We start from the raw sequence: 62,152 nt of genomic DNA, 5'->3' as shown, positions 1-62,152 counted from the left end.
CGTTATCTTGCAGAAGGGTTTCGAAGGGTCGAGTTGAACTTGGCCCCTATTCTTATAGTCCCCAGGGGCTTCCCGCCTCTTGGGGCAGATCTTGTACCTGGTTCCAAGTGATTGGACTTGGTCCCAATCACTTGGTTCGACGTTCTCCAATACTGGAGCGATTCCTTGATCGAGGGGTGGATGTTTACCTTCCTTTGTGTCAGCTCCTGCTGGCGCCGAAAGGTCTGGGTCGGCTTTGTGTTGCTAATTTGTAGCAATTGTTCCTGGGGATGGCTGATTAATATGCAGATGGCTGGGTTGTTGTGATGTTGATGGTTGCAGGTATCGATTCGGTCTGGCTTCCCCAGAGGCGAATACAATGTTTTACCTGCAGCTGTCTGTTTGAGTCCTGTTGGCTGATTTTCCCATCAGCCTCTTCCGTTCGCCATTTTAAATCGGGGTTTGGCCATTCTAATCGGGAGTTAGCCATTTTAAGTGGCTACATTCTCTCCTTGTGATCCTAACGCGAAGCGTGAAGGATCACATCATTTTTTTCTTTCCATTCCCTGACCGGGGGGTGGGGGGACACCTCCTACATGGCCTCTGCTCTGACCATAGCTATGCACAAAAAATTTTAACTAACAATTCTAAGGGCGCTATGTCAGACAGGGGCATGCATTACAAAATAACAAACTTGGAACCTCTAACTTATCCTTAGTACACTACACTCGCTAAACATTTCATTATCCTACCTTCCTCAGGCATACAACAAAATCACATCATTCCATATAATCTTTCCTGGCTTGGCAGTCAAGCTCAGGATCATACAATTGTTTTGCTTATGAAAAAGTTTGTACATTTCTTTATTTATAACAACAATAAACGCAAGTGAATGCACTTTATTATTGCATTCGCGGGGGTCGGGGGTCTGGTCGTAACCGAACATAGGGGATCTGATCCTATATACCGGGGTTCGAGCGCGGTAGGCTCTCCTTCTCCATTTACGTAGGCGCATAGTCTGCACTACACAGCAGAGTATCGCCAACGCCAACAGTTCTTCGATCACATAGGACAGGGAGTACCAGGTTATGAACCTGGCACACCAGGATGATGCAGTGTCGCTGGTGACTGGGCTCTGGGTACTGCGTGGCAGTGAAACATTAACGGCTGGGAGGTTTGAAGTCATGGGGTTCGCGGTCACGCGCAACCAAATGTCCAAAAGTAGTGTGTTGATCACGATGAAGGAAGTCCTCATGGCTGTTCTCTTTTCCTTTTCTTTCTTCTCTTTTTATTTTCTCCGATCCTGGAGCTTCTGGAGTTCTGTAGGAACAAGCATAGTACCTGTAACTATCTTTGTTTAATATATGGGATGCTAGTGTGTCTGTCCTTTGGTGTCAATTATTCCCTTATAATTGGTCACTATGTGTGACTCCCTTATTTTTTTTTCAAAACAAGTTTTAGGACACGGCACACTTCCCAATCATGAACCAGTGCTGAGTTACCATCCAAATGTTCCAGGATGTAAATAGCATATGGCGGCAACCTAAAGGTTATCTAAAACAAATAAAAAACTTTTTGAAATGAAAGATGTCAAATGAGGTGCGTATGGGCCGCGACGGGTAAGAGATGGATGGAGTCCCCGGGTAGGACGGCTACCAATGCCGTATCTCTCCTACCCGAGCGTAGTTGACCAGCGGGGGGGGTCCCCAGGCAGGGCGGGTCTCACGCCGTTTCTCCACTGCCTGAGCAACCGACAAGAACGGGCAAAAATGTAGTCATCGTGGTGGGGCTGCCATAGTGGTTCTATCGTTCGAACCAGAAGGGCAGTTACAATCGGGCGTCTGATACCCGAACAAATATCAGCTGAAAAGCTAGTTCCTCTGAACGAGCGTGTGGTCTCTTGACCAGTATCTGCAGATAAGCTAGTTCCGCTGAACAAGCGTGTGGAAAAAAAATTCTCCTGTCGGACAAACAACATTGAACAAACTTACTAACAACATAAAACATTCTGCAGGTTCCATCAGAAAGAACAACACTTTTCCCAAGCGGTTCCTTTAAAACGTCATCTGGACACCTCAGTTCTCGGTTGCGAACAGGGTCGCAAAGGGGTTGGCGGTTTGGGAGTCAGACCCGAGGTCGTCACCTTCTCCCGGGTGCCAAACTCTGGAGTGGATTAGGGCTGAAAGGGCTGCCTGGTGTGAGTTGGGGTCGCTCTCGTCATTGCGGACGAGGCGGTATGTGTTGTCACGGTTCCAGTAATTGGTGTCTAGTTGGGTGGGGACAAAATCGGGGTTGTCAGTGTGGTTCGGTGGTCGGTGGTGGGGTTTGTTCAGAAAAGTGATCAGGATGGGATCGCTTGGATCGTAGTCGGAGTCACTGGGCGTGGGTCCGTTTGCATGGGGATAGTAGGGAGGAGTGCTGTGGCTCTCGCCCGAGTCCCAGTCGCTGTCTCTGCTGCTGCAGTCTGTGGGCGTTCCGGGGCGGAGTGTATATTTCGGGGGTCGAGTCTGTGGCTGGGCTGGATGTCGTGGGGGTTGGTCGGGTTATGTTGGCTGTGGGCGGGGTGTGGTCTGCTGCGTCAAGCATGACGTGGTGTGCGTGGTTCGACTGTGCTCCATAAGCCTTTAACTGGTTGATATGAAACCACGCAGTCTTACAATTGGGGTACTTTATTTTGTAAACGGATGGGCTTACTTTGTCCGCAATGGAATATGGACCCGAGTATTTTGGTGCCAGGAATGTGCTGGGGTTATACACAGACAGCATCACTTGCTGTCCGATATCGTACTCCGTTGCATGCACTGTCTTGTCGAAACAAGCCTTGCTCTGTTTCTTCTTGGTGCCCAATTTTACCGCGGCTGCTAGCTGAGCCGTTTTAACATTAGCAACTAATTGCTCCACGGCTTTCTCGTATGTGAGGGCCGTTACTTCGGGGCTGGTCAGGTCTAAACCTAACAAGTATTCTGTCCCTTTCATGGGGCGTCCGGTCATGGGTGTGTGTGGGGACACCATTTTAAAAAGTGTAAATCTGGAGATGATAGTTGACTGTGCCAACATTTTTGTGAATGTAAGAAAAACTTGTTAAAAGAAAAATTGTTAAGATAAAGAATTAATTAAGTTGTAAATGTTATACAAGTTTGTGTTAAGCAAATCGTAAATTTAGTTCTGAGTTGAGATCAGAGCTAAGCTTGCAAGTTGCAGTAATTCAATTTGAATTTTCAAACATTTTTAAGTTTAAAAAAAAAACACTGTTAGAACCTTTTCAATCGCTTTGCCAAAAAAACCCAAAAAAAACGCGCAAGTAGAGACAGGAAAGACGCGGGTCAAACAAGAGATGAGCTACGTAGTTCAATGGCTGGCCTTGAATTGACAGAAAATGATTAATTCAATAATTTAGAAAATGTTCACTAAAAGTTCCGACTGCACCTGTAACATTGTCTGCACTAATTCCAGAACCAACAGAGTATAATAATTGATATCCAGTCACTGCTCCCAGATTCCAATTATGCCAGTAACTCAAGCCCTTTTGGGTGATAGTATGGGTCCTGATTTACCATCTTCACGATCAGTAGAGAAAGAGGAGCTCTGTTTCGCAAGCCCAGTTAGCTCTAGAACCAGATCTCGGACAGCGAGAGAAGGGCTTGATCTTCACCAGAAACAATTAAGTATACCACCTAAGTCCCTCCAAACTAAGGTGAAACCGCAAGGTTTGTAGAACAAAGGAAGCTGCAACAGATGATTTTGAAGAGAAAGAACTCCCTCTAGTGACAGGGAGAGATGTCGAAGAACCAGAGGAAATAGCTAGAGTGCCCCCTGGTGAGATTCGGAGACAGTTGCCGATTAGGAAGATACCAAACCCACCCAAAGGGACCCTCAGCTCCTTTTTATGGCCCACCGTATGCATCAACAGCTTTACAACCGCCGCCCCCTCTGAGGGGCCATTGGTCTACTGGGAGACGAGGACGGGGCAGATATAGAGGGAGCAATGCATGTTATAATTGCGGCCGTGCAGATCACTGGCAACAGGAATGCCCCTTTAAAAGACAGGCAGGAGAAGGAGATTACCCGACCCAAAGGAGGGGGTACCCACCAAGGGGAGGACAGGTGAGATACACTGACTTCTTCCAGGAAAACCCTTTCCCAACACAGGATTGACTAGCTAATTTAGTCATAAGGACTCTCCAATCGGACAGGGAACCTATTATCTCTCTGCAGATAGGAGATCAACATCACTCATTTGTAATCGACACTGGAGCAGCCATGTCTTCTGTGCAATCAGAACTTCGACTACCACTATCCGACCACACGCAGCAATTGTCGGGGTTCCAAGGACAGGTGTGTGAGTATCCTATTTCTGAACCTGTGACAGTCACTTACGAGAATAAGTCTGCAGATCATCAGTTTGTAGTGACTACTGGATTGGACTGTAACTTGTTGGCCCGAGATTTACTGTGTATCTTCCAGCTACAGCTAGAGTGCGGAGACGAGGGGGTAACGGTTAAATCATGGAGGATGAGACAACAGTGCTATATTTCTATCACCCCCAGTGGTGGACGTTAGACATTGAACATTCACTGCATCACGTTACCCTGGCCTATGACAGAACTGGACAAAACAGGGAGTTGGAGGACAAATACCGGCCATTAATTGGGACCGAATGGCCACTCAAGGTTACAGCCACAGTCACGGGAAAAGAAGGTACAGCCGATTTTGTTACAATACCACCACATTTATGGCCACAGTCAGCTTCGGTAAGCCCTCATATTACACGTCAGGTCCACGACCAGTACCATGCCAGGGATCTGGGGCAAATGGTAAGGAGGGCAGTGGATCATTTGGATCCAACAGAAGTACGCACTTCAAGTCATGCCGGACGGCACTACCATAAAATATTTTGAGGTCCCTGAAACAACGAACACTCGACTGCAGCATCACTGGGGACATGATGTGTTGGAATATGTCAATCCACAGGTCTGGGCGGAATACCCATCACAAGTGGGAAAGACAAATGTTACACCTATAAAGGTAATGATTAAGGATCATGTAAAGCTACCTTCCATTCGGCAATACCCCCTGAAATCCCAAGCTGCTCTGTCAATAGACAAATTAATTCAAGAGCTGTTGCAACAGGGTATTGTGGTCCCTTGCCAATCAGAATGTAACACCCCCATACTTGCTATGCCTAAACCAGCCAAACCAGACCAGTACCGATTAGTACAGGATTTACGTTCAATCAATGCCATCGCATAGCCGTTACATGCTCTCACCCTCCAACAGGATATTACGGTGTATAGCTCCCACTCGGTCATCGCACTATTGGGGCAACTGCAGACTCAGCATCTTACCGCAGCTCGTCAGAATAGGTATGAGGTATACCTTTTGAACAATCCACGTCTGACATTTAACCACTGTACCACTATCAATCCAGCCTGTTTTCTTCGTGGTCCCCCCGTCCATGAAGACGCACCTGGCCACGACTGTTTAGCCTTGATTCAGGAAACTACCACAATAAGGGGCGATTTGAGTGACATTTCGTCAGAACAACCTGACATGATTATGTGTGATCAAATATCCCACCGGGGTTTAGTTAATGACTTACTGCAGGCCCTCCTTATGCCCGCGCAGATTTCCGTTATTAAATGCGCTGCCCACACAAATGGTACAACCCCAGTTGACGTTGGTAATGAACGAGCAGATTGTGCAGCGCGGACAGCCACGCAAATTCAGCAAGTGATGGTGCCTAAAATGTTAAGTCAGACTAAACGATCTACTATTAATATGTCTGCTTCTGACAAGTCAATGCCAACCATCCAAGACGTCATAAGGTTACAGGAGGACGCTCCTGAGAGTGATAAACAAATATGGAAACGGTTAGGTTGTACATATGATTCTGTTTCCTCTTTATGGACCACGCCAGCACATCAGACTTGTATGTCTGATGTACTGGCTTTATGGGTCATTGAATGTGTACACTTTGCAACTCATTGTGGGGCTCGAGGGACTAGTGATTTTTTGCTGGACACTTGGTGCAGGGGTTGGCCCAGAGCATCAGTAATCGGTGTTTGATTTGTCAGCAATATAACACCGGAAAAGGTATCCCTTGTGGGATGGGGCAAACCCCGTTGCCCAGTGGTCCCTTTGAGACGCTCCAAATGGATTACATTGAGTTGGAAAGGTGTCAATGTTATAAATATGTTTTGGTCATTGTGGATGTGTTCAGCAGATGGGTCGAGGCGTATCCGACTATCGATAATAAAGCTGCTACTGTGGTTAAAGTCTTGATGCGGGAAATCATTCCCCGGTACAGTAGACCAGCTCAGTTGAGTTCTGATAACGGGCCTCATTTTCTTGGACAGATTAACCTGCCTCCCTTCTCCAGTGCTATTTTACAGGTGTGGAGCATGATGGGGTGGCTACGCACCGTCTGTGTGATATTTGGCCTCACCTCGCTTGGAGTGTTACTGGCGATGGACATGGAAAAGGGGAATATTATCTATGTTTGTAACCCCAACCAATCTACAAGGATACATCACCTATGCAAAGGTGATGTTCTTCGCTGCCCCCCTATACGAGGACATGGTATCGACTCATGGAAGGTCGTCAAAGTTAAGGAGAATGCAGGACTCATGAAGCAATTGCACCGGTCCCGGCGATGGGAAGGGAATATTATATGGACATTGCCTTGTTTTTGGAATACATGTAAATTTGATTTTGGATGTGTTAAGATTGGTGCAATAAAGCGTAGGAAGAGGCTATGAGAAAGAGAGAGGGACTAGAGAGAGGACGGGGCGTGTGAGAAGGGAAGTACAGCTAGAACGTAGGTTACCGGGAGATACACTTAAGTTAGTTAAAGGCCAAACTGAGGAAAACCCGGGTAGTATGAATCTCTTTTACCAGATTTACCACCGCTTGTATGGCCAGGGACGGGTTGTCTGCTACCCGAACCCCGCAGCGGTGTCTAGGTTATTTTCTGTTTCACCGCTTTGGGGCACTCCCCAAACGGTGGTTCATTGTCAGCATTCCGAGCCACTGTCTGAGCAAGTCACTCTTCCTTACGATCCGGGTTCAGCACCACCGGCTATTTGCCTTCCCCTTCCTCGGGATAATTCCCATTCACAGTATGATAGGCTGCAACGGTGGAGGGCGTACATACCTAGCCACTTCACTCCCAATAGGGATTCCCGGTCGTACGAGAATTGTTTCCGCAGTGAAGGATACGGCTGTTTGCTGGTAGAGGTGGAAACGAATATAACATGTCTGTTCCCCACCTGTACGGACAGGAGGTGCCATATCACCCAGGCGTCTGGCCAATGTATTTGTTACAACACCACTTGCGTTCCATTGAACGCCGGCCTCCAGCTCCTTTGTGGCTGGGCGAATGTCTCTCATATCACTGTTGGGACTAGGGCTTTCCGCATTGCTAGGCGGCCCAAATGGGCATTTCAAAGCTGGATAAACTGGGCTACTGGGGGATCCTTACGCAACCAATATACTGATTGTGATGCTAGCCTGCACACGGAGCAAGGATACTACTTTTTATTTAATGGCACAGCGACCAACGTTTTGTCACCCCCATTTCCCCGCCAAATTGCTATAGGGACTCTAGTCCCTACCACAGTCCCCTGCCCTTCGGCGTGGCAGCTGCATAATCAGTTAGCACGCCGGGCAGTCTCTGCTGAATTTTGCGAGAACTGGAAAAAACCTCAGGTTCTCGCACCCAACCGGGGCCACTCAGCCGGGTGGGGGATTCTGAGCGTCTTGACACTGGGAGGTGTGGGGGGTTCCTTGGCTGTCAGCGATAGGAATTATTTTATTTGTGGCCTTACCATCTTGGGAAATGAAACCTTGGGAGCCCTCGGGGCAATAACCAAGGAATTGTCTCAGCTACGGTTGTTTGCAATGCAGCACCGGTATGCTCTTGACTATCTTCTGGCCCATGAGGGTGGGGTATGCGCCATAGTGCAGGGCAAGTGTATCCTGGGAGTTCAGGACTTGACCGCTAACATCACTAAATTTATGGATCATATACGGGATCACCTGGACGGAATGCAGGATCCTGGCTCTTGGGGTAACTGGGGATTTGGAGGTTGGAAGGACTGGTTGATAAATATGGCCATGTATTTAGTGGTGGCTATCGTCTGCATCTTTGTGGGCCTAGCTATCCTTAAATGTGTGTTGGGTAGAATGCGGGGTGCTCTGGAACAGATCAACGCCCCTAAAATCTTAACTGTTAAAATCCATGAGGGTGCAGCAGATGAGGGGGGGCTAAGCCAGGAATTGGAAATGCAGCGACGGATCTTTTTAGATGAGGAACCGTAGCTATGGATTGGGTAGTTCGGTTATCATGGAATGATAAAAGGAGGGAATGACGAATGTGATATAAAATAGTTACTTTAGAGATATTAATTAATGTAATGTAGAGGTAGGCCAGTCTAATTCTGGTGAGTTCACAGACAAAGGATTTCAGACCGCATGGAAAAGCAGGAAGAGGTGTGTCCACCAAAGCAGGAGAAAAGGATGCTGAGTAATAGGGGCCAGAGGAAGGGATTGGAAGTGAGCCAATCAGAATAGATCAAACAGGTCAGGAGGGATATAGGATGACCTATGGGCGTCGAGTATGTGAAACTTGATACCATTTGAATTGATTTGCAGAGATCCCTTTGTCTCTTTGTTCATTCGCTTTCCTGGATGTCAGGGAGACCCAGTATCCGAAGGTTCTTCCTTCGCGCTCTGTTTTCTAGGGCCTCAATCCTTTCAATGCACTTTTTGTGGAGCGCCTCGTGCGTCTGTGTTTTGACCGCCAGGCCCAGGATCTCGTCCTCGTTATCCGTCACCTTCTGCTCCACCACGCGGAGCTCTGTCTCCTGGGTCCTTTGTGCCTCCTTGAGCCCCTCAATTGCCTGTAGCATCGGGGTCAGCACCTCCCTCTTTAGTAGCTCCACACACCGTCTCAAGAATTCATCTTGCTCGGGCCCCCATGCCGCCTGGGCTTTCTCCGCCGCCATCTTGTGTCTCCTCCCTTTCTGTCCCTCTCATTGAGGATTCCTCGCGCTGCAGCCGCCGCCGCCGATATTTTCCTCTTTCGTTGGGGGGGGGGACTCCCTATTCACTCACCCCCACACCGGGTTTCGTCGCGCGAAAATTTCCCGTTGGGGCTCTTAAAAGAGCCTGAAGGTCCGTTGGAGCTGGAGCCGCCGAAACGTGCGGCTTAGCTAGTCATCGCCGCAACCGGCGGGGGACAACATTTGCTATCCTCCAGTCTTCTGGCACTATTCCTATTGACAAAGGTGACTTAAAGATCAAAGCCAAAGACTCAGCAATCTCCTCCCTAGCTTCCCAAAGAATCCTAGGATAAATCCCATCTGGCCCAGGGGACTTATCTATTTTCACCATTTCCAGAATTGTTAACACCTCCTCCTTATGAACCTCAAGCCCTTCTAGTCTAGTAGCCTGAATCTCAGATTTTGGAAATATAAATCCCCTCTCCTTCTCCGCCTCTGTTCTCAATCTTTTCTCACTCTCCTCCCCCCACAGAGGCCTGAAACGTTTCTGGCCCAGACCTGTGGAAGGTTCCCTTCCCTGAACTACATCAGTGAATCAGTTGTTCTTTTGTGAACATCTAGCAGTTTTCAAGGTCACCTTTTCCTAGTGCCGGCCTCACAAATGACCAGATTTCAGCTCAATTTCACAATCCACCATTGTGTTTTTCTGGATTTTCTCTCACTCCTTTTTTCTGTCTAAACTGATTTCACAGGATATTGGAAGGGGAAGGTTTGCATTCGGGAAACATCACATCAGGATCTGACGGAGTCGCTTAAGTTATCCTTACTGAATATCAGCAGGTTTTGAACATAATATAAGAACATAAGAACTGGAAGCAGGAGTAGGCCATCTGGACCTTTGAGCCTGCTCTGCCATTCAATGAGATCATGGCTGATCTATTGTCGACTCAGCTCCACTTTCCCGCCAGAACACCATAACCCTTTATTCTTTTATTCTTCAAAAAACTATCTATCTTTATCTTGAAAACATTTAATGGAGAAGCCTCAACTGCTTCACTGGGCAGGGAATTCCATCGATTCACATGGAAGGAAAAAACACCATTCACAGTGGAGAGAAACCATACATGTGTTGTGTGTGTGGACGAGGTTTCAGCCAATCTTCTGGCCTGTCAAGACACAAGCGCAATCACACTCGCGCGGAACCGTGGAAATGTGGGGAATGTGAGGCGGCATTTGGTTTACCGTCTGAGCTGGAAACTCATCGACGCACTCACACTGGGGAGAGACCATTCATCTGCTCCGTGTGTGGGAAGGGATCTACTTGGTCATCAAACTTGCTGACACAACAGCGGGTTCACACTGGGAGAACCTGTTCACCTGGTTTGTGTGTGGAAAAGGATTCATTGATTCATCCAAGCGACTGAAACAGCAGCGAGTTCACACCGGGGAGAGACCATCTGCCTGCACTGAGTGTGGGAAGGGATTCACTCAGAGATCCACCCTGCTGAGACACCAGCAAGTTCACACTGACAAAATACCTTTCAAATGTCTGCACTGTGTGAAGTGCTTTAAAAGCTCTGGAAAACGGATGTACCATCAACATGTTCACACTGATGGGAGACATTTTAAATGCCCAGATATGTGAAATGTTATGAAGGCTCCTGGGAGCTGATGTCCCATCAACACATTCACACTGATGAGAGACCGTTCAGGTTCTCTCGCTGTGGGACTGGGTTCAGGCGATCATCTCAACTCACTGTCCACCAGCGGATTCACACTGGGGAGAGGCCATTCATCTGATTGTGGGAAGGGATTCCTGCAGTCATCCGCCTTGCTGAAATACTAGTGGGATCATATTGGGGTGGTACAGTAGCACAGTGGTTAGCACTGTTGCTTCATAGCGCCAGGGTCCCAGGTTCGATTCCCGACTTGGGTCACTGTCTGTGCGGAGGCTGCATGTTCTCCCCGTGTCTGCGTGGGATTCCTCCGGGTGCTCCGGTTTCCTCCCATGAGTCCCGAAAGAGGTGAACATAGAACAATACAAGAGCAGCACGGTGGCGCAGTGGTAGCACTGCAGTCTCACGGCACCGAGGTCCCAGGTTCAATCCCAGCTCTGGGTCACTGTCCGTGTGGAGTTTGCACATTCGCCCCGTGTTTGCATGGATGTCACCCCCACAACGCAAAAGATGTGCAGGGTAGTTGGATTGAACATGCTAAATTGCCCCTTAATTGGAAAAGATGAATTGGGTACTCTAAACTTAAAAAGAACATAGAATGCAGCACAGGAACAGACCCTTCGGTCCTCCAAGCCTACGCCGACCATGATAACTGCCTAAACTAAAACCATCTGCACTTCTGAAGTCCATATCCTTCCACTCCCACCCTATTCATATATTTATCTAGATGTCCCTTAAATGCCGCTACCATACCTGCTCCCACCACCTCCCCAGGCAGCATGTTCCATATATTTCCCACCGTGTAAAAAACCTGCTTTGCACATCTGTTCTGAACTTTTCCCCGCACACTTTAAACCCATGTCCCCGAGTACTTGACTCTCCTACCCTAGGAAAGAGCACCTGACTATCCACTCTGTCCATACCACTCATAATCTTGTAAACCTCTATCAGCTCGCCTCTCAACCTCTGTTGTTCCAGTGAGAACTGACCGAGTCTATCTAACGAGCTGTTGGGTAATTTGGACATTCTGAATTCTCCCTCCGTGTACCCGAACAGACGGCAGAATGTGGCGACTCGGGGCTTTTCACTTCATTGCAATGTTAATGTGAGCTTACTTGAGACAACAGAGATGATTATTATTAAAGACAGACCTTTCAAATGTCTAAACTGTGGGAAATTCTATAAAACGTCCAGGGAACTGATATCCCATCAGCTTGTTCACACTGATGAGAGACCATTCAGGTGCTCTCACTGTGGGACGAGATTCATGCGATCGGAGCAACTCACTATACACCGGCGAATTCACACTGGGGACATCCAATATTTCCTCAAAGTTAAAATTCTCCATCCCTGGTAACATCATCATAAATCTCCTCTGCAACTGGCAGCATGAGGTCCCCAGGTTCGATCCCGACTCTGGGTCACTGTCCGTGTGGAGTTTGCACATTCTCCCCGTGTTTACGTGGGTTTCGCCCCCACAACACAAGGTTGTGCAGGGTAGGTTGATTGGCCACAATAAATTACCCCTTAATTGGAAAAAAGTAATTGGGTACTCTAAATTTAAATAAATAAATAAATAAATCTCCTCTGCAGTCTCTCTCGTGTGATCACATTCTTCCTGTAATATGGCTGTGGTCTAACTGGTGGTTGATGCAGTTCCAGCACATTCTCCCTGTTCTTATAATCTCAGCCCTCGGCTACCAAAGGAAACTATCCCACCTGCCTTCCTAAGCACCGAAGAGAGTGAGTGGCAGCTGAGAGAGACAGAGGGAGAGAGAGGAAGCAGAGGGAGTGAGAGACACCAGAGAGAGAGAGGAGCACCAGAGACTGAGAGGCAGGAGAGAGAGAGGGGAGAGAAGAGAGAGACAGTCGAGTCAGTAACATGAATAAGTAATGGAATTCAGTTCAGACACAGATCCGCATTAACTGACATCACTTTATTGACAGATTGGCAAGGTAGTCACTGTACTTGAATCAATGTTATTCACTTTTGGAATTGAATGAATAAAGGGTCAGATTAACTATATCACAATCACCCAGTATCAAATATGTCTGTTTAATACAGAACAGGATTAAACCCAGTGTCCAATATTAGAGGTCTCTGTGGCTGTTGGACGCCTAGTTTCGCTGACAAGTCCACAGCTTCAATGAACTTGTCTACCCAGGGTCTGTTTCTAAACCCTCATCACAACATATTACCTGGTTAGCTATTGTATCATGGTCGGACAGCTAACACAAAGTTCAACCAGAAACTATGGTTCTTCTTTCTACTGATTCCAGCTCCGACAAGCGGTCACAGCATCTCCAGCCTTCAGCTCTGTTACTGGGCTGTCATTGACATGAGCAACAGAGAGACAGCAAGTTGCCTGAGGCTTAAATGGGAAGTTGAAACTTGTGACTCAAGACCAACTGTGTAAGATGGTTGAAAAGATCAGGAATTTTGAAAGATAAATTCTAAACCCAGTGAACAAATAATGAGTCATAAGACAAAAACTTCAGGTTTTATGACTTTTACTGCAACAAACTAGAAGCAACAATGCCTAAACACTATTTTTATAGGGAGCGTATCCCTTAAACTACAAATAGAATGTTGCCCTTTTACTTTTAAGACAATCAAAAATCACACTCCATGGTTTTGTCGCTGAAGTTGTCACTCAATTCTCCTGGAACCAGCCCAATGTGATTCTTCGTTCCTGTGTTTACTTCCATTCTGTTCCTTTGCCTGATTGGCAATCCTTAACCCCAGAAGTGTATTTTGCAGTGATGGTTCTCCTGATGATATTCAGGTCCTGATAAACCAAGTGACTCTTCCAAATCCTGAAGTGGCGTTAGGTTTTTTTCTGCAAATCTTCATCTAATATCCTGTAAAAGGAATTTACAAATGGAAATTGAGATCAGGCAATTCTAGTTTCCATCCAACACACTCTCCCTCCATTCTCAGTCTGCTGTATGTAATATTCATCCTCCTAATTCTCTAAAGGTGCTGATTCAGGCTGACTGACAGATCCCTGCTTCCCGTTTTGGAGAGGCCTGAAAATCTCCATGCAGGCTGCCAGACAGAAATATGTCTATGTTACTGAACTCAAAATGTGTGCAACATACAGACTGGATTCACTTCCTTTCTCTTCAGCTGCTGCAAGTCACCACTGTCCCCTCAGAATGAGGAAAGAAATGGAAAGATAAAGTAGACTTGGAGCGGCTGCTGCCTCTTGTGGGGCATTCCAGAACGAGAGGTCATACATAGTCTTACGGTAAGCGGTAGCAAATTCAAAAGTTTTAATTTAAAAAAAATAAATACATTTAGAGTACCCAATTATTTTTTTTTCAATTAAGGGGTAATTTAGTGTGACCAATCCACCTACTCCGCACATCTTTGGGTTGTGGGGGTGATGTTGCCCAGAGGAGGAACTTTTAGTCTGAAAACCATTGATCAACCTCAACAGTGTGACATCACAAAGGGGCTCATCCTCTAAATCAGCCAATAGGAATCAATCCACTCCGCGGTGACGTCATTGCATGAGCGCGCACACGCCAGCGCGCGCACACGCGATCCCCCGCCCCCATCCTCTGTTCCCTCTTCCCCCAACACATTCTCGAGACGGTTTCCAGGGAACCGGCTGACAGTTCCGGCCGTCGGTGATTTCCCCTCCCCTGACCCGGTACTGCGCATGTCTCAGGGAGAGGGGACGCGGCGCATGCGCAGGGATGCTTACTTCCGCTGACCTGCCCGCTCAGGTGTTGACCAATGGGAAGACCTGGAGGACCGGAAAGATTCTGCCTCTCCACCAATCAGAGCTCTCCCATTGTCTCAATGCGGAAGCCGGACATGGAGGTTTTTGCCGAACAAAGCTGTTGTTCCTCCAACCCTGAATGAGCTGGAGCTTCACACAGACTCCTGTCACCAACATCTGTGAGTAAAACACTTTCTTTTCTCATTCTGACCGTCAATTGGTAACTTGCAGCAACTGAATGGAAAGGAAGTGAATCCAGGGAGGGTACAGACTCTGGAAAGGTTGGCCCAGGTCTCTCTCTCTCACTCTTAAAGACATTGACATCCTTTCCTCCCTCAGCTTGACACATTTATTTGTCTGGCTAAAAGGATGGTCTCTTTCCCAATGTTCACAATTAAAGGGCTGGTTTCTCCAGGAGATGGCTGACATTAAAGGGGCCAGTAAACAGGCCAAATCCAACCCAGCCAATTACTTCCCTGTCGGAATACTCTCCATCATCAGCATAGTGATGGAAGGAGTCATCAAATGTCCTATTAAGTGGCACTTATTCTACAATAACCTGCTCCTGGACGCTCAGTTTGGGTTCTGCCAGGGTCACTCAGCTCCTGACCTCATTACAGCCTTGGTTCAAACTTGGACGTAAGAGCTGAATGCCAGAAGTGAGGTGAGAGTGACTACCCTTGTCATGAAGGCAGCATTTGACTGAGTATAGCATCAAGGAGCCCCAGCTAAACTGGAGTCAATGGGATTCAGGGGATAACTCTCCACTGGTTGGAGTCATACCTGGCACAAAGGAAGATGGTTGCGGTGATTGGAGGTCAATCATCTCAGCTCCAGGACATCACTGCAGGAGTTCCTCAGGGCAGTATCCTAGGCCCAACCATCTTCAGCTGCTTCATTAATTATCTCCCATCATAAGATGAGAAGTGGTGATGTTTGCGGATGACTGCACAATGTTTAGCACCATTCTCAACTCCTCAGATAATGAAGCAGTCCATGTCCAAATTTAGTAAGACCTGGACAATATCCAGACTTGGGCAGATAAGTGGCAAGTTACATTCGTGCTGCACAAGTGCAAGGCAATGACCATTTCCGACAAGAGAGGATCTAACCACCACCCCTTGACATTCAGTGGCATTCCCATCGCTGAAACCCGCCACAACCAACATCAAACCTTCCACATTCAAACCTTCCACCACCGACAAATATTAGCAGCCGTGTATACCATTTCCAAGATACACTGCGGTAACTCCTAAAGGTTCCTCAGACAGCACCTTCCAAATCCACAACCACTACCATCTAGAAGGACAAGAGCAGCAGATACCTGGGAACCTCACCACCTGGAGGTTCACTTCCAAGGAACACACCACCCTTACTTGGAAATATATTGCCATTCCTTCACTGTCCCTGGGGCAACATCTTGGAACTCCCTCCTTAACAACACAGGGGATGTAGGGCAGCATGGTGGAGCAGTGGTTAGCGCTGCTGCCTCACGGCGCCGAGGTCCCAGGTTCGATCCAGGCTCTGGGTCACTGTCCGTCTGTAGTTTGCACACTCTCCCCGTGTTTGCATGGGTTTCACCCCCACAACCCAAAGATGTGCAGGGTAGGTGGATTGGCCTCACTAAATTGCCCCTCAATTGGAAAAAATGAATTGGGTACTTTAAATTTATAAAAAACAAATTTAAAAAAAACAGCACGGGATGTACCAACACCTCAAGGACTGCAGCAGTTCAAGAAGGCAGCTCACCACTACTTCGGAAGGGCAACTGGGGATGGGCAATAAATGCTGGCCTGACCAGCATTGTCCACATCCTGTAAATTAATTTTTAAAAATTTACTATCAGACAGAGATATGTCTAGTGTTGTTATGTGGTATGTATTATATATATTATTGGTTCTGTAATAAAATACATGTATTATTATTTCTATTTTTGTAATATAGTACTGTACCTACATTATATATTTCCAGTCATACAGTCATTGCAGCACTGACAGAATCCATTTGGGAACTCAAGTCAATGCTGACTCTCTGTACAGCAATCCAGTCAGTCCCATTCCCCCTCGATATCCCTGTTCCCCTGCAAGTTTATTTTCTTCAAGTGACCATCCTATTTTATTTTAAATTATTGATCAACTGGACTTCCACAACCCTTGTGGGCAGTGAGTTCCCTGTCATGACCACTCCATGACTAAATAAAATTCTTCCTCAGAATTTCCCTATCTCTAATCAGTAAATGTAATTGTATGGAGATTCTCTACTCTTGTGCAGGTTTTAGTGAGTTTAGATTTGTTGATCAGCACCTTCAGGAAAATTGGGAGGGAAAGTAAGTGAATACAGTCTGTTTATTACACACATTTTTCATCCAGTAATATAGACATATATCTGTCTGACAGCCTGCATGAAGATTTTCAGGTCTCTGTGTCCAGGACAGGAAGCTCGGATCTGTGAATCAGCCTGAATCAGCGCCTTCAGGAGAATTGGGAGGGTGAATATTAGATACAGCAGAGTGAGAATGGAGGGAGAGTGTGTGGGATTGAAATTTAGAGCATTTCAGGGAAAGAGAGAGGAAAGAATGTTCGATATTATCTAGAATTGTCTGTTCTGAATTTCTATCCTGCACTGACAACGATTACTATTTCTGTTTGCAGGAAGTTAGAACGAGAGGAGTTTCAGGCCGATATCTCAAACTAAATATCATGTCAAGAACTGACTGAGTCACTCAATTCTTGGGAACTGAAGATCATCGGCCTTTGAATCTAGAAGGAGAAATGTTTGTCTATTCTGTCTGCTTCAAGATATTTTAAACATCAGTGTGTCTGGAAAAGCACTGAGACACACACACACACCCGTGTGAGACTATTACAGAGCACTGACTGTGGAAAGAGCTTTAACCAATGACACAGCCTGAAAAAATACTACACCGTTCACATCAGGGAGAGACTGTATAGGTGTTCTGTGTGTGGATGAGGCTTCAACTGATCGTCCAACGCGGTGAGATCACCCGGACCATGGAGAGACCATGGAAATGTGAGGATTGTGGGAAGGGATTCAAAGGCCCGTATGGGCTGGAAAGGCATCAATGCAGTCACACTGGAGAGAAGCCGTTCACCTGCTCTGACTGTGGGAAGGGATTCACTCAGTTATCCAGACTGCAGAGCCACCAGAGAGTTCACACTGGAGAAAGGTCTTTCACCTGCTCTCAGTGTGAAAAGAGATTCACTCAGATTGGCAACCTGCGGAGACACGAACGAGTTCACACTGGGGAGAGGCCGTTCACCTGCTCTGACTGTGGGAAGGGATTCACTCAGTTATCCAGACTGCAGAGCCACCAGAGTGTTCACACTGGAGAGAGGCCTTTCACCTGCTCTCAGTGTGAAAAGGGATTCACTGACATTAGCAACCTGCGGAGACATGAACGAGTTCACACTGGAGAGAGGCCTTTCACCTGCTCTCAGTGTGAAAAGGGATTCACTGATAGTGGCAGCCTGTGGAGACACGAACGCATTCACACTGGAGAGAGACCTTTCACCTGCTCTCAGTGTGAAAAGGGATTCACTGACATTGGCAGCCTGCGGAGACACGAACGAGTTCACACTGGGGAGAGGCCGTTCACCTGCTCTGACTGTGGGAAGGGATTCACTCGGTTATCCAGACTGCAGAGCCACCAGAGTGTTCACGCTGGAGAGAGGCCTTTCACCTGCTCTCAGTGTGAAAAGGGATTCACTGACATTAGCAACCTGCGGAGACATGAACGAGTTCACACTGGAGAGAGGCCTTTCACCTGCTCTCAGTGTGAAAAGGGATTCACTGATAGTGGCAGCCTGCGGAGACACGAACGCATTCACACTGGAGAGAGACCTTTCACCTGCTCTCAGTGTGAAAAGGGATTCACTGACATTGGCAGCCTGCGGAGACACGAACGGGTTCACACTGGAGAGAGGCCTTTCACCTGCTCTCAGTGTGAAAAGGGATTCACTGACATTGGCATCCTTCGGAGACACGAACGAGTTCACACTGGAGAGAGACCGTTCACCTGCTCTCAGTGTGAAAAGGGATTCATTGACATTGGCATCCTTCGGAGACACGAACGAGTTCACACTGGCGAGAGGCCTTTCACCTGCTCTCAGTGTGAAAAGGGATTCACTGACATTGGCAACCTGCGGAGACACGAACGAGTTCACACCGGGGAGAGGCCATTCATCTGCACTGTGTGTGATATGGGTTTCACTCAATTATCCAGCCTGCTGAAACACCATGTCACTCACACCAAGAGCAGGCCCTTTAAATGCTCTGACTGCTGGAGGGGTTTCAAAAGCTCACAGCGACTGATGTCCCACCAGCGCGTTCACTCTGAGGAGAGACCGTTCAGCTGCTCTCACTGCACAAAGAGCTTTAGAACCTCATCCAACCTGATGAAACACGAGCGAGGCCACACCGGGGAGAGATAGTTCACCTCTCCGACTGGGAAAAGATTCACTCGGTCATCACTTGCTGAACCACAATGTCACTCACACCAATGAGAGACCCTTTAAATGCTCTGACTATGGGAGTGGGTTTAAAAGCTCTCGGGTACTGATGTCAGACCAGCGCATTCACACTGAGGAGAGACCGTTCAGCTGCTCTCCCTGCACAAAGAGGTTTCAAACATCATCCACATTGCGGAGACACCAGTGAGTTCACACTGGAAAGAAGCCATTCACCTCTCACTGTGGGGAGGGATTCACTCAGTCGTCCAACATGCTGAGACACCAAAGGGTTCACAAGTGATGATGGTTAGATTCTGCTGTTATTCCTGCTGTTAATCACATCCAGGACTGAACCTGGAATGGGTGGAGAGATTTGTCTTCTCATCAACTCCTCCTGCTGCTAGGATGTGGCGATCCTGGCGAACTACTGCTCCCCGGACCTGGAATACCCGACTGTGAAGTGCCATCCAAACTACCTTCCATGGAGTTCACTTCTACCATCATCACGGCGGTTTACATCCCACCCCAGGCGGAAGTGAAGAAGGCACATCAAATAAAACATCAAAACATAATAAAGAGAGTTAAACAAAAACATTAAAAAATATTAGGAAATGAATAGATGGTTCAGAATTTCTTAAAGCATGAAAACAGAACAAACTTTAGTCATGAAACTTTATTCTTAAAGAAATTCTTATCAATGGTCTAACCCCTTATTGGTTTCAAATTCTCAGCTGAGGCTTCCTAATTTATTCAATTCTAGAAACTGAATTTAAGAATTTTACTGCACCAATTCTTAAAGGTACCAATAAAGCAATAAATCTGTAATCTATCAATGAGCCTCTTCCTTTGACCTAATGGAATCTTTAATTTTTCTTGTTACTGAAGCCCACTGGAGGCAAAGTCATGAGACTGCCAAGTCCAGCAGAAAGAAACCCTCCAACCCTCCCTCTTCACCAAGTGTCAGAATGAACAAAATGCAGTCCTGGATGTAATTGAAGCAGAAACAATAACAGCAGAATCCAACCCCTGGAATCAATTGTGAACTTGTTGGTGTCTCAGCAGGTATGAGGAAACACTGAATCCGTTCCCACACTGAGAGCAGGTGAATGACTTCTCCTCAGTGTGAACTCATTGGTGTGACTTCAGGCTGGATGATTGAGTGAATCCCTTCCCACACTGAGAGCAGGTGAACGGTCTCTCCCCAGTGAGAACTCGCCGGTGGGACGTCAAGGTAGATAATTGATTGAATCCCTTCCCACACTCAGAGCAGCTGAATGTCTTCTCCCCAGTGTGAACTCCCTGGTGTCACCGCAGTGTGGATGATTCACAGAATCCCTTCCCACACTGAGAGCAGATGAACGGCCTCTCCCCAGTGTGAACCCACTTGTGCCTCTGCAGGCTGGATAATTGAGTGAATCCCTTCGCACACTGTGAAAAGTTCAATGGCCTCTCCCCAGTGTGAACCCTCTGGTGTGTTTGCAGGGTAAATGACTGACTGAATCCTTTCCCACACAGAGCAGCTGAATGGTGCCTCCCAGTGTGAATGCGCCAATGAGCTTCCAGTGCAGATGGTGCTTTGAATCCATTCCCACAGTCCCAGCATTTCCACTGTTTCTCCATGTTTTGGGTCTCCTTGTGTCTCCCTAGGTCAGACAATTGAAGCCTTACCCACACAGAGAACATTTGTACAGTCTTCCCCCGCCGCTGTGAATAGTGCGGTGTTTTTTCAGGCTGTGTAACTGATTAAAGCTCTTTCCATAGTCAGTGCACTGGAACATTCTCACTCGGGTGGGTGTTCTCCAAGGGATCAAGTGACTGTCAGATCAAGAGGTGATGTTTGAGATTTCTGTCTGTAATTACTCCTCTCCTAATATCCTGTAAAAACAATTTACAAAAGTTATCACTGTCTGTACAGGATAGAAACTCAGAACAGACAATTCTGGTTCCTATGGAACATTCTTTCCACTCATTCCCCACATGCCGTAAATCTGCATCCCACACACTCTCCCTCCATTCTCACTCGGCTGTATCTAATATTCACCCAATTCTCCTGAAGGTACTGATTCAGGCTGATTGACAGATTCATGTTCACGGTTTCCTGTCCTGGACACAGCGACCATAACAAATATGAGCTGCAGTCGGCCATTTGACCCACTGAACTTTGGCTCAACCCTGTATTGAGCCCAATCGCCGATTTAGCTCAGCACCATTTCCCCACATTATCCCCCATATCCCTTGGTGACTTCAACATCTCTCAACCTATCAATCTCAATCTGGAAAATATTTGATGACTGAGGCTCCACAGTCCTCTGGAGTAGAGAATTCCAAAGCTTCACCACATCCTCAAGTGAAGAATTCACTCCTCATCTTAACTTTTCAGTCCATTTTCCTACCTGTTCCCCGTGACCCTCAACTCTCTCATCAATCAGAAATCTATCTAGTTTCACAGCGCCGAGGACCCAGGTTCGATCTGTGTGGAGTTTACACAAAATCCCCGTGTCTGCGTGGGTCTTATTTCCACAACCCAAAGATGTGCAGGGTAAGTGGATTGGCCATACTAAATTGGCCCTTAATTGGAAAAAACATTATTTGGGTACTTTAAATTTAAAAAAAGATGTTTTGGTGAGGGGGGTGGGGGGGAGGTGTCACAATCAAAACCAATTACTAGCCACATGTACCTTGTCATGTTGGGGTCAATGTCCACCCCTTCACTTTTCATCCCAGTCCCAGGAGGTTGGAGACTGGGCTCTGGAGAAGTAATGGTGGCCGCAGCTCCCACAATTCCCCCGTGCTGAAGAAACTGCTCTATCCACCGCACGGGCGAGCGGATGACCGGAACTGCACATGTCCAAGAGAGAGAGGCCCTCAATTGAAAAAAAAAAAGACTGGGCACTTTAAATTCCAAAAAATATTTCTGTCCAATTTCCTTGAATATATTCAATGAACCCAGACTCCACTGGTTCCTGTGGGAAAATAATTCCAGAGATTAACAACACTCTGAGGGAAGAGATGACTGGAATTATATAACGTAGCTACAGATTACAAAACTAGAAATAATAATCAATGTACTTTACACAACCATAAATAATGTATCTAATCTGTACCATATAACAACACTGGACATTTCTTGATCTGATATTAATTTGCTGTTCCCTTAATGGTCAGCCATCTCTGGGAAACCAGCCCTTTAATTGTGAACGTGAGGAAAGAGACCATCCTTTTAGCCAGACAAATAAATGTGTGAAGCTGAGGGAGCAAAGGATGTCAATGTCTTTAAGAGAGAGAGAGAGAGACCTGGGCCAAGCTTTGCAGAGTCTGCACCCTCCCTGGATTCACTTCCTTTCCCTTCAGTTGTTGCAAGTGACCAATTGAAGGTGAGAATGAGAAAAGAAATGGAAAGGGGGAGAAAAGAAATGGAAAGGGGGAGAAAAGAAAGTGTTTTACTCACAGATGTTGGAGACAGCAGGCAGTTTCAGTCCGTGTGAAGCTCAATTGTCATTCACACAAAACCCGCGCTCTGATTGGCTTAAGGACCAGAGTCTTTCCGGTCCTCCCAGTTTCTCATTGGCGAACACCTGAGCAGGAAGGTCAGAGGGTGGGCTCTCCTCTGCGCTGCGCAGTTCCCTGTCTCCCTTGGACATGCGCAGGTGGAGATGGAGAACACCGAGCGGCTTCTCGCTCTGGCCGGAAGCGTCAGCCGGTTGCCTGGAAACCTTGTCTGCTGATGTGCAGGGGGTGGGGAAACAACGACTGGGGGCGGGGCTCGTCTGCGCCCGCCGGGCCTGCGCACTGGAACCCGGAAACGTCTCCGCGGAGCAGTGATTCAGGCAGGGCTCCGTGGGACGTCACAATGACTCAGATGGGCGTTCCCAGCACACAGTCTCCCATTGGGAGCAACATCCCTGGTCACAGAAACAAAATATTGCGGATTGGACAACAGCTCAGCGTAAGGAGGTCAAATCCCTGTCCGCCCCCTCATTGTCTCCATGAGTGACATTGGCCAATAGGAACTTGTGGAGGATTGGATTGGCGCTGATCCTCCATCCAATCAGAATTTGGGGCCTGTGTCACTGGCTGCACGGAGTTTCCTTCACTGTCTGCCCAGCAAACCTGCTGCTCCTCTCGCTTCACACAGACTGAAACCTCCTCTAAACCCTGTAAGTAAAACACTTTCTTTTCTCCCCATTACATTTATGTTCTCATTCTCACCTTCACATGGTGACTTGTTTAAATCCTCAGGCCCAGATGAGATGTTTCCCAGGTTGCTGTGGGCCGCAAGAGAGGAGATTGCAGAGGCTCTGAGAATAATTTTCAAATCTCTGGTCACAGGAGCGGTGCCAGAGGACTGGAGGACAGATAATGTGGTTCCATTATTCAAGAAGAGTAGGGAAAATCCAGGAGATTACAGACCAGTGAGTTTAACGTGAGTGTTAACACGTGGCTAAAGGAGTGGTGCGGGAAAGAGGGATTCCATTTCATGGGGCATTGGCATCAGTACTGGGGCAGGAGGGACCTGTACCGTTGGGACGGTCTTCACCTGAACCATTCTGGGACCAGTGTTCTAGCGAATAGGATAAATAGGTTGGTCACAAGGACTTTAAACTAGCAAGTTGGGGGGAAGGGAAGGGTAAAGCTATGGACAGTATAATGGAGTCTTACAACACCAGGTTAAAGTCCAACAGGTTTGTTTCGATGTCACTAGCTTTCGGAGTGCTGCTCCTTCCTCAGGTGAATGAAGAGGTCTTCATTCACCTGAGGAAGGAGCAGCGCTCCGAAAGCTAGTGACATCGAAACAAACCTGTTGGACTTTAACCTGGTGTTGTAAGACTTCGTACTGTGCTCACCCCAGTCCAACGCCGGCATCTCCACATCATGACAGTATAATGGTTAATGGAGATCAAGGCAGCAGGTTACGTGACAGGTTATTATGTAGAGATATGGGTTCAAAGACGAGGAAAATTAGGAGAAAGGGTAAGAGGAAAAATAAATTGCGAAAAGTTACTGATCAAGGTGTTAGGATTCATAACAAAGACATAAAAAACAGCATAAGTGTACTTTACCTGAATGCTCGTAGTATACGAAATAAGGTAAATGAGTTGATGGCGCAAATCATCGTGAATGACTATGATTTAGTGGCCATTACTGAAACATGGTTAAAAGATGGTCACGACTGGGAGTTAAATATCCAAGGGTATCAGACTATACGAAAGGATAGAATGGACGGTAAGGGCGGTGGTGTAGCTTTGTTGTTTAAGGATGGCATCCGGGCAATAGTAAGGGATGATATTGGTGCCATGGAGGGCAAGGTTGAATCAATTTTGGTGGAAATCAGGAATAGTAAGGCGAAAAGGTCACTGAAAGGAGAAGTCTATAGGCCACCAAATAGTAACAGGATGGTAGGGCAGGCAATAAGCAAATAAATAACGGATGCATGTAGAAATGGTACAGCGGTTATCTTGGGAGATTTTAATCTGCATATCGATTGGTTTAACCAGGTTGGTAAAGGCAGCCTTGAGGAGGAGTTTATAGAATGTGCCCGGGATAATTTCCTGGAACAGTATGTAATGGAACCTACAAGGGAACAAGCGGTCCTAGATCTGGTCCTGTGTAATGAGGCAGGATTGATTAATGATCTCATAGTTCAGGATCCTCTTGGAAGGAGCGACCACAATATGGTGGAATTTGAAATACAGCTGGAGGATGACAAGGTAAAATCAAACACTAGTGTTTTGTGCTTAAACAAAGGCGATTACAATGGGATGAGAGAAGAACTAGCTAAGGTAGACTAGGAGCAAAGAGTTCATGGTGAAGCAGTTGAGGAACAGTGGAGAACCTTCCGAGCGATCTTTCACAGTGTTCAGAAAAGGTTCATACCGACAAAAAAGAAAGACGGTAGAAAGGGGAAAAATCGACCTTGGATATCGAAGGAGGTGAGGGAGAGTATCAAATTGAAGGAAAAAACATACAAAGTGGCAAAAATTAGTGGGAGACTAGTGGACTGGGAAGTTTTTAAGGGACAACAGAAAGCTACTAAAAAAGCCATAAAGAAGAGTAAGGTAGACTATGAAAGTAAACTGGCTCAGAACATAAAAGCAGATAGTAAAAGCTTCTACAAATGTATAAGACAAAAAAGAGTGGCTAAGGTAAATATTGGTCCTTTGGAAGATGAGAAGGGAGATTTAATAATAGGAGACGGGGAAATGGCTGAGGAGCTGAACAGGTTTTTTGGGTCAGTCTTCACAGTGGAGGACACAAATAACATGCCAGTGACTGATGGAAATAAGCATATGATAGGTGAGGACCTTGAAATGATTGTAATCACTAAGGAGGCAGTATTGGGCAAGCTAATGGGGCTAAAGGTAGACCAGTCTCCTGGCCCTGATGGGATGCATCCCAGAGTGTTAAAAGAGATGGCTAGGGAAATTGTAAACGCACTAGTGATAATTTATCAAAATTCACTAGACTCTGGGGTGGTCCCAGAGGATTGGAAAGTAGCAAACGTGACACCACTGTTTAAAAAAGGAGGTCGGCAGAAAGCGGGTAATTATAGGCCGGTAAGCCTAACTTCGGTTGGAGGGAAAATGCTAGAATCTATTATTAAGGAGGAAATAGCGGGGCACCTGGAGGGAAATTGTCCCATTGGGCAGACGCAGCATGGGTTCACAAAGGGTAGGTCGTGTCTGACTAATTTGGTAGAATTTTTTGAGGCCGTTACCAGTGCAGTAGGTAACGGGGAGCCAATAGATGTGGTATATCTGGATTTCCAGAAAGCTTTTGACAAGGTGCCACACAAAAGGTTGCTGCATAAACTAAAGATGCATGGCATTGAGGGTAAAGTGGTAGCATGGGTAGAGGATTGGTTAACTAACAGAAAGCAGAGAGTGGGGATATGGGTGTTTCTCTGGTTGGCAACCTGTAACTAGTGGGGTCCCTCAAGGATCAGTGTTGGGCCTGCAGTTGTTCACAATTTACATAGACGATTTGGAGTTGGGGACCAAGTGCAATGTGTCAAAGTTTGCAGACGACACTAAGATGAGTGGTAAAGCAAAAAGTGCAGAGGATACCTGAAGTCTGCAGAAGGATTTGGATAGGTTAGGTGAATGGGCTAGGGTCTGGCAGATCGAATTCAATGTTGCCAAGTGTGAGGCTATCCATTTTGGGAGGGATAACAGCAGAATGGATTATTATTTAAATGGTAAGATGTTAAAACATGCTGCTGTGCAGAGGGACCTGGGTGTGCTGGTGCACGAGTCACAAAAAGTTGGTGTGCAGGTGCAACAGGTGATTAAGAAGGCTAATCGAGTTTTGTCTTTCATTGCTAGAGGGATGGAGTTCAAGACTAGTGAGGTTATGCTGCAATTGTATAGGGTGTTGGTGAGGCCACATCTGGAGTATTGTGTTAGTTTTGGTCTCCTTACCTGAGAAAGGACATATTGGCACTGGAGGGAGTGCAGAGGAGATTCACTAGGTTGATCCCAGAGTTGAGGGGATAAGATTATGACGAGAGGTTGAGTAGACTGGGACTGTACTCATTGGAATTTAGAAGGATGCGGGGGGATCTTATTGAGACATATAAAATTATGAAGGGAATAGATAGGATAGATGCGGGCAGGTTGTTTCCACTGGTCGGGGAAAGCAGAACTAGGGGGCATAGCCTCAAAATAAGGGGAGGTAGATTTAGGACGGAGTGTAGGAGGAACTTCTTCACCCAAAGGGTTGTGAATCTCTGGAATTCCTTGCCCAGTGAAGCAGTTGAGCTCCTTCTTTAAACGTTTTTAAGAAAAAGATAGGTGCCTTTCTAAAGAATAAAGGGATTCGGGGATATGGTGTACGGGCCAGAGAGTGGAGCTGAGTCCACAAAGATCAGCCGTGATCTCATTAAATGGCGGAGCAGGCTCGAGGGGCCAGATGGCCTTCTCCTGTTCCTAATTCTTATGTTCTTATGAGTGGTCAGGAAATAAATATTCTGAGGGACAGAATTAATCTCTGTTGCTGAGGCAAGAATTAATCAAGGATAGTCAGCATGGCTTTGTCAAAGGGAGATTATGTCTTATAAAGACCGACCCAAACAAAGGCTGTAACAGGTTTCTGAGCAGCAATAGCAGTGCCTCTGGTTCTGCACCAGAACAAGGAGATGGAGCAGAGGCTGTGGACAGGGCACGTTCTGCACAATGTCCTCTGCCAATTTGGAGACTTGGAGTCAGACCTCTACATGCTGCTTGACAGTGAAGGGGACTGACTGTCTGTCAAGCCAGCCAATCCACTCAGCATCTCAATGTTCACCCTCATCCGTGCCTTTAAAATCCTCATCTGAGTCCACCCATAGCAGAACCCATCTCTGACCTCACCATCCAATGAACTGGCAAGCAAACTATATTTCACCCTGACCTGGATCCAGTTCCAGTGTTTCACCACAGCTGATCCCAACTCTATCGTGGCTGCTAAGTTTGTGCAGTGTCATATCTGAGCTGGTGGCAGAGAGGGACAGATCAAATGGCTATGTGTCTTCATGAAGTGCTAAGCTGTTGCACTCTCTTTTCATCTTTGACCTGCTGTGGCTGAACAGGCAGCATTTTCACGATGGGCCGAAGGGCATCTTTCTGTGCTGTAAAACTCTCTGATTCTTAAGTTTTGAGTCTCTGAAAGCAGGAAATGAGAAGGAGAAAGTTGGTTTGAAGGAAGACGGTGGAGGGTTGGAAAGGAAGAGATCTATGGTCTACATTGTGTGGTGTTTGCTCGTTCTTCCCGTGTCTGCGTGGGTTTCCTCCGGGTGCTCCAGTTTCCTCCCACAGTCCAACGATGTGCAGGATAGGTGGATTGGCCATGAACAATTGCCCCTTAGTGTCCAAAAGGTAGGTGGGTTAAAGGGGATAGAGAGGGGGAGTGGACCTGGGTAGCATGCTCTATCGGAGGGTCGGTGCAGAAGGATTCTCTGGATTCGATTTCATTTGCATTTTCCGAGGAGGTGACTAGGTGTGTAGTTGAGGGGAGTGCAGTTGATAATAATATCTTTTGTCACAAGTAGGCTTACATTAACACTGCAATGAAGTTACTGTGAAAATCCCCCAGTCGCCGCATTCCGGTGCCTGTTTGGGTACATGAAAATGAAAATCGCTTATTGTCACAAGTAGGCTTCAAATGAAGTTACTGTGAAAAGCCCCTGGTCGCCACAATCCGGCGCCTGTTCGGGGAGGCTGGTACGGGAATTGAACCGTGCTGCTGGCCTTCCTTGGTCTGCTTTAAAAGTCAGCTCTTTAGCCCTGTGATCAGCCAGCCCCTGTATGTACATGGAGGGAGAATTCAGAATGTCCAATTCACCTAAGAAGCACGTCTTTCGGGACTTGTGGGAGGAACCCAGAGCACCCGGAAGAAACCCACACAGACACGGAGAGAACGTGCAGACTCCACACAGACAGTGACCCAAGTCGGGAATCGAACCTGGAATCATGGAACTATGGAGCAACAGTGCTACCCACTGTGCCGCCCACATGTAGCCCATATCGACTTCAGTAAGGTTTGTGACCAGGTCTGACATGGGGGACTGGTCAAGATGGGATCCAGGGCAAATTGATACCAAAATTGGCTTCCTGGCAGCAGGCAGAGGGTGATGGTCAAAGATTGTCTTTGTGACTGGAAGCCTGTGTCCAGTGGTGTTCCACTGCGATCGGTGTTGGGTTCCATGTTGTTCGGAGCGTACATCAAGATCTGGATGTGAATGTTGGAGATCTGATAAGTTAGCAGATGACACAAAAATTGGGGGTGTGGGAAATGGTGAGGAACGCCTCAGATTACAGGATAATATGGACGGGCTGGTTAGATGGCAGAACAGTGGCAAATTGAATTTAATCCTGAAAAGTGCAACAGGTCAAATTTGAGTAATCTCTCCTAACTCAGCAACTGGAGCTGTGTATATAGTTAATGTTTAATAAAATAAGTTTTGTTTTCTCTACAACTCGGTGTTATACTCTTCATTGTCCCGTATTAAATACCCATATCCCTGCACTCTCCTGCCACTCAACCAATTTCCTAACCGTGTCAATAATTTGCCCTCAACTCCGAGGGCTTCCACCTTAGCCAACAGTCTCTTGTGTGGGACTTTATCAAATGCCTTCTGGGAGTCCGTATAAATGACATCCATAAACATTCCCCTGTCCTCTACCCTAGTCACCTCCTCAAAAAATTCAGTAAAATAAGCTGTCCCTGATCGAACAAAGTTTTTAAAAGTGTTCAGTTACCCCATCCCTAATTATACACTGCAGCAGTTTCCCCATCATAGATTTTCATAATAATCTTTATTAGTGTCACAAGTAGGCTTACATTAACACTGAGGGAGAAGACAGACTGTCCGATTCACCTATAAGGACGTCTTTTGGGACTTGTGGGAGGACCAAGATAAAACCTACGCAGACACAGGGAGAACGTGCAGACTCCACACAGACAGTGACCTAAGCCGGGAATCGAACCTGGGTCCCTGGTGCTGTGTAGCAACAGTGCTAACCATTGTGCTACCATGCCGTGTTCGGTTCGTGGTCTGTAATTCCCTGTTTTTCCCCTTTCACCCATCTTAAAAAATGAATCCCTTCCCACACTAAGAGCAGGTGAATGGCCTCTCCCCAGTGTGAACTCGCTGGTGTATCCGCACTTCAAAAAGTGCAATTCTCCAATCCAGAGGGACTACTCCTGAATCTAGGGAACTCTGGACGATTATCGTTGGGGCATCTACAATGTGCTCCCCGACTTCCTTTAACACCCTCGGATGGAAACCGTCAGGTCCTGGGGATTTGTCACTCTTTAGTTCCATTAGTTTCCTAGTTAGTGATGGTATAGTTATGTTAATTGTATTAAGTACCTGTCCTCTATCGACTATTAATTTTTTGGGGACTTCTGGCAAGTTATCCTCCTTTTCAACTGTAAATACTGAGGCAAAGTAATTGTTCAACGTGTCTGCCATTCCCCCATTATCACTGACAATATCTCCATTTCCAGCTTTTACTGGGCCTACATTGCTCTTCACCACCCGCTTTCCCTTTATATAACTAAACATTTCTTCTCATTGATATTGATGTCGCTTGCAAGTTTCCTTTCATAATCCCTTTTAGTTGCGCTTACAGCTGCTTTATGACCCTTTGCTGGTCCTTGTACCTATCCCATTCACCCGGATCTGTACTATGTCTTGTACATTTGTGCGCCCTTTCTTTTAGTTTTAAGCTGTCCCTAATCTCTTTATTTGTCCGTGGCTGTTTTCTTTTTGTGAAGTGGAAACTTTTCCTCTCAGGGGTATATACTTGCTCTGTATATTGTTAAATGTTTCTTTAAACATTCTCCACTGATCTTCAGTTGTTTGACCCATTAACAGATCTCCCCAGTTTACCGAGGACAGTCTCTGTCTCATCCCGTTAACGTCAGCCTTACCCAAGCCTAAAACTCTACTGTTTGTAACTTGCTTTTCACTTTAAAACACTACACTGAATTCAATCATGTTGTGATCACTATTTGATAAATGTTCATGCACAGTTAGGCTACTCATTAAATTGGGCTCATTACTCATAATTAAATCTAATATTGCCTGTCGCCTTGTTACATCTGGAACATATTGCAGCAGGAAACTATCTCGGACACATTCCAGAAATTCACTCCCTTTCTGACAGTTGCTTGTCTGCCTCTCCCAATCTGTGTCAGTTATAATCCCCCATTAATACTACTCTGCCTTTGCTACACACTTGCCTAATTTCTGCCTTTATACAATCTAGCGCCTCAGAACTGCCACCAGGGGGTCGATACACAACACCCATTACAGTTTTAGATTTTTTTGTTCCTCAGTTCCACCCATATGGGGCGGGATTCTCCATCCCGTCGGCCAATGGGGTTTCCCATTGTGGGCACCCCCATGTCGTCGGGAAGTCCGCGGGCGTGAGTGCACTGCTGGTGAAGCAGAGGATCCCGACGACGGAGAATCCAGCCCATGGTCTCCGCTGGATACTTCCCCCTCATTATCCTCCTTCACCATTAAGGTGATAGTATTTCTAATCAGTAAGGCTACTTCACCCCCTCTGCCATATTCTCTGTCCCTCCTGTAAACTTTATAACCGGTATATTTTGTACCCAGTCCAGACCGTCCTGATACTTGTTTTTGGAACTGTATTGAGTTCTCCTGAGGCCTTCCCCTCCCCCTCCATTTATTAGTTTAAAGTCGTTCTGACCTCCCTATTTATCCTTTCCACGTGGACACTGGTTCCAGATCGGTTCAGGTGGAGACCGTCCCAACGGTACAGATCCCTCCTGTCCCAATACTGATGCCAGTGCTCCATGAAATGGAACCCCTCGTTCCCGCACCACTCCTTTAGCCACGTCTTTACTTCCCTAATTTTCCTCATTCCTACACCAAATTACACGTGGCTCGGCAAATAATCCAGAGATTATAAGCCTTGAGGACCTGTTCTTTAATTTTGTTCCTAGTTCCTGATATTCCCCAAACAGGTCCTCTTTCCGAGTCTTGCTGATGTTGTTTGTCCCAACGTGGACCCCAACAACTGGATCCTCCCCTCCCTCTCCAATATCCTTTCAAGCCGGTTAGAGATGCCCCTCACCCTGGCACCGGGCAGGCAACATACCATGTGGGACTCTCGGTCCTGCTTCCAAAGGATGTTCTCAGTTCCCGTAATTATAGAATCCCCGACAACTACCACTTCTTCCCCCCTCTTGGATGGCCTCCTGTACCAGGGTGCAGTGGTTAGCCAGCTCATCCTTCCTACAGTCACTGCTCCGATACCCTGCCCCTCCGAGTCCACTCCCTGGAGACTCGGCAGTGAATCCCTGAGGTAAGGTTTTTGTCCTCACAGCTCCGAAACTCCATCCCTCCGAGTCCGCTCCCTGGAGAGTAGGTCTGGGGAATAGGTATTGGAGACAGGTATTGGGGAATGAGAGGTAGGAATGTTCCATAGAAACTAGAATTCTCTGTTCTGAATTTCTATCCTGTACTGAGTGTTGACTTATGTAAACTTCTTTTACAGATATTGCAAGAGGAGGAATTACAGACAGAAATCTCAATTGTCACATCTTGGTCTTACAGAGTCACCTTGGGACCTGAATATCATCGGCCCTTGAATCTAGAAGGAGAAATGTTTACCCAATCTGTCGGCATGAAAAGATGTTAAACATCAGTGTGACTGGAAAAGCACCGAGACACACACACCCGAGTGAGAGTGTTCCAGAGCACTGACTGTGGAAAGAGCTTTAACCAGTTACACAGCCTGAAAAAGACATCACACCATTCACAGTGGGGAGAGACCGTACACGTGTTCTGTGTGGAGTGGACGAGGCTTCAACTGATTGTCCAACCTGGAGAGACACGAGGAGACCCAAAACATGGAGAAACCGTGGAAATGTGGGGACTGTGGGAAAGGATACAGATTCCCATCTCAGCTGGAGACTCATCGACGAATTCATACTGGGGAGAGGCCATTCACCTGCCCTGTGTGTGAGAAGGGATTCACTCTGTTCTCCAGCCTTAAGACACACCAGCAAATTCACACTGGGGGGTGGCCATTCACCTGCTCTCAGTGTGGGAAAGGATTCACTCAGTTACCCAATTTGCAGGCACATCAGCGAGTTCACACTGGGGAGAGGCCATTCACCTGCTCTCTGTGCAGGAAGGGATTCACTCAGTTATCCAACCTGCAGAGTCACCAGCGAGTTCACTCTGGGGAGAGACCGTTCATCTGCTCCCAGTGTGTGAAGGGATTCAGTAAATCATCCAACTTGCGGACACATCAGCGAGTTCACGCTGGGGAGAGGCCGTTCACCTGCTCTCTGTGTGGGAAAGGATTCACTCAGTTACCCAATTTGCAGGCACATCAGCGAGTTCACACTGGGGAGAGGCCATTCACCTGCTCTCTGTGCAGGAAGGGATTCACTCAGTTATCCAACCTGCAGAGTCACCAGCGAGTTCACTCTGGGGAGAGACCGTTCATCTGCTCCCAGTGTGTGAAGGGATTCAGTAAATCATCCAACTTGCGGACACATCAGCGAGTTCACGCTGGGGAGAGGCCGTTCACCTGCTCTCTGTGTGGGAAGGGTTTCACTCAGTTATCCCACCTGCAGAGTCACCAGCAAGTTCACTCTGGGGAGAGACCTTTCATCTGCTCCCAGTGTGGGAAGGGATTCACTCAGTTCTCCAACCTGCGGACACACCAGCGAGTTCATACTGGGGAGAGGCCATTCACCTGCTCTCAGTGTGGGAATCGATTCACTCAGTTATCCAGCCTACAGAATCACCAGCGAATTCACACTGGGGAAAGACCATTCACCTGCTCCCAGTGTGGGAAGGGATTCAGTGATTCATCCAACCTGCGGACACATCTGCGGGTTCATAGTGGAGAGAAGGCAATCACGTTCTCTGAGTAAGGGAAGGCAATTAGTGTTCCATCCCGCCTGCAGACAGACCAGTGAGTTCACCCCGGGGAGTGAGCATTCACCTGCACTCAATGTGGGAGGGAATGTGGTGTTTCCTTGTACCTGCCGAGACACCAACAAGTTCAAAGTGATTACAGGGGCTATTGCTGTTATTGTTTCTGCTCTCGGTTACATCCGGGACTGCATTTTGTTCATTCTGTCAGTTGGTCACTGGGGAGGGTCGGAGGGTTTTGTTCTGCTCGACTTGGCAGTCCCATGGCTTTGCCTCCAGAGGGCTGACGCTCTTTGAGCCTTGTTGCGACTACCTTGGTTCAAATTTCACAAGGATCACAGAGTGAAGGGGTGTTTGGAAGTGAGAAGATATTCAGTTTGCATTTCTGTTTGGATCCCTCTAAATCCTGCCACATTACCATGAAGATGGGCCTTGGTGGTTCCATGTTTTTGTTTAATTTATCTGGGTGAACATCCAATCAGGGTATGAGGGGCAAGTTGTCTGAGGTAGACTGGGAAACTGCATTAAATGGTATGGTGGGAGACAGGCAATAGCTAATATTTTAAGGCATTATTATTCATCTACGGGGGGTGGGGGGGGGGTGGGGTCAGTTAGCTCAGTTGGCTGGTTCATGATGCGGAGTGACTCCATTAGCTGGGGTGCAACTGTCGTACTGGCTGAGGTTATCCATGAAGGGTCCACCTTCTCAACATTGCCCCTCGCCTGAGATGTGGTGACCCTCAGATTAAACCACCAGTCATCTCGCTCTCGCTCCCTCTCTCTCTGATATCTTCAGTCTGGATAGGCCCAGTGGACCAGGCTATTCTGGGTCTGGATATTTTATTCTAATTGAATTCTCCCTTAAGCTTTGAAAATGGGACAGTAACATGGCCAATCAGAACCATCAGGAAAGATCAGCTTTATGACCATCCAATGTGGCAAAAGATAAGAATGATTGTGGCCAATTACAGATGGAACCAGCATCATTCACTGGTAATGTTCCACCGTGTACCAAACAATACCCATCAACCCGTCCCCAACCAAAGGGATTTTACCCACAGTAGAGCAACTGGAGGAAAGAGGAGTGTTAATTAAAACACGCAGTTCGTCAAATAGTCCAGTTTGGCAAATGGTACAGGGTGCCTGACCTTTGACGACTGAAAGGCAAACCTATATCAATCTGGGATCCACCTGTGTTCCAGTGAAAGTCTGGAATGTTTATATGGGATGAATAAGTTGATCACTTTCTCCTGGAAATATTTACATCCTGGCCCATGAATTTTGTTTCAAAGAAATCCACATTTGAAAGCCCGGCCAAGACATGAAATATCAACACCATAACAGGGCAGATAAGAAAGACAGACAGTCACTTTGATCTTCAGAGCATCTGAGAGTTAAGAAAATGTGACATGATTTTGGGATACCGGTGTGGGTGTGCAGATGTGATTTGTTACATGTGAAAAATAACAAGCCTAAATTCACGGTGAAATGGACTGAAGACCGAGTCCCAAACACACACAGCTACTGGAGACACAGCAGGAGATGAAATGGTTAATGTGGCCAGGGGATTGAGACACCATTGTGACATCATCAAGATATTGACACACTCCAGAGAGAAACTGACTTTAAAACAAGCAGAATAGAATTAAACACACTGGACATGGGCAAAGTGGGAGTGAAATTAAAGCGATAATGGGACAATGAAGGGCTTGGGAGAAATAATACTGAGTAAGAACTGTCCACAAGTTGGATGGGGGTAAAGGGGGAGTTGAAGAATCTTATACATCCATGCTTGATCTGTTGCTTGAAGCATCTGTCCTTATGTACCAGTAACCTAGAATTTGCCGCACAAGAAGAAAATATGGAGTAGATGTTACCCCAGGCGGGGCCAGAACTGGACAATAAAGGAGTGAAATTGAGTGAGGATTTGTGGAGAGAGTTTTGTAAATTCTTAATGGAATGCGGGAGTTGCTGGACCAGAATTTATTGCCCTTGAACTGAGTAGCTTGCTCGGACATGTCAGATTTTAACCGGGTCTCCCCGATTTCTAGTCTCTGCCACAAGGGGAAACATCCTCAGCACCGTGGGCTGCATGGTAGCACAGTGGTTAGCACAGTTGCTTCACAGCTCCAGACTCCCAGGTTCGATTCCCGGCTTGGGCCATTGTCTATGCGGAGGCTGCACGTTCTCCCCGTGTCTGAGGTTTCCTCCGGGTGCTCCGGTTTCCTCCCACAAGTCCAAAGATGTGCGGGCTAGGTGGATGGGCCATGCTAAATTGCCCTTAGTGTGCAAAAAAGGTTAGGTGGGGTTACGGGGATAGGGTGAGGTATGGGCTTGAGTAGGGTGCTCTTTCCAAGGGCCGGTGCAGACCTGATTGGGCCAAATGGCCTCCTTCTGCGCTGTAAATTCAATGAATCTCTCTGTCAATTCCACTCAGGATCTCATGTGTTTCAATAAGATCATCTCTCATTCTTCTCAACTGCACTGGATACAGTCCCAACCTGTCAAACCTTTCCTCAGAGGATAACCCCCTCGTTCCAGAATCTGGGAGTCAACCTCCTCTGAACTGCTTATGATGCAATTATCTCATTTCTGAAATAAGGAGACCCAAACTGTACACAGTGCTCTAAATATGGGGTGGGATTCTCCATCCTGTGGCGCTTCCCTGCCAGCAGTGGGATTCTCCATCCTGCAGCGCCCCCACCTGGAATGGCCAATGGGGTTTCCCATTGTTGCCAGCTCCACGTCGTCTGGAAGTCCCCAGGTGTGGGTGCGCTGCCGGCGCAATGGAGAATATACAGTGGAGAATCCAGCCCATGGTCTCACCCAGGCCCTGTACAACTGCAGCAAAACACCCCAACTTTTATATTCCACTCCCTTTGCAATAAACAACAATATTCCATTCACCTTCCTAATCACTTGCTGTACCGGCTGTAAGGGCCCTTCCTTTTCATAACCTTATTTCCCCTTTCTTTTATTGTTGCCGTTACATTTTGTCCATGGATGCTTAATGGACATGTCACTTTAAGGCAAGCAGCCTGTATCTTTAATTCAAGCAGAAGAATCCAGGCGTCTGTACTGGTTTAAACAGGAGCTGCAGATCTTTAGGCACCAGTGTGGGAATTGGGGTTGGGACTCGGTTTGATTGATTGGCTGGTGGCCAATGAATTGGCCCAGAAGGCTGTGCTCCAAGGTAACAGGCGGTGATTGGATCCTATCCCGCTGGGATGTTTTTCACAATCCCAAGCTTTTAGTTTGATTCTAGCAGCACAAGAGGCAGAACTGACTACCTCTCTCCAGAAGGCAGCTGTGAGTGCTATCTCTCTTCCCAGATAGCCTGTGGGTGCTGTCGTCCTGAAACCATGGAGACCTGAATACAAACCACAAACTGAAATGTTTGAACAGAGATGAGGTGCCTCTCCAGAAAAGTGTGAGTACTGCATTTCTAAACTCCAGAGAACCTGAGCAAATTAATCTACAGAGAAGATCACTACAGGCTGTAAACTAAAGACTTTAATCTGCAAGCTTGCTGTGAAGAAAAGTGCCAAAAACCATCATCTGAAAAAAAGAATTTCTTTAACTTATGATTTTATCCCTTTCCACCCCTCTGTGTTTGTCTGTCTATGTGTGTGTGTAGAGGCTGGGGGCAGGTTAAAGTGGGATTTAGGAATTGGCTTATAGTTAACCAGTTGTGTTTGCTGCATATTTTATTGTTGTTCTTGTAATAAATAAACAGTAATTGTGTTTATATTTGCAACTATGGTGACTGATTGTTGGGCAGCCGAGGACCAAAGACATAAGGGGCTGGATTCTCCGTCCCACAGTGCCAGATTTCTGGTTCAGTGTGCTGTCAGGTTTCGCCAGCTGATCAATGGGGTTTCCCATTGTGGGCCAGCAGTCCAACGCTGTCGGGAAACCCCCGGGCTGCCGGCAAAACGGAGCATCCCGGCGGCGGAGCATCCAGCCCAGGGTATTTTCATAAAAATTATTGATTAATTCACTTGTGCTGTGACTCTGGGGCACGTGGGGCTGGAATTGACCGCGCACTAGCCCAGGGTGTCGTAACACAGCAAACTAACTTGTGATTCCTGTACCAGGACACCCAGATCCCTCTGTGCCTCAGAGTTCTGTAATCTCTCTCCCATTTAAATAATGTTGTTTTATTTAATCCTTCCTGCCAAAGTGGGCACGTTTACATTTTCCCAGGTTATGCTCCATCTGTCAATTTGTTCTCACTCAGTTCATCTATTTGTTGTCCTTTGCATTCTCCTGAAGTCCACTTGGCAAATTAATTTCCAATCCCTCTTTGTGTCATCAGCAAATTTAACCCCATCCAACTCATTAATATAGATTGTAAATAGTTGAGGGCCCAGCACTGATCCTTGTGATACTCCACTTGTCACATCCTACCAACCCAAACATGACCCATTTATATCCACTCTCTGCTTCCTGTGAGCTAACCAATCCTCTATCCCTGCTGATATGTTGCCCTCTAGTCTACACCATGAGCTCTTATGTTGTGCAGAGACCTTTGATGTGGCACCTTGGGAAATACCTTCTGGAAACCTAAATAAACCACAGCTGCAGGTTCCCCTTTATTGACATCCCGTGTTACTCCCTCAAGGAGCCTGAATAAATGAGTCAATCATAATTGACTCCCTGAACCCCATTTTGTGTGTCATAGTGGCAGCATGTGGCGCAGTGGTTAGCACTGGGACTGCGGCGCTGAGGACCCGGGTTCGAATCCCGGCCCTGGGTCACTGTCCGTGTGGAGTTTGCACATGTCTGCGTGGATTTCACCCCCACAACCCAAAGATGTGATGGATTGGTCATGTTAAATTGCCCCTTAATTGGCAAAATAAATAATTGGGTACTCTAAATTTATTTTAAAAAAAAGAAAAATCAAATCTCCTCTCCCCCTCTGGTTCCTTTGCCAATCACCTTAGAGGGACTCACTTTCTGTTAAAGAGCCTCTCAACCTCTCACCCACTTTCCCTGAACTACATCAATCTAATCACGAAAAATCCAGCCAAATCAAATATTTTCTTGTTAATTGTTTATTAATGAAACAACATGGTTAAAAAAACTAACAGAAAATTACTTGAGGATAAATAGCAAGCAGAGTAAAAGGATGTTTACAATGTTCAGAACCCAAATGGTTTCTCTTTGGTTTCTCTGTTCCCGTGACTCCTCACTTTGGACACGGGCACTGAATACCGGGGGTCACGTCACTTACCCCAGTCACCCCCTCCTGTGTCCTAATTGAACATAGAACATAGAAAAGTACAGCACAGGAACAGGCCCTTCGGCCCTCCAAGCCTGCGCCGACCATGCTGTCCATCTAAACTAAAATCTTCTCCATGTCCGGGGTCCATATCCCTCTATTCCCATCCTATTCATGTAAATGAACATCATAAAAATAGACAATAGAACAATGAGAACACATTGAACACAGGGAGAATTGGTTGGAGGTCCATTTCCCAGTCAGTCCTCCAGAACAAAGAACAAAGAAATGTACAGCACAGGAACAGGCCCTTCGGCCCTCCAAGCCCGTGCCGACCATACTGCCCGACTAAACTACAATCTTCTACACTTCCTGGGTCCGTATCCTTCTATTCCCATCCTATTCATATATTTGTCAAGATGCCCCTTAAATGTCCCTATCGTCCCTGCCTCCACTACCTCCTCCGGTAGTGAGTTCCAGGCACCCACTACCCTCTGCGTAAAAAACTTGCCTCGTACATCTACTCTAAACTTTGCCCCTCTCACCTTAAACCTATGCCCCCTAGTAATTGACCCCTCTACCCTGGGGAAAAGCCTCTGACTATCCACTCTGTCTATGCCCCTCATAATTTTGTATACCTCTATCAGGTCGCCCCTCAACCTCCTTCGTTCCAGTGAGAACAAACCGAGTTTATTCAATCGCTCCTCATAGCTTATGCCCTCCATACCAGGCAACATTCTGGTAAATCTCTTCTGCACCCTCTCTAAAGCCTCCACATCCTTCTGGTAGTGTGGCGACCAGAATTGAACACTATACTCCAAGTGTGGCCTAACTAAGGTTCTATACAGCTGCAACATGACTTGCCAATTCTTATACTCAATGCCCCGGCCAATGAAGGCAAGCATGCCGTATGCCTTCTTGACTACCTTCTCCACCTGTGTAGCCCCTTTCAGTGATCTGTGGACCTGTACTCCTAGATCTCTTTGACTTTCAATACTCTTGAGGGTTCTACCATTCACTGTATATTCCCTACCTGCATTAGCCCTTCCAAAATGCATTACCTCACATTTGTCCAGGTTAAACTCCATCTGCCATCTCTCCGCCCAAGTCTCCAGACAATCTAAATCCTGCTGTATCCTCAGACAGTCCTCATCGCTATCCGCAATTCTACCAACCTTTGTGTCGTCTGCAAACTTACTAATCAGACCAGTTACATTTTCCTCCAAATCATTTATATATACTACAAAGAGCAAAGGTCCCAGCACTGATCCCTGTGGAACACCACTGGTCACAGCCCTCCAATTAGAAAAGCATCCCTCCATTGCTACCCTCTGCCTTCTATGGCCTAGCCAGTTCTGTATCCACCTTGCCAGTTCACCCCTGATCCCGTGTGACTTCACCTTTTGTACTAGTCTACCATGAGGGACCTTGTCAAAGGCCTTACTGAAGTCCATATAGACAACATCTACTGCCCTACCCGCATCAATCATCTTAGTGACCTCCTCGAAAAACTCTATCAAGTTAGTGAGACACGACCTCCCCTTCACAAAACCGTGCTGCCTCTCACTAATACGTCCATTTGCTTCCAAATGGGAGTAGATCCTGTCTCGAAGAATTCTCTCCAGTAATTTCCCTACCACTGAAGTAAGGCTCACCGGCCTGTAGTTCCCGGGATTATCCCTGCCACCCTTCTTAAACAGAGGAACAACATTGGCTATTCTCCAGTCCTCCGGGACATCCCCTGAAGACAGCGAGGATCCAAAGATTTCTGTCAAGGCCTCAGCAATTTCCTCTCCAGCCTCCTTCAGTATTCTGGGGTAGATCCCATCCGGCCCTGGGGACTTGTCTACCTTAATATTTTTTAAGACACCCAACACCTCGTCTTTTTGGATCACAATGTGACCCAGGCTATCTACACCCCCTTCTCCAGACTCAACATCTACCAATTCCTTCTCTTTGGTGAATACTGATGCAAAGTATTCATTTAGTACCTCGCCCATTTCCTCTGGCTCCACACATAGATTCCCTTGCCTATCCTTCAGTGGGCCAACCCTTTCCCTGGCTACCCTCTTACTTTTTATGTAAGTGTAAAAAGCCTTGGGATTTTCCTTAACCCTATTTGCCAATGCCTTTTCATGACCCCTTCTAGCCCTCCTGACTCCTTGCTTAAGTTCCTTCCTACTTTCCTTATATGCCACACAGGCTTCGTCTGTTCCCAGCCTTTTAGCCCTGACAAATGCCTCCTTTTTCTTTTTGACGAGGCCTACAATATCACTCGTCATCCAAGGTTCCCGAAAATTGCCGTATTTATCTTTCTTCCTCACAGGAACATGCCTGTCCTGTATTCCTTTCAACTGACACTTGAAAGCCTCCCACATGTCAGATGTTGATTTGCCCTCAAACATCCGCCCCCAATCTATGTTCTTCAGTTCCCGCCTAATATTGTTATAATTAGCCTTCCCCCAATTTAGCACATTCATCCTCGGACCACTCTTATCCTTGTCCACCAGTACTTTAAAACTTACTGAATTGTGGTCACTGTTACCGAAATGCTCCCCTACTGAAACATCTACCACCTGGCCAGGCTCATTCCCCAATACCAGGTCCAGTACCGCCCCTTCCCTAGTTGGACTGTTTACATATTGTTTTAAGAAGCCCTCCTGGATGCTCCTTACAAACTCTGCCCCGTCTAAGCCCCTGGCACTAAGTGAGTCCCAGTCAATATTGGGGAAGTTGAAGTCTCCCATCACCACAACCCTGTTGTTTTTACTCTTTTCCAAAATCTGTCTACCTATCTGCTCCTCTATCTCCCGCTGGCTGTTGGGAGGCCTGTAGTATACCCCCAACATTGTGACTGCACCCTTCTTATTCCTGATCTCTACCCATATAGCCTCACTGCCCTCTGAGGTGTCCTCTCGCTGTATAGCTGTGATACTCTCCTGAACAAGTAGCGCAACTCCGCCTCCCCTTTTACATCCCCCTCTATCCCGCCTGAAACATCTAAATCCTGGAACGTTTAGCTGCCAATCCTGCCCTTCCCTCAACCAGGTCTCTGTAATGGCAACAACATCATAGTTCCAAGTAGTAATCCAAGCTCTAAGTTCATCTGCCTTACCCGTAATGCTCCTTGCATTAAAACATATGCACTTCAGGCCACCAGACCCGCTGTGTTCAGCAACTTCTCCCCGTCTGCGCTGCCTCAGAGCCACACTGTCCCTATTCCCTAGTTCTCCCTCAATGCTCTCACCTTCTGACCTATTGCTCCCGTGCCCACCCCCCTGCCATACTAGTTTAAACCCTCCCGTGTGACACTAGCAAACCTCGCGGCCAGGATATTTATGCCTCTCCGGTTTAGATGCAACCCGTCCATCTTATACAGGTCACACCTGCCCCGGAAGAGCTCCCAGTGGTCCAGATAACAGAAACCCTCCCTCCTACACCAGCTGTTTAGCCACGTGTTTGTCTGCTCTATCTTCCTATTTCTAGCCTCACTGGCACGTGGCACAGGGAGTAATCCCGAGATTACAACCCTCGAGGTTGTAATCCTTCCGGTCTCTCTATTAGTGCGACGTCCATGGCAGTTTCCCAACTGGGGTGCAGGCCCCGTTATTCTCAACTAAATTCAGCCCTCAGCTCCATCTCCTGGCTGTCACTGACACAAGAATAGTGAGCCAGAAAACTGCCTGAGGCTCAAATGGGAAGTCAAAACTTGTGGATTAGGATCTCTGGACAGATCAGTAACTTTAAAAAAAATCAATTCCAAGTCAACAATGTAAAGGATCACACAACAGGCCTTACGGTTTTCTGGCTTTTACTGCAGCAAACAAACCAGAAGCAACATTTTGTTTCTAATTTTTCCAATTAAGGGGCAATTGAGTGCGGCCAATCCACCTATCCTGCACATCTTTGGGTTGTGGTGGTGTGACCCACGCAGACACAGGGAGAATGTGCAAACACCACACGGACAGTGACCCTGGGCCGGGATTGAACTCGGGTCCTCGGCGCCGTGAGGCAGCAGTGCTAACCACTGTGTGACCGTGATGCCTTAGTAGCAACATTGACTAAACACTACTTTTGCCAGAAACCTCCACCTTTATTTATAAAATAGAACTTGTCCTTTTACACAATCTAAAATTCCACTCCACGGTTATACTTTACTCTGCACCAGAAATCCAAACTGAAGTGTCTCAGAACGGTAGCCTTGTGGATAGCACAATTGCTTCACAGCTCCAGAGTCCCAGGTTCGATTCCCATCTTGGGTCACTGTCTGTGCGGAGTCTGCACATTCTCCCCGTGTTTGCGTGGGTTTCCTCCGGGTGCTCCGGTTTCCTCCCACAGTCCAAAGATGTGCAGGTTAGGTGGATTGGCCATGCTAAATTGCCCTTAGTGTCCAAAATTGCCCTTAGTGTTGGGTGGGATTTCTGGGTTATGGGGATAGGGTGGAGATGTGGGCTTGGATAGGGTGCTCTTTCCAAGAGCCGGTGCAGACTCGATGGGCCAAATGGCCTCCTTCTGCACTGTAAATTCTATGATAATCTAGGAGTACAACAGTTGCACCCCTGCAATTGGAGTCACTCCACATCATGGTCAGACATCCAGCCAACTGAGCTAACTGACACCCCCCTCTGGCAGATATATAATTCCTTCACTATTAGCTATTGCCTGTCTCCCATCATACCATTTAATGTGGTTTCCCAGTCCACCCCAGACAACTTGCCCCATATACCCTGATAGTTTTCTTCTGTGAGAAACACCTAGATAAATTAAACAAAAAAAACTTGTAACCACCTAGGGCCCATCTTCATGGCAATGTGGCATGATTTGGGGGGCATCCAAACAGAAATGCAAACTGAATATCTTCTCACTTCCAAACACTCCTTCACTCTGTGATCCTTGTGAAATTTAAAACCAGGTAGTCGCAACAAGGCTCGAAGAGCGTCAGCCCACTGGAGGCAAAGTCGTGAGACCGGCCAGTCCAGCAGAAAGAAACCCTCCCCATTGACCAACTATCAGAATGAACAAAATGCAGTCCTTGATGTAACTGAGAGCAGAAACAATAACAGCAGAATCCAACCCCTGTAATCAATTGTGAACTTGTTGGTGTCTCAGCAGGTGGGATGAATCATGGATTCCCTTCCCAGACTGAGAGGTGAACGGTCTCTCCCCAGTGTGAACTCGCCGGTGTCTCAGCAGGTGGGATGGTTCACTAATTTCCTTCCCCTACTCAGAACACGTGATTGCCTTCTCCCCAGTGTGAACTCGCTGATGTGTCTGCAGGTTGAATCCCTTTCCACACTGGGAGCAGGTGAACGGCCTCCCCAGTGTGAATTTGCTGGTGACTCTGCAGGTGGGATAACTGAGTGAATCTCTTCCCACACTGAGAGCAGGGGAATGGCTTCTCCCCAGTGTGAATTCGCTGGTGTTTCTTCAGGTCCGGTAACCGAGGGAATCCCTTCCCACACTGAGGGCAGGTGTATGGCCTCTCCCCAGTGTGAACTCGCTTATGTGTCCGCAGGGCGGATGAATGTCTGAATCCCTTCCCACACTGAGGGCAGGAGAATGGCTTCTCCCCTGTGTGAACTCGCTGGTGTGTCTGCAGGTTTGATAACTGAGTGAATCCCTTCCCACACTGAGAGCAGGTGAACGGCTTCTCCCCTGTGTGAACTTGCAGGTGTGACTTCAGACTGGATAAGCGAGGGAATTCCTTCCCACACTGAGAGCAGATGAACGGTCTCTCCCCAGTGTGAACTCGCTGGTGTGACTTCAGACTAGATACCTGAGTGAATCCTTTCCCACACTGAGAACAGGTGAACGGCCTCTCCCCAGTGTGAACTCGCTGATGTTTCTTCAGACTGGACAACAGAGTGAATCCCTTCTCACACTGCGGACAGGTGAACGGCCTCTCCCCAGTGTGAATGCGTCGATGAATCTCCAGCAGAGATGGGAATCTGTATGCCTTCCCACAGTCCCCACATTTCCACGGTTTCCTCATGTTTTGGGTGTCCTCATGTCTCTCCCTGTTGGACAATCAGTTGAAGCCTCATCCACACAGAACACATGTACGGTCTCTCCCTGCTGTGAATGGTGTGATTTGTTTTCAGGCTGTGTAACTGGTTAAAGCTCTTTCCACAGTCAGTGCCCTGGAACACTCTCACTCGGGTGTGTCTGTCTCGGTGCTTTTCCAGTCACACTGATGTTGAAAGTGGGCAAACAATTCTCCTCCGAGATTCAAAGGCTGATGATACTCAGATTCCAAAGTATCGAGTGACTCTGTAAGACTGAGACGTGTCAATTAAGATTTGTCTGTAATTCCTCCTCTTGTAATATCTGTAAAAGGAGTTTACAAAAGTCAACACTCAGTCCAGGATAGAAATTCAGAACAGATAATTTCTCTGGAACATTCTTTCCTCTCATTCCCCAATACCTCAGCTCCACTACCACAAGACCATAAGACATAGGAGCAGAATTAGGCCACTCGGCCCATCGAGTCTGCTCCGCCATTCAATCATGGCTGATATTTTTCTCATCCCCATTCTACTGCCTTCTCCCCATAACCCTTGACCCCCTTATTATGTCTTGAAGACACTCAGTGATTTGGCCTCCACAGGCTTCCGCGGCAAAGAGTTCCACAGATTCACCACCCTCGGGCTGAAGAAATTCCTCCTCATCTCTGCTTTAAAGGATCGTTCCTTTAGTCTGAGATGGTGTCTTCTGGTTCTAGTTTTTCCTACAAGTGGAAACATCCTCTCCACGTCCACTCTATCCAGGCCTCGCAGTATCCTGTGAGTTTCAATAAAATCCCCCCTCATCCTTCTAAACTCCAATGTAAACAGATCCAGAGTCCTCAACCGTTCCTCATACGACAAGCTCTTCATTCCAGGGATCCTTCTTGTGAACCTCCTCTGGACCCTTTCCAAGGTCAGCACATCCTTCCTTAGATACGGGTCCCCAAACTGCTCACAATACTCCAAATGGGGTCTGACCAGAGCCTGATACACCTATTGCCCATACCTAGTCTCCAGGGAGCGGACTCGGAGGGGCAGGGTATCGGAGCAGTGACTGTAGGAAGGATGAGCTAGCTGACCACTGCACCCTGGTACAGGAGGCCATTCAAGCGGGGAGAAGAAGTGGTCGTTGTCGGGGTTTCTATAATTAGGGGAACTGATAACATCCTTTGGAAGCAGGACCAAGAGTCCCACATGGTATGTTGCCTGCCCGGTGCCAGGGTGAGGGGCATCTCTAACCGGCTTGAAAGGACATTGGAGAGGGAGGATCCAGTTGTTGGGGTCCACATTGGGACAAACAACATCAGCAAGACTCGGAAAGAGGACCAGTTTGGGGAATATCACGAACTAGGAACAAAATTAAAGAACAGGTTCCCAAGGGTTATAATCTCTGGATTATTCACTGAGCCACGTGCAAATTGGCATTGGGATGAAAAAATTAGGTAAGTAAACACGTGGCTAAAGGAGTGGTGCGGGAAAGAGGGGTTCAATTTCATGGGGCACTGGCATCAGTATTGGGACTGGAAGGATCTGTACAATTGGGACGGTCTCCACCTGAACCGATCTGGGACCAGTGTCCTCGTGGAAAGGATAAATAGGGAGGTAGTCAGGAACCTAACATCAGGAACTGCAGCTAATGACAAAGCAAGTAGCATCCTGGTTAATGCAAAAGTGAAAAGTAACAAACAAGCAAATAACAAAGAAGCAAATAACAAACAAGTAAATAACAAACAAGCAAATAACAAACAAGCAATTAACAAAGAAGCAGTGCTGAGGGAGCGGTCAGGGGGAACAGCCCGATTAAGAGTTCTATAGACAAATGCACGGAGTGGAAGGAATAAACTAGACAAGCTGCAGGCGCAAATGCAAGTTGAAGATTATGATGTTGTCGCTATTACAGAGACTTGGCTGCAGGATGGTCAGGACTGGGAACTAAATATACCGGTTATAAAGTTTACAGGGACAGAGAATATGGCAGAGGGGGTGGAGTAGCCTTACTGATTAGAAATACTACCACCTCAATGGTGAGGAAGGAAACAATGAGGGGAAAGCATCCAGTGGAGACCATAGGAGTGGAACTGAGGAAGAAAACAATCTCAAACTGTAATGGGTGTTGTGTATCGACCCCCTGGTGGCAGTTCAGAGGTGCTAGATTGTATAAAGGCAGAAATTTAGCAAGTGTGTAGCAAAGGCAGAGGAGTATTAATGGGGGGATTATAACTGACACACAGATTGGGAGAGGCAGACAAGCACCTGGCAGAAAGGGAGTGAATTTCTGGAATGCGTCCGAGATAGTTTCCTGCAGCAATATGTTCCAGATGTAACAAGGGGACAGGCAATATTAGATTTAGTTGTTAGTAAGGGCCAGCACAGTGGTGCAGCGGTTAGCACTGCTGCCTTACAAAGCCGAGGACCTGGGTTCGATCCTGCCCCAGGTCACTGACCGTGTGAAGTTTGCACATTCTCCCTGTTTCTGCCTGGGTCTCACCCCCACAACCCAAAAAGATGTGCAGGGCAGGTCAATTGGCCACGCTAAATTGCCCCTTAATTGGGGGGGGGAAAAAAGAATTGGGTTACTCTAAATGTATTTGAAAAAAGATTTAATTATGAGTAATAACCCAAATTTAGTTGGTAGCCTAACTGTGCGCAAACATTTATCAAATAGTGATCACAACATGATTGAATTCAGTGTAGTGTTTGAAAGTGAAAAGCACATTACAGACAGTAGAATTTTAGACTTGGGTAAGGCTGACATTAACGGGATGAGACAGAGACTGTCCACGGTAAACTGGGGAGATCTGTTAATGGGTCAAACAACTGAGGATCAGTGGAGAATATTTAAAGAAACATTTAACGAGATACAGAGCAAGTATATACCCCTGAGAGGAAAAGGCTCCACTTCACAAAAAAAAAGCAGCCATGGACAAATAAGAGGTTCGGGACAGCTTAAAACTAAAAGAAAGGGCGCACAAAAATACAAGACATAGTACAGATCCGGACGAATAGGAAAGGTACAAGGACCAGCAAAGGGTCATAAAGCAGCTTGTTAGAGCGACTAAAAGGGATTATGAAGGGAAACTTGCAAGGGACATCAATATCAATGAGAAGAATGTTTAGTTATATAAAGGGAAAGCGGGTGTGAAGAGCAATGTAGGCCCAGTAAAAGCTGAAAATGGAGATATTGTCAGTGATAATGGGGGAATGGGAGACACGCTGAACAATTACTTTGCCTCAGTATTTACAGTTGAAAAGGAGGATAACTTTTCAGAAGTCACAAAATAATTAATAGTCGATAGAGGACAGGGACTTAATACAATTTATGTAAATATAGATTAGATTTATATTTATTGTCACGTCTACCGAGGTACAGTGAAAAGGATTGCTCTGCGTACAGTCCAGGCAGATCCTTCCATTTATGAAAAAACATAGGACGTATAATAAATACACAATGTAAAGACATAGACATAGTGTGAAGCATACAGAGTATAGTGCGAACAACAGGAGAGAAGATGCAGAGAGAGATCAGTTCAGTCCATAAGAGGGTCATTCAGGAGTCTGGTAACAGCGGGGAAGAAGCTGTATTTGAATCTGTTAGTGCGTATTCTCAGACTTTTGTTTCTTCTGCCCGATGGAAGAGGTTGGAAGAGAGAATAACCCAGGTGGGAGGGGTCTTTGATTATGCTGCCCGCTTTCCCAAGGCAGCTATAGTATCACTCACAAGGAAATTAATGGAACCAAAGATTGACAAATCCCCAGGACCTGACGGTTTCCATCCGAGGGTGTTAAAGGAAGTTGGAGATGTTAAGAAAAATGCGAAAGATGTCATTTGAAACGAGAAGGTCTGATGATAAAACCCAAGGAACATGAGAAAAAGCAAAGTAACAGAAAAGATCCTATAAATGTAAATGTAATGAAATGCTAAAAAATGATATAGCAGAAGGCCCTCGAAGGGTCAACTGCAGACAAATATTCTTTGGAATGCAGACGGCCATTATCACACAGGCCTCGAGATAACGAAGCAGCTCATGCTGTAACCTGATATCTTTAGTTCAAGTCGGAGAAAGTTTTATAAAAGTTAAGTTTTAAGTTACATAAAGGGAATGAGTTTAATACCCTTTAATAGAAGTTAATTAGTTTAGCAAGCAATTGATTGGAATTGCCAAAATCTTAAGTTTGAATTACTTGAAATAACATTTATTTGTGAATGATAGAAATTTAATGACACCAGTTAAAAGTGGAAATCTGGAGAGAAGAGTTGATTTTAATACCGGACAATTCACCGCAGCTCACTGCTTCTTTTCAAAAAAGCAGTCAATAGCTTGTTGTAAAATTGTAAAAAGGGAAGAATATAACTTGAAACATTTAGGAATACAAGAAAATACATTGCTTAAAAAAGATAAGGGATTGAAAGTCTGGAATGCCACAGAATAATTAGCAGGACGTCTCCCTGCCAGTGAGCTGACAAACCAAGGTCAAGCTTAACATGAAGGCACTCTCATGTTCGACATTACGGAAACTAGATGTGGAATCATATGGACAGAAAGGGTATTGCGTTAAGGAGCAGAAGAAAATACTTAAAAATAATGTCATGTAATCAGCAAGGCTGTTGGAAGGGTGATATATATCCTGAATAGCTCTCAGCCAGGCACTCACTCTCAGCTTGCAGGGTGATTTCGGTACATGGGACTGACAGAATACGAAAGCCGAGCAGAACCGCAAAATAACCGGGAGAAAACCAACAGATAAAGAAGAGATTGTCAAGGAGGCCCAGGAAGGTCTGATCAGCCAACCAGGAGAATCCAGAAGCAAGATCTTTTTGCTTTTCTGTAAAGACAGTGATTTTATCTTGTAAAAGAAAAAATAATAATAAAATAATTTAAAGTTTTAACCTGAAACAGTGGTTATTACAAAGTCTACTTTACTGACTTAGCAACGCGGGACCAAGATCAATGCTACTAAGTGGTAAGTCGATAAAATTCTTCTCTAAAGATATGGGTTATGCCGGGGGATAACTTGAAACACTAGTTTGACCCGAATAGCACCCACCTAAGTCTGCAGAGGAGTCAGGGAGTGAGAATCCCTGTTCACCATTAAGAATATCTTGACCCTTTTTTGGTACAGGGGGAATTCTAAGAATACTGGTGAGTTTTTTACTTCAGGGAGCATATTGTAGATGTCCTAACAAGAATCTCCCAGAGTTCCCTAGATTCAGGAGTAGTCCCTCTGGATTGGAAAACTGCACTTGTCACTTTTTAATGAGGGGGGAAAGGGGGAAACCCGGGAATTACAGACCAGTTCGCCGAACATCTGGGGTGGGGAAATTGCTGGAGTTTATAATCAGGGATGGGGGTAACTGAACACCTTAAAACATTTCAGTCCATCAGGGAGAGCCAGCAGGGATTTGTGAAGGGAAGCTCATGCCTGATAATCTGACTGAATTCTTTGCAGAGGTGACAAAGGTAGTGGGCAGGGGAATGTCTCTGGATGTCATGGACTTCCCCATTGGGTGGGTAAATTGGGGTAGGTTTGGACGGGAGAGCGGTGATGGGGAGTGTGCCCTTTGTTTCTCTTTGTTTGTTGCTGGTCGGGAGGGTTGAGGGGAAGGGACGGACTGGAATAGTGAGAAGAAGTCAGAGGCCTTGGGCAGGGACCGCCATGCGAGCTGGGCAGGCTAGTTAATGGGAGTGAAGTTGGGGGTTGCCAGGAGGAAGGCATGGGGGAGGGGTGGAGAGATATTGGGTTGGTTCTTTGTTTGCTTGTGAGAGTGGGGAAGGGGGGTGGTTGGTGTGGCAAAGGGAGAGATGACGGTGAACATCTGAGGGCGGGCCTGAAGGGGCGCATGCTGGGGGCTGGCTTAAATGGGGATCTGGCTGTTCGGCAGGGGAGGGGAGCGGGGCCCCCCTCCCTGGCCAGCTGGTCATGTGGAACGTGCGAGGGTTGAATGGGCCGGTTAAACGATCGCGTATTTTTGCTCATTAGAGGAGCCTGAAGGCAGACGTTGTGCTCTTGCAGCAGATGCAGCTGAAGTTTGGGGATCAGACGAATGGGTGGGGCAGGGGTTCCACTCGGGGTTAGACATGAAGACGATGGAGTGGCAGTGTTGGGTTATAAGAGAGTGGCTTTTGAGGTGGGGGAGCATTGTGGCCGATCCGAGGGATGGGGGGTAGCTCTGTGATGGTCAGTGGGAAGCTGGAGGAGATGCCAATGGTGCTGGTGAATGTTTAAGCCCCGAATTGGGACAACGTGGATGTTAGAGAGGATCCCAGACCTGGACACGCATCGGCTGATTATGGGGGTGATTTCAATACAGTCCTAGATCCAAGTGTGGATCGGATGCGTCCTAAGTCGTTGAGGGTGTTGGTGGTGGCGATAGAGTTCAGGGGTTCATGGGCGCATTGTTTGCAGGAGGGGGGGGGATACCCATGGAGGTTTGGGAGGCCGAGGGCGAAGGACGTCTTGTACTTCACCCACATACCCATATGCACGGGGCATATTCGCGGATCAACAGTTTTGTTATGGACAAGGTGCTGCTGCCGGAGATATTGGGTTGGTTCTTGGTTTGGTTGTGAGAGTGGGGAAGGGGGGGTCGGAGGTGGCCGACTCGGAGTACTCGGCCATTGTGTTTTTCGACCACGCGCCCCATTGGGTGGATTTGAGGGTGGGGGGCCTAACAGCTGCAGTTGGGGGGTTGGATGTGGGGCTACTGGCGGATGGGTGAGTGGGTAATGGCTGCTATGTCGAGTTGAACGATATGGAGGAGGTCCCAGCCACCACGCTGTGGGATGCACTTAAGGCTATAGTTAGGGAGGAATCCGGGAGGATAGGGAGAGGGTTCCCACCTCTCCCTCCCTTTCAGTCATTGAGTTCCAGATTCCAACAAACCTCTGGGGAAAAGCTTTTCCTCACATCTCCTCTGAACCTCCTGCTCATTACCTTAAATCTGTGTCCCTAGTTATTGATCCCTCCACTAAGGGAAAGAGCAGCTTCGTAGCCACACTATCTATGTCTCTCAGAATTTTATACACCTCAATCAGGTCCCCTGTCAGCCTTCTCTGCTCCAGGGAAAACAATCCCAGTCTCTCTTCATAGCTGAAACACTCCAGCCCAGGCAACGTCCGAGTGAATCTCCTCTGCACCCTCACCAGTGTAAACACTTCCTTCCTATAGTGTGGCGAGCAGAACTGCACAGTACTCCAGCTGGGGTTTAACCAGCATTTTATACAGCTCCAGCATAACCTCCCTGCTCTGATATTCAATGCCTCGGTTAATAAAGGCAATATTCCCATTGGCCTTAACCAGCTTATCCACCTGTCCTGCTGCCTTCAGAGATCTGTGGATATGCACACCAAGTCACTTTGCTCTTCTGTACTTCACAGGGTCCGACCATTCATTGTATATTCCCTTGCCTCGTTAGTCCAACCAAAATGCACAACGTCACACTTTTCTTGCTTAAATTCCATTTGCCACTCTTCTGTACATCTTTTTAAAAATAAATTTAGAGTACCCAATTATTCTTTTTACAATTAAGGGGCAATTAAGCGTGGCCAATCCAGCTACCCTGCACATCTTTTGGGTTGTGAGGGTGAGACCCACGCAGACACGGGGAGAAAGTTAAAACTCTACACGGACAGTGACCCGGGCCGGGATTGAACCTGGGTCCTCAGCGTCGGGAGGTGCCAGTGCTAACCATTGCACCATCCTGCTGCCCCCTCTTCTGCCCATCTAGCCAGCCTATCCATATTGTCCTGTAATCTAAGGCCTTGTTCCTCACCATTTACCACACCACCAATTTTTGTGTCATCTGTGAACTTCCTAATCTACCTCCTACATTCACATCCAGATCATTAATGTGTACTACAAAGAAGTGCCCCAGCACTGATCCCTGCAGAATACCACTGGACACAGGCTTCCAGGCACAAAAACAACCTTCAAACATCACCCTCTGCCTCCAACCACTAAGCCAGTTTTGGATCCAGTTTGCCAAATTGCCCTGGATCCTATGGACTCTTACCTTCTGCATCAGCCTCCCACGTGAGTTTGTCTAAAGCCTTACTAAAGTCCATGTAGACTACATGAACCACACTACCTACATCTACACACCTAGTCACTTTCTCAAAAAATTCAATCACATTTGTGAGACATGCTCTCCCTTGTTTAATCCTTGCCCCTCCAAGTGGAGATTAATTCTGTCCCTCAGAATGTTTTTCAGTAGTTTCCCTGGCAGTGAAGTTAGACTCACTGGCTTGTAATTTCCTGGTTTGTCCCTACTTGCCTTCTTGAATAATGGCACCACATTAGCTGTCTTCCAGTCCTCAGGCACCTCTCCTGTGGCCAGAGAAGATTTGAAAATGTTTGTCAGAGCCTCTGCAATCTCCTTCTTTGCCTTCCACAGCAGCCTGGGATACATCTCATGTGGCTCTGGGTATTTATCCACTTTCAGACCTGGTGAAACTGTTCATACCTTCTCCCTCTCAATGTCAAGTTGTTCAAGCAAATCACCATGTGCCTCCGTGATTTCTATACCTACATCATCCTTCTCCGTAGTGAAAACAGATATGAAGTATACATTTAAAACCTCACCTGTATCTTCCACTTCCATGCACACATTGACTCATTGGTCCGTACTCTTACCCTGGTCAACCTCCTGCCCCAAATATACTTAGAAAACATTGTTGGATTTTCCTTTATTTTACCCGACAGTGCTTTTCCAAGCTCCCTCTTTGCTCTCCTAATTCCTTTCTTAAGTAATCCTTTGCACTTTCCATGTTCCTCTAAGACTTCCACTTTGAACCCTCGGTATCTGTGATAAGACTCACCTTTAATTCTTTATCCAACCCTAGATATCCCTTACATCCAGGGTTCCCTGGACTTATTGCTCCCACCCTTCCCTATCATGGGAACATAGAATTTACATTGCAGGAGGCCATTTGGCACATCGAGTCTGCAACATCCCTTGGAAAGAGCACCCCACTGAGGCCCACACCTCCCCCCTATCCACATAAACCCCACCTAACCTTTTTGGACACTAAGGGCAATTTAGCATGGCCAATCCACCTAACCTGCACATCTTTGGACTGTGGGAGGAAACACGAGCACCTGGAGGACACCTACGCAGACACAGGGAGAACGTGCAAACTCCACACAGACAGTGACCCAAGCCGGGAATATAACCTGGGACCCTGGAGCTGTGAAACAACAGTGCCAACCACTGTGCTACCGTGTCGCCATGTGCATTGTCTATTTCCTTTTTGGCTGAATCCCACTGCTCTGATGTTGATTTTTCTACAAGTGGCTGCTCTCCGGTAATTTTGTACAGCTAATAATGTCTTATTTTTTAAAAATTTGCCCTCCCCATTCTGTAACGTATGAGACCCCAACCTCAAATTCAGAAGTTTCAATTTTATTGTAAGAAGTCTTACAACACAAGGATTGTTTTGAATCAGCTTGCAAAATCCTATCAACTGTCCTGGCTTGAGACAATTCACACCTCTTTAACCTGTGATTATCCCTCTCTCCAGTTGCTCTGTTTGGACCTGTGAAGACTTAATTACCTGCAAAGACTCGCATTCAAAGTACCGTCTTGCATCGTTGACTTTGTCGATATATATGTTTCTGGATAAAAGCAACTAACTGCGGATGCTGGAATCTGAAACAAAAGAGAAAATGCTGGATAATCTCAGCATGTCTGGCAGCATTTGTGGGGAGAGAAAAGAACTAACGTATCGAGTCCAATGACTCTTCGTCAAAGCTTTTCTCTCCCAACAGATGGTGCCAGACCTGCTGAGATTTTTCAGCATTTTCTCTTTCGTTATATGTTTCTGGAACCTACCTCTGCATTCACCCGAGGAAGGAGCAGTGCTCCGAAAGCTAGTGATTTGAAACAAACCTGTTGGATTTTAACCTGGTGTTGTAAGGCTTCTTACTGTGCTCACCCCAGTCCAACGCCGGCATCTCCACATCAAATTTATTGGCTTGATCCTCCTGGGCTTTCCATGAACAAATTCAATTTATCCATTTCAAGTTGACTATGTTGTTAGTCAGTTCCCCAATACTTTGGGGTGTGTGAGCTGCATTGTTATCCTCCTGTTTTTATAGAATCTAACCCTCTTTCCCCACTCACTGTGTGAACATGGTGACTGGTTGTTGAATTGCTGACATTTCACCTGGAGGCTGTGCTCCCTCAGATATCCTGTTCTGAATGAATTCTCAATGTCTGGTTGTATTTCTGCGGCAATATCTCTTGTTCTCTGGGCCCATTTCCCGCCAGTTTTTCTGCTGCTTTCATTGTTTGAAAAATGGTGAAAAGAAAAGTAATAAAAATATTGACATTTGCGGGTGTCTGGCGGGAGGTGCGCGGCTTCCCTTCCGACAGGGAGTCAGGGAGCCGCTTCAGCTCTTTCCGTGCAGCCTGGTCAAGCTGCCGAGAGCCTCGGGACTCACTGCTCGGTGTCGCCGGTCGGTGCTGCGGGTCTGACGGGGGAACAACCCAGTCAGTGACCTTCCCTTCCCCACCCCCGACGGGCGGCCCGGCCCGGGACTGCGCATGTGCGGAGGGCCCAGCCCCCTGACCTTCCTGCTGACGTTTGAACCAATGAAAAGAATTGGAGGACCGGAAGGACTTTGGTCCTCCAGCCAATCAGATCGCGGACTTTGGGCAAATGAAGATTGAGCTTCACACACACTGAAACCTCCTCCTGACTCCAACTGTGAGTAAAACACTTTCTTTTCTCCCCTTCCCATTTCTTTTCTCATTCTCACCTTCAATTGGTCACTTGCAGCAACTGAAGGGAATGGAAGTGAATCCAGGGAGGGTGCAGACTCTGGAAAGATTGGCCATGATCTCTCTCTCTCTCTCTCTTAAAGACATTGACATCCTTTGCTCCCTCAGCTTGACACGGGGAGAAAGTGCAGACGCCGCACAGACAGTGGGACCAGGCTTTTGGGCCGAACCCCTGGGTGGTTCCAATGTGCTTGGCCCGGCGGTCGCCTAAAAGGTCTCCTGTCCCCGACCCACACTTGGGCTGATGTGTTTATGTCACAAAGGCCCCTGGATTAAGGGGGTAGCTCTGCCTCCCTCATCCAGGTAGATTGTACGAGGGTCAGGCCTGAGGGAATGAGTTGCAGATCTATTGGCCTCCTGTAGGGTTAGAACCTGGGAAAACGGTGCTGAGGTAGAGGGACCAATTATCTCATCGAATGGTTGAGCAGGCTTGATGGGCCAAATGCAGCTCCTATTTGTTCTGTCTTCAAGCGCATGATAGCATAGTAATTAGCACTGTTGCTTCACAGCGCCAGAGTCTCAGGTTTGATTCCCGCTTGCGTCACTGGCTGTGCGGAGTCTGCACATTCTCCCTGTGTCTGCGTGGGTTTCCTCCAGGTGCTCCGGTTTCCTCCCACAAGTCCTGAAAGACATGCTGTTAGGTGAAATGAAAAATGAAATGAAAATTGCTTGTCACAAGTAGGCTTCAAATTAAGTTACTGTGAAAAGCACCTAGTCGCCACATTCCAGCACCTGTTCAGAGAGGCTGGTATGGGAATTGAACCCGCGCTGCTGGCCTTATTCGGCTTTACAAGCCAGCTCTTTAGCCCACTGTGCTAAACCAGCCCCTCAGTAATTTGGACATTCTGAATTCTCTCTCTGTCTATCCGAACAGGCGCCGGAATGTGGCGACTCAGGGCTTTTCACAGTTATTTCATTGCAATGTTAATGTAAGCCTACTTGTGGCAATAAAGATTATTATTATAAAGCAATGATCATGGATCTGTCAAACAGCCTGAATCAGCACCTTCAGGAGAATTGGGAGGGTGAATATTAGATACAGGGAATGGAGGGAGAGTGTGTGGGATGGAGATTTACAGCTTTTGGGGAATGAGAGAGGGAAGAATGTTCCATGGAAACTAGAACTGTCTGTTCTGAGTTTCTATCCTGCACTGACAAGTGATGTATTTTGTAAATTGTTTTTCCAGGATTTTAGAAAAGGAGGGATGACAGACAGAAATCCCAAACATCATATCTTGATCTGACAGTCACTTGATTCTTTGGGTCACACACACCCGAGTGAGAGTGTTCCAGAGCACTGATTGTGGAAAAAGCTTTAACCAGTTACAGAGCTTCACAGCGGGGAGGGACTGTACACATGTTCTCTGTACGAGTAAGGCTTCAATTGTCTAACCTGGAGAGACACAAGGAGACCCAAAACATGGAGAAACAGTGGAAATGCCGGGACTGTGGGAAGGATTCAAAGCCCCATCTGCACTGGAAGCTCATTGGCACATTCACACTGGGGAGAGGCCATTCAGCTGCTCTCAGTGTGGGAAGAGATTCAATCAATCAGCCAGCCTGACGTCCCACCGGCGAGTTCACACGGAGGAGAAGCCGTTCACCTGCTCTCAGTGTGGGAAGGGATTCAGACATTTATCCACCCTGCGGAGACATCAGCCAGTTCACCCCGGGGAGTGAGCATTCACCTGCACTCAATGTGGGAAGGGATTCTGTGTTTCCTTGTACCTGCTGAGACACCAACAAGGTCACAAGTGATTACAGGGGTTGGATTCTGCTGTTATTGTTGCTACTCTCAATTACACCCAGAACAGCATTGTGTTCATTCTGTCAGTTGGTCAATGGGGAGGGTCGGAGGGTTTTGTTCTGCTGGACTGGCCGGTCTCACGACTTTGCCTCCAGTGGGCTGATGCTCTTGAGCCTTGTGGCAAATACTTGGCTTCAAATTTCACAAGGATCACAGAGTGAAAGGGTGTTTGGAAGGTAGATGACAGATAGTTCCTGTTTCTGTTTGGAACCCCAAAGCATGCAGTTCAGATTAAGATAGGCTTTGGTGGTTACATGGTTCTGTCTCAGAAGGAAACGGTCAAGCTATGAGGGGCAAGTTGATTGGGAACTTACAATAAAATGTGTAATGATACACAGGCAGTCGCATTTAAGGAATTATCACATATTTACATAAAATATAGATTCCTTTAAGAAACAAAAATCCAACAGGAAAAGTGACGCAACCGTGACTAACAAGAAAAATTAAAGATTCCAAGAGGCTCATTAATCGATTACAGATTTATTGCTTCACTGATTTATTGGTACCTTGAAGAATCAATGCAGTATAATTCTTTAAATTCAGTATACATACAGACAGAAAATAGAATATCCACAAGGCATAGTCATTGTTTCAGATAATAATATGAGAATTGCTGTACAGCAACTTAATATGTCAGAATCTAACACGGTTTCTAGAAAAGTTGCATAAAAGCCCTCGTAATGAATAAACCATTGTTCTACAAATACATCTAGTAATTAAAAAGTATCGCAGCCTTAGCAACAGAAACATTTACAAAATGTAGCAAAGCCTGAGCGACAAACAAGGTTGATGCAGAACGCCTTATCTTCAGAGGATTGGTACACGTGGCGGGAGCATGTAGACATTTAATTAATTTGATAGACATTAATGAATCTTAAGTAATGACCAATGCCTGGATAACAAATCATGCTCCAAGTGACAAGAGAGCTATTTGAATAAATCAGGAAGCCTCAGCTGAGAATTTGAAACCAATAAGGGGTTAGACCATTGATAAGAATTTCTTTAAGAATAAAGTTTCATGACTAAAGTTTGTTCTGTATTCATGCTTTAAGAAATTCTGAACTATCTATTGATTTCCTAATATTGTCTTATGTTTTTGTGCAACTCTCTTTATTATGTTTTGATGTATTATTTCATCTGAATTTTGATTTATTTTTAAGTAAGAGAATCAAGGTGGATAATTAGCAATAAAGTTGCATTTTTGGACACCTCCAATCAACCAGATCTTGGGCTAATTTTTGAAGATAAAATAAGAGATCTCATCGCACATAGTTGCCAATATAAGTGGAACCCCGAGGATTGGAAACTTGTTTTAGAATTCAGGAAAGGAGGATCAAGAAACTCATAAAGAGAAAATTGAATATGAGAGCAAACTGGCGAGAAACATAAAAACTGACTGGAAAAGTTCCTGTAAAATATGAAAAGGGAAAGATTCGCAAAGACCTTTGTGGGTCCATTCCAGGCAGAGACAGGAGAGTTTTAAATGAGGAATAAGGAAATGACAGAGAAACTAAACAATGTGTGTCTGTCTCATGGAGGAGGATACAGAAATCGTCCCAAAAACACGAGAGAACCAAGAGACCAGTGAACACGAGGAACTGAAAGAGATTAGTATCAGTGAAAAAGTAGTACTGGAGAAATTAATGGGATTGAAAGTTAATAAATCCCCAAAGGCTGCTGCTCTACATCCCAGAGTGTTGAAAGAGGTGGCTGTAGTGATAGTGGATTCTTTGGTGATCATCTTTCAAAATTCTATAGATTCTGGAATGGTTCCTGCAGATTGGAAGGTGGTAAATGTAACCCCACTATTTAAGGAGGGAGAGAGAAAACGGAGAACCACAGACCCATTAACCTGACATCAGTCGGAGGGAAAATGCTACAATCTATTATGAAGGATGTGATAACATACAAATTAGGAGCAGGAGTAGGCCACTCGGCCCCTCGAGCCTGCTCCACCATTTAATAAGTTGATCTGATTGTAACTTCAACTCCACATTCCCCCCGATAACCTTTCACCCCCTTGCTTATCAAGAATCTATTCAACTCAGTCTTCAAAATATTCAAAGACTCTGCTTCCACTGCCCTTTGAGGAAGAGAGTTCCAAAGACTCACAACCCTGAGAGAAAGAAGTTCTCTGCCTTAAATGGGCAAGTTGTTACTTTTAAAGCGACTCCAATTTCTAGATTCTCCCACAAGAGGAAACATCCTTTCCACATCCACCCTGTCAAGGCCCCTCAGGATCTGATACGGTTCAATCAAATCAATTCAATCCATCGGACACAAGCCCAGCCTGTCCAATCATTCCTCATAAGCCCAGCCTCCAATTCCAGGTATGAGTCCAGTAAACCTTCTCTGAACTGCTACCAACACATTGACATCATTTCTTAAATGAGAGCAATACTGTACACAGTGCTCCAGATGTGGACTCATCAATGTCCTGTATAACTGATGCAGAACCTCCCTTCTTTTGTATTCAATTCCCTTTTTGTGATTCATGCTCTTGGACACCCAGATCCCTCGGAGTCTCAGAGCTCTACAATCTCTTACTATTCAGATCAGAAACCTTTTTTTCCTTCTGGCAACATGGCCATTCAGCCCATCGAGCCTGTGCCGCCATTCAATATGATCGTGGCTGATCATCCACTTCACGGTAGCACAGTGGTTAGCACAGTTGCTTCACAGCTCCTGGGTCCCACGTTCGATTCCCAGCTTGGGTCACTGTCTGTGCAGAGTTTGCACTTTCTCCCCGTGTGTGCGTGGGTTTCCTCCGGGTGCTCCGGTTTCCTCCCACAGTCCAAAGCTCACTGTCCCTTAATTAGAAAAACATAATTTATTAAACAAAGAAACAGAAATCTGCCAGTCGCTGCTTTAAACACTCCCAGTGTCTGAGCTTCCACAGCCCTCTGGGGTCGAGAATTCCAAAGATTCACAACCCTCGGAGTAAAGAAATGTCTCCTCCGAGACCCGTATTAAGTGACTTCTCCCTTAGTTTGAAATTGTGTCCCCTGGTTCCAGACTCTCCAACTCGGGGAAACATCTCACCTGCACCCACCCGGTCTATTCCTTTATGGATTTTGTAAGTTTCAATGAAATCCCCTCTCATTCCTTGAAACTCTAGAGAAAAGAGGCCCAGTTTCCCCAATCTGCTTTCATAGGACAGTCCTGCCATACCCGGGACAAGTCTGGTCAAACTTTGTTGCTGTTCCTCTGTGGCAAGACCTTTCCTAAGTAAAACTGCACACATTACTCCAGCTGTGGTCTAAGCATTCCATAATGATCGATGTCAAGGCCATCGAATGGTATTCATTGAGGCACGTTGCCTGGTTCTTCTTTGGCACCGGTATGATGGTGGTCTTCTTGAAGCAGGTGGGAATCTCAGAACGGAGTAGGGAGAGGTTGAGGATGTCCGCGAACACACCTGCCAGTTGGTCCGCGCAGGATCTGGGTGCGTGGCAGGGACTCCGTCAGGACCCGCCGCTTTCCGAGAGTTCACTTTCAAGAAGGCCAATCTGACTTTGTACGCTGTGACGGTGGGCACGGGTGTGCCCAAGGCTGCTGGGGCAGATGACAAAGGTTTGTTGGTTTCCTGCTCGAAATAAGCATAGAATGCTAGAGTTTGTCGGGAAGGGGTGCGCTGTTGCTAAAGATCCTACTCAGCTTAGCGCATTATGTTGTTTAAGCCTTGCCACAATCGATGAGAGTCCATGATTCTAGCTCAGTCTGGACAACTCTTCAGTTTTCTCTTGGCAACCCTGTTGGCTTTGCAGAAGTCGTACCTAGATTTTATTTTGTATAGGTCAGGGTTGCCTGACTTGAACGCCTCAGACATGGCCTTGAATCTCCCGATTAAACCATGGGTTCTGGTTGGGTAACGTACGAACTACCTTCTTTGACACACAATCTTCTACACACTTGCTGATGAAGTCTGTGATGGTGCTGGCATACTCGTTTAGGTTAGCTGCCGAGTTCTTGAATATGGACCAGTCGCACAGGAGCTCTTCTGTTGCCTCAGACCAGCATTTCTTAACCGGATTCTCCCGCTTAAGTTTCTGCTTGTACGCCGGGAGAAGGAGCACCGTCTTGTGGTCCGATTTTCCGAAGTGCAGCCAGTGGATGGATCATCAGGCGCCCTTGATGTTTGTGTGGCAGTGGTCAAGGATGTTGGGGCCCCTGTTGGGACAGGAGAGGTGTTGGTGGAATTTTGGCAGTACACTCGAGGTTGGCCTGGTTGAAGTCTCCGGCCACGATGAACAAGGCCTCCGGGTATTCTGCTTCATTGTTATTTATAGCGGTGTACAATTCATCAAGCAGCGTCTTCACTTCCGCCTGGGGTGGGATGTAGATCGCCGTGATGATGGCAGAAGTGAACTCCGTGGAAGGTAGTATGGACGGTACTTCAGTCGGGTATTCCAGGTCAGGGGAGCAGTAGTTCGCCAGGGTCGCCACATCCGAGCACCAGGAGTTGACGAGGAGACAAACCCCTCCACCCACTCCAGGTTCAGTCCTGGATGTAATTAACAGCAGGAATAACAGCAGAATCTAACCCAACATCACTTGTGAACCCTTTGGTGTCTCAGCATGTTGGACGACTGAGTGAATCCCTCCCCACAGTGAGAGCAGGTGAATGGCTTCTTTCCAGTGTGAACTTGCTGGTGTCTCCACAACGTGATTGATGTTTGAAATCTCTTTGTGCAGTGAGAGCAGCTGAACGGTCTCTCCCCAGTGTGAATGTGCTGGTGGGACATCAGTACCTGAGAGCTTTTAAACCCACTCCCACAGTCGGAGCATTTAAAGGATCTCTCATTGCTGTGAGTGACATTGTGGCTCAGCAAGTGATGACCGAGTGAATCTTTTCCCAGTCGGAGAGGTGAACGGGCTCTCCCCGGTGTGACTTCGCTCGTGTTTCATCAGGTTGGATGGGGATCTAAAGCTCTTTGTGCAGTGAGAGCAGCTGAACGGTCTCTCCTCAGAGTGAACGCGCTGGTGGGACATCAGTAGCTGAGAGCTTTTGAAACCCCGCCTGCAGTCAGGGCATTTAAAGGGCCTGCTCTTGGTGTGAGTGGCATTGTGTTTCA

General features: G+C 46.8%; 3 protein-coding genes and 2 long non-coding RNA genes across 8 annotated transcripts in view; 2 read left to right on the top strand and 3 right to left on the bottom strand.

Annotated features, from left to right (window-relative positions):
- Window positions 1-13,151: 13,151 nt before the first annotated feature.
- Window positions 13,152-22,419, bottom strand: LOC140422215 (uncharacterized). Its single transcript, XR_011947316.1, has 3 exons — window positions 22,306-22,419; window positions 21,536-21,820; window positions 13,152-13,519 (listed from the first exon to the last, which is right to left on the bottom strand). It is a non-coding gene; the product is annotated as an uncharacterized lncRNA (long non-coding RNA).
- Window positions 14,410-19,686, top strand: LOC140422161 (uncharacterized). The gene is made up of 2 exons (XM_072507156.1): window positions 14,410-14,567; window positions 17,040-19,686. Exon 2 carries the CDS (start codon window positions 17,355-17,357, stop codon window positions 18,837-18,839), a length of 1,485 nt encoding a protein of 494 aa, XP_072363257.1. The 5' UTR covers window positions 14,410-14,567; window positions 17,040-17,354; the 3' UTR covers window positions 18,840-19,686.
- A 399-nt stretch (window positions 22,420-22,818) lies between the features above and the next one.
- LOC140422175 (uncharacterized) lies at window positions 22,819-37,009 on the top strand. Of its 4 annotated transcripts, none has more exons than XM_072507183.1 (2): window positions 22,819-23,014; window positions 31,927-37,009. In XM_072507183.1, the coding sequence occupies exon 2, from the start codon at window positions 32,223-32,225 to the stop codon at window positions 33,258-33,260; it is 1,038 nt and encodes a 345-aa protein (XP_072363284.1). In that variant the 5' UTR covers window positions 22,819-23,014; window positions 31,927-32,222; the 3' UTR covers window positions 33,261-37,009. The 4 variants fall into 4 exon arrangements, with proteins under 4 accessions (XP_072363284.1, XP_072363282.1, XP_072363285.1 ...); XM_072507181.1 differs by having other exon boundaries at window positions 31,868-37,009; XM_072507184.1 differs by lacking the exon at window positions 22,819-23,014 and adding an exon at window positions 23,138-23,280.
- A 5,270-nt stretch (window positions 37,010-42,279) lies between these two features.
- LOC140422203 (uncharacterized) lies at window positions 42,280-54,603 on the bottom strand. The gene is made up of 2 exons (XR_011947304.1): window positions 54,377-54,603; window positions 42,280-44,812 (listed from the first exon to the last, which is right to left on the bottom strand). It is a non-coding gene; the product is annotated as an uncharacterized lncRNA (long non-coding RNA).
- Window positions 54,604-57,541: 2,938 nt separating this feature from the next.
- Window positions 57,542-62,152, bottom strand: part of LOC140422169 (uncharacterized) — a 10,634-nt gene continuing 6,023 nt past the window's right edge. Inside the window, exon 2 of the mRNA XM_072507167.1 lies at window positions 57,542-62,152. This exon is cut by the window's right edge and continues 1,340 nt beyond it. Within this exon, the coding sequence (XP_072363268.1) occupies window positions 61,878-62,152 (275 nt within the window). The 3' untranslated portion in view covers window positions 57,542-61,877.

This window comes from Scyliorhinus torazame, chromosome 5 (genome assembly GCF_047496885.1).
Source record: "Scyliorhinus torazame isolate Kashiwa2021f chromosome 5, sScyTor2.1, whole genome shotgun sequence".
In the NCBI taxonomy this organism is placed as follows: Eukaryota; Metazoa; Chordata; class Chondrichthyes; order Carcharhiniformes; family Scyliorhinidae; genus Scyliorhinus; species Scyliorhinus torazame.
This window is presented reverse-complemented; position numbering and strand designations above follow the sequence as displayed.

What these genes read in the sequence shown, in the direction of transcription:
- LOC140422161 (XM_072507156.1), top strand. Translation starts at nt 17,355, where the DNA reads ATGAGGCTTCAACTGATCGTCCAACGCGGTGAGATCACCCGGACCATG.
- LOC140422175 (XM_072507183.1), top strand. Translation starts at nt 32,223, where the DNA reads ATGGAGAAACCGTGGAAATGTGGGGACTGTGGGAAAGGATACAGATTC.